We start from the raw sequence: 72,089 nt of genomic DNA, 5'->3' as shown, positions 1-72,089 counted from the left end.
AAAAAAAACCAGTTTTTTACTTTGTTGATTTGTCCCCTACTTTATTTTCCCTAATTTTATTGTTCTATGGCCTATGTCGCTTCCTTTAATATGTAGCTTAATTTTGTATTAATGATAGACCATGTTGTAATGAATGTGTGAATTTCTAACCATGCAATATTCCATTCCTGACATGTAGATATTGACAACTGTACATTGCCCATTGACTACTATATGTTCTATATAACATGTGCAAAGTCATACAAATATGGATATGTTCCATTTTCTTTCAAGTATTAAATCAAATGTTATTATTTTCTCCTTTGACAGTGGATTATGTCTGGCCATGCTGTTTAATTTACACATATTTGCAAATTTCCCTTTTATTCATGACTTCTGATTTAGTCCCTGTGCTAGTGTTTGTCAACTTGACACAAATCCAAGCATACCTAGGAAGGGAGAATCTCAACAGAGAACATTCCTCCATCAGATGGGCCTTGAGAAAGTTTATAGGACATTTTCTTGATTGGTGGTTGATGTGAAAGGGCCCAGATCACTGTGGATGGTGCCATCCCTGGGATGGTGGTCCTGGGATATATAAGCAACCTGAAGATGGGTTTTGTGGTGATGCACACCTTTAATCCCAGCACTCAGAAGGCAGAGGCAGGTGAATCTTTGTGAGTTCAAGGCCAGCCCAGTCTACAGAGCGAGTTCCAAGACAAGCTCCAAAGCTACAGAGAAACCCTGTCTCAAAAAAAAAAAAAAAAAAAAAACAAAAAAAAGAAAAAAAAAGAAAAAAGAAAAAGAAAGCAGCCTGAGCAAACCAGTAAGCAGCACCCCTCCATAGCCTCTGCATCAGTTTCTGCCTCCAGGATCCTGTCTTGAGTTTCTGCTCTGACTTTCCTCAGTGATTGACTATGACCTGGGAATGTGAGACAAATGAGCCCTGAGTTATAATTGTGTCCTACATCTGGTCCCAGCTTTTTGCTTCTTGCTTCATGAAGACATCAAGAACGAAATGTTGCAATCTCTTCCCAGAACAAAAGAAAAAAAAAGTTTTTTTTCTATTGCTATGACAAAATGCTCTAAAACCCAACTTAGGAGAGGAAAGGGTTAACTCATCTTACACAAGTCACCATCCATCACTGAGGGAAGTTAGAAAAGAAACTTGAAGCAGAAACCATGGATGCTATATGCTGGCTCATGCTTAACAAGCTTTCTAATACAGCCACAAAGCCTTCCTAGGGGATAGTGTGGCCCACAGTGGGTTGAGCCTTCCCACATCAATCATCAATCAAGACACTCCCACAAATTAATCTGAGCCGGACAATCTCTCAATTGAGACTTCCTTCACAGATAAATTCAGGCTGTGTCAAATTAACAATTTAAGTTGACTAGGAAAAAATGGAGATTCTTTTCATCTACTACACCTTCCCTACCATAATGGGTCATATATTTTAACTGTGGACCAAAGTAAGGTCTTCCCTTAATTGGCTCCTGTCAGGTATTAGGTCAAAGTACCAAAAAAGGTATTTATATGGTTCTCTAAATTCCCTCTTTAGCACTGACAACCAAAGATACAACCGTCTGAAATGTCATTTGTAGTACGAAAGCAAAATAGCTCTGGATTAAAAGTCTCTATAGTTAGAAAATACTAAATACAGGACAACTGTTGTAATTACTGTTGAGTGTCAACTTGGCAGAATCTAGAATCATCTATGACATAAACCCCTGGGCATGTCTATAAGAGAGCTTCTAGACTGGTGTAATGAAGTACAAAATCCCTCTCTGAATGTGGGGTTCACTGAGGTGGGAAATCCCACCCTGAATGTGAGTGGCACTATTTACTGGCATTTGATTATTTATATCCTTTCCTGCTTATATTAGGGGAAATAGGAGGAAAAAACAAAGGGGTAGATGGCATGGGGAAATAGGAGTGTCTTTGAAAATGGCAGAATCTTACCCCACTTGGGTGTCACAGAACTGGACATCCATCAAAGCCACCCTGATCAGTGGCTTTTGGGTTCTTCTCTAGTGAATTTGACAGGTAATATTTGCAGACCCCAGAGGGTGGATTGTTTATCTTGGATGCACTTGGGAGGGAGAAAGAGACAGCAGAACTGGGCAGGGCCAGCACATCAGATTATATAGATCTGGTTTTCTGGGGGATTTATAAAAGATTTAAGGTATTTATGAGATGACTCATGGTAATAAATGAGAAGGGATTAAGACTCAGGCTGGCTTCCAATTTCAGGTACTGGAGGATGAATAGAACATTATCCCTCTAGTATTCTAACAAACCAACACCAACATGGAAAAGAGGGCGAGAGTGAAATTCCGAAAGTGCTGGCTCTGACTTGGTGCCTTGCCCATGCTGACCTTTAAAAAACAAAACTTAAGAAAGCAAAACTAGACTCCTATTTCCAAATGAAAATGGAATGATCTACCACCTGACCGTCAGGAATATTCTCCCCATTCTACTATTTTATGTGAGATTTTGAAAAGCTGTCCAGTGGCAAATCCCTCAGTCCTTCCCCCAGTTTCATTCATATTAAATGTTTGGCTGTAAATTCTCAGCAGATTCACTGACCTGTTGAACTATGAATGAATAAACATACACATGAAGGAAACAGACTTTAGCCTGATATATTGTAATCATTTCTCAGCCACTTAAGATGGCCAAATCCATACTGAAAAACCGAGAAAGGAGATTTATTTGATGTGGCCATGTGGGGAAGATGGAAAAAGAGATCCAGCAACCTACCCACACCTACCCCTTTACCCCCACCCTAACACCAACCCCCCCCCCATCTCCACACCATTGCTACCACAACCACACCCCTATTGCCCCTCCCACAGCACCACCATACCATCACCCCTAATAACAAATCCATCCTCAGGGACCTGATAGGAGTTGAAGGACAAGACCAGCCTGAGGTACTGAGGTCTGCCACGTCAACAGCCCTGGTGAAGGTGTGGCCCCGCCCATCGCGGGCCCATCACTGTGTCTATTATTCTGCAGTATGGGCCTTGAAGTTGTCAGTCTCAATCAGGGAGACAACTGAAGGCACTGGCCCAGGTTTCAGGATTTCTCTTCACTCCGGATGATACTTCTGAGTTAATTCCCAACTCTTAAGGCCCATTGTTTAAATATTCTAGAAACCAGAAAGAAGAGTGCAAAGTTGTTAACCCATCCACCCCCACCACCAAGGCTGGTTGCAGCATTACTCTGTAGAAACCCATCTTGGGAGGCTTAACTTTGTGCAGAAACTCAGTCTACCCTTCCATCCTTTCCATGTAAATATTTATTGTATTTTTCTATTATTCTTTTAAAGATAGAGCTGTGATTATGTAAAGCAAACAGTACTTTAAACACTATTTTAAGATTTACTGTTGCCAGGCAGTGGGTCTGCATGCCTTTAGTCCCAGAACTCAGGAGGCAGAGGCAAGTGGATCTCTGTGAGTAGGAGGCCAGCCTGGTCTACAGAGTGAGTTCTAGGACAGCCAGGGCTACATAGAGGAAGCCTGTCTCAAAACAAAACAAACAAAAAGAGATTCATTGTATATGTTAGGTCTCAAACCTAGGACAAATGGCTAACCGAGGTCCCTTTTTAACACTTCAAAGGTAGAATTGGCCTCCAGGTTCTCCCAACATCCCTCAGTCCCTATCTGTTACAGAATATGGCTGGTATACCCTAACCCCTTCCCTGAATTCTCCCACCCAGGGTCTAGGCTGCCCTTCCCCCAGCTGGCCTTCCCTATATAATCCAGCCATTTTGTTTACCAGGTCTTTTTGTCTAAGATTTACTGTCCTGGCTATCCTTCCCCCCTCCTACCTCTCCCCACTTGGTCAGGCTCAGGGTCATGGTCACTCCCAGATGTCTCTGCCTTAGGCTATGCTCTCCCTCGTATTTACAGTAAACTTTCTCCTCCACAATACGTAGGAGCAGTCATGTCCATTTTTATTTCTTTTTTTCATTCGGTATATACATATAAAATTTATTTTAGTGCCTCAAAAGATAATAGAGGTAAATGTAACAGCTTTGTGGGATGGTTTTGCATTTTATATTTAGGAATATACATGTGCATATATACATTCATGCAATAACAGTTTTTAAAAAGGGCATGAATTCAAAAGAGAGAAAGGAGGGGTATAAGGGAGGGTTTGGAGGGAGGAAATGAAAGGGGGAAATGATGTGATTATGTTATAATCTCAAAAACATGAAAAAATAATTGAAAAGTAGTACAGTACTAGAGAACGGAGACACAGCTCAGAGTCAAAGAACCCTTGCTCAGTCCCAAGCACACTGCTGAGCGCACAATCACCTGTAAGTTCAGCATCTATGGATCTTTCATCCTCTTTCGGCCTCCCTATGCACCCGCAAGGATGTGGCCCACACACCCACACATAAAAACAATACATCCCTTAAAAAGTAGTCCCACATTAGAAATTTTTTAACACACATTATTCCTGGAATCGTGCCAGCTTTTATGTGGTTTCACTGAAAAACTTCCATCAATGCCATACCCTGCATCAATAAAAATTTTGTTAATGTCATAAAATGAATAAATACCTTGATGCTTATATCTTTAGGAAGTAAAATAAAATGAAAGATCTAAGCAAATGTTTCAGGGGAAAAAACTGCAAGTCCCAATTCAGAGGTCCCAGAAAAACAAAACAAACAAACAAACAAAAAACCAGAGATCCTGATAGGTAAATGAACATTAACAAGTTAGTATCGGGCCTGGCTGCATCCAGCCCACTGGTTTGCAAAACAAAACTAAATGTTACCACAGCCCCCAAATTACCACAACCCTTCTGCAAGAGATCCACAGTGGAATAAGTCAGCTCACTAAGGGTGAGTCCTTGAAAGGGATCTCTCTCTCCCCACCTCACTTTCCTCTATTTCTCCTCCACCCTCCACACCCACAAACCTTCAATCTTCCAACACCCCTTTACAATTTGTTTTTCTTGTCTTTGGGACCCAATTAAAAACAAAACACCTGGAAGTGTGAGATAATTATTCTTGTTTTTCATTTATTGCCAGAGCCACCTGTAATTCCCTGTGGCCCCACTATGTACCTGAACATGACCTTAAGTTTCTGATCCTCTGCCTCTGCCTTTCATGTGCTGGGATAACCGCTAACATCCCCCCCCCCGACCTTGACACATTTTTTATTATTATTACGAAGTCTGCCATTTGTGGAATTTGTTATGCAGATTCTCCTTCAATAAGTAAATAGGAGTTTAATGATTCCAATTCTCTGTCATTAATTCAATTACTTGAAAACTAAGCTAAAGACCATGTAATAGGAATATATATTTTGTGTGCTTGTATACACATCTAACAAAATTCAAATTATTGCCCTGTGTGGTGGTGGCTTCATCGAGATCTTGGCCTAGAAATGGGGATTTTGCAGAAAAAAAAAAAGTGGAATGGGTTAAAGTTTGACCTTTGAGTGTGGATTTCTGCCTTGCCCTTATCTCGGCAAAGCAAACATCTGGCAGAACCTTCCAGAAGGAATGATGGGCACAGCTACCTGAAAAGGTTCTGTTTGTTCAGAAAAGAATTGTTCCTTTATTGTTCCCCTCCTGCCCAAACCTGGAAGGAAGTTTTCACAGCAAATATTTGTATGTTTTTATTGCTCCCCACAAAAGTGTCCTTCTTTAATTGTAGATCCTGTCAACATGCCTGCCAGATGGCAAAGATCACCTGTCATGTGACTGGCAAAAGCTGTGAGCAATTATGGAGTGTGCAAGAACTTTCCAAAGCATCAGGCCACTCACAGTTACAGAATTCCTCATGTCTTCCAGGGCCTGATGGATTGCCTCCTGGTTGGAGTTTTCCATAGTAGCACACAACTGGAAAATACATTCTGGTAGAATCACCTCACTGGTATCAATTGATTTACTAAGAAAAATTAAAAGCCATAATAAAATTTGGCACTTTCAAAACTGCTTGTATCAAAATGGTATTCCATTGTATTCTCAAATCACATGAATATTACAACCTTAATTTCAAGATTTATTTTAACTTTAATTATGTATATATGTATTGAATATTGTATTAAACACATACATATAATACATTGTGAGCTTTACTTTAAAATTTTTCTTTTAGTTCTATTTCTATATATATATGTGTATATGTAGTACATGTTATGTTATACATATAAGTATTATAATTTTTTATTTTAAAAGATTTGTTTTCATTTTAATTATGTGCATGTGATGGGTGGAATGGGGTGTGATCATAGAACCATCAGAGGCCAGCAGTGGGCATCAAGTCCCAGGGAGCTGAAGCAACAGGTGTTTGTGAGTGACCTGTGTGGGTTTTAGAAGCTGAACTTGGTCCCTGGTTGTTGGCATTGCTTGGGGAGGAGTACAAGTTGCCCATTGCTGGAGGAAGTACATCAGTGGGGTTGGGAGATTGGAGATTCTAAAGCATCCAGTGTTTTCTGTCTGTTTGGTTGGAGATGGGAGCTTTCAACTTCTTGTTGGTGCCATCACCTTGCCAGCCCCTTCCTGCTATGCCTGCCCGTTACATGCCCTCAGCCCTCCCTGCCATGACTGCCCCTCACCACTATGCTTCCCTGCTTCAATGGGCTCTTTCCCCTCTATAACTTATATGCATACATGAAAATAAACTTTATTACATATGTTGCTTTTGGTTATGGTGTTTGTCTCGGCAGCATAAAACTGACTAATACACACTCTTAACACTGAACTCCCTCTGCAGAGTTCTGGAATAGTTCACTGTGCTACTTCTATTTCATCCATGCTGCCCACGGTCTTGCTGTTAAAATATCATTTATTTTTCCCATTTGTTTCTCTCTGAATTTGAGTCAAGTTCTGTTATTAGCACGTTCAAAACACCAAGCAGAATAATGTCTCTGCCTTATTTTATTTTATATTTTATTGTATTTGTGCACACAGAAACACACACAGGTTTATATGCTCAACTATTAGAACAAATTCTCCTTTTTGTTACCTACTCTCACTGTGTGATCCTGTATTTGTTTGTCTCGTGTAAATGAAATGACAAATGAGTAAACTAATAAAACTGTAACATAACCACTGGTGTCATTATTTTCATCATTTAATTATCATAGGAAAGGTTCCTTTTTCCTTTTATTTTATTATTTATGTATTTATGTATTATGTATTATTTATGTAATTATATATGTATATATATACATATATACACACACACACATATATATATACATGTGTACATATTTGAGTGTTCTATCTGAATGCACACCTGCATGCCAGAAGAGGGCACCAGATGCCATTTTAGATGGTTGTGAGCCATGATGTGGGTGCTGGGAACTGAACTCGGGACCTTGGGAAGAGCAGCCAATAACTCTGAGCCGTCTCTCCAGCCCTCCTTTTTCCTTAATAATGCTATTTACAGGTGGATACTCTGCCAAAAATAAGCCTGAAGTGAAATTGCCTGCAAATACAGTCCATGACTACTTGATATGATTTACTTTAAATTTTTTCTTTTAGTTGTATTTCTATATATATATGTGTGTGTGTGTGTGTGTGTGTGTGTGTAGTAACAATGATCATTCAGGGAACAATTGATTCTTCAGAGAATCAGAAAATACTGTCATGTGGTCACATTATCTGTAGAGAGGTTATTGAGTTGGACAACAGTTAAAAAAATTACCTACAGCTGGGCGGTGGTGGCACATGCCTTTAATCCCAGCACTCAAGAGGCAGAGGTAGGTGGATCTCTGTGAGTCTGAGGCCAGCCTGGGCTACAGAGTGAGACCCAGGACAGTCAGGGCTGTTACACAGAGAAACCCTATCTCAGAAAAAAAAAACCCACAATGCATTTTTAATACTATATCTATGAAAGTATATGCTAAGGAAAGTAATTGACACACACACACACACACACACACACACACACACACACACACACACAATGGATAAACTAAGTCCTGAAGACCTTGCATGCCAACAAGGAACTCAACAGGTTGGGTAACAAGGAAATCAGGTCTCTGTTTAAAGATAGCTCTTTCAAAATCCACAGGAGCAGATCACAGGTTGCCTAGGTCTTGGCCTGGGGGCTGGGGGTGTCCGAGAAAGATGTGGAGGCCCAAGTTGTGATTATCTGAGCAGATCAAGCAGCAAACAGCTATGCTTTCCTCTTCTGTCTGCCAAGGGATGTTTGTTGAGTGACTTTTCCTGGGAAGACAAGTACGAATGTCTATTGACAAATGAAAGACACCAACATTTTTTTTAATTTAAATATATTTATTTATTTCAATTTTTTTCATTTTACATATCAACCCCAGTTCCCCCAACCTCCCCTTCCCCTGCCTCCTCACCTCCCTCCCACTCTACCCCCATCCACTCCTCAGAGTGGGCAAGGCCTCCCATGGTAGTCAACAAAGTCTGGCATACCGAGTTGAAGGAGAGCCTAGCCCCTCCCCATTGTATCAAGGCTGAGCACGTTATCCCACCGCAGGAAATGGGTTCCAAAAAGTCAGTTCATACACCTGGGATAAATCCTGGCCCTGCTGCCAGGGACCCCGCAAACAGATTGAGTCACATAGCTGTCACCCACATTCAGCGGGCCTATTTTGGTCCCATGCAGGTTCCCGAGCTGTCAGTCCAGAGTCAGTGAGCTTCAACTGGCACAGTTAGCTGTCTCTGTGGGTTTCCCCATCATGATCTTGACCCCCTTCTTCTTCTTCTTCTTCTTCTTCTTCTTCTTCTTCTTCTTCTTCTTCTTCTTCTTTGAATGCTGAATGTGGTTTATTGAAGGAGGGAGGAGGTCTTAAATACAGGCTTACAGCACAATGGGAGAACCCTGGAGGGCAAAAGTTCACTTCTGATGTTTTTTTTGTTTTGTTTTGTTTGGTTTGGTTGGTTAAGGTTGGTTGGTTTTTTTAAGAGAATTGAACGCTCTACCATTGAGCTAAATCCCCACCCCTGCTCCTGAAGTTTTACAATCTTGCATCTAACCTGTTAACGCCCAATATGCTGGATACACAGACAAGGAGCTTCTCTTAAGCATTCAGGAGTGTGGAATCTCACAGGGAATTAGCATAGGGAGGACATCAAGGTCAAGGTCAGCAAGCAAGGCAATAGTTACCCAAAACGGGGGCCAGGGACCATAGGTCCCCCCCTTTTACTAAAAAAAAAAGAGCTTCTGACTTAGGTTGCATGGGACATCAGCAGGTCACCTTACCCGTCATGGAGACACCTGTCCAGGCCACACAGGCGTTCTGTCTTAGGTTGGTGAGTGCCCCCCAGGCATTACCCATCTCTGAATACTCATTATCATACAGGCTCAATCGTGTGAGAGCTGCAGAGCTAACTGTTGCCAAAGATCTCTAAGTGGCAGACACTAACTTTTATAAGTGGGCTATTGGAATAAGAGGGATTGGCGGGGGCTGGAGAGAAGTTCTCCAGCTACAACCAATAATAGGCAAAGGGAAAATTCCACTTGAGTCTTGCTGGGCTGACTTACAGGAGGGTGTGTGTCCACCTTCCCAGATGGAATGTTTCAATTCCTGCCCTTTCATGTTTGTAAATACCAATATTGATGAGTAGCGTCATCTTCACAAGGCGTCTCTCCGTGAAGACAACCATTTGATTGGTTTTTGATCAAATGTTCAAATGGCAAGAGGAAAAGCCAGTGAAACAAAGTTAGCCACAAAGCCGGCCTCACAGCAAGGGACCAGTTGAAAAACACAGTAGAAGTTGCCCATGTCGTACATCTGGAATTTGGGGGTTTGTTGTTGTTGCTTGTTGTTTTTGAGAACAGGGTCTCACTAAGTAGCTCTGGTTGACCTGGCACTCACTATGTAGACCGGACTGGCCTTGAATTTGGAGAGATTCTGACTGCCTCTGCCTCCTGAGAGCTGGGATTAATGCACCACTGAGCCAGGCAAGTTAATTTTTTTTAATTTTTAATTTTTCTACAACAAACATTCATTACCAAGTTTCTGTCTAGAGGGGGGTAAAGACTGCATAGAATCACTGGTTAATTGAACAGAGAATGCATGCTAGTGGCACAGAGGTTTCTATAGTTTGGATTTAAAGAAAAATACCGGGATAATGTCGCAGGTTTCCCACATCAGTTGTGAATACTTACTGTCCGTGAATGAGTCTGGAGGAGGCTGGCAGGAGAAAGCCTCTCAGAAGAGTTAGCCTCCAACCCAGAAAGAAGAATTTGCTAAAACTACTTTCCAGAAGTGCTCAGTCACACAGAGGCAGTCCAGCATCGCCACCTAGCGGTATCTCCTCGCAACAGCTATCTCGGAACAAATTATAAATGCTATTTGATTTTTGTTTTATTTTGTTTTGCTTAAGCAAAAACACCTTTAAATGTCTAGATTAAAATTTCTAGACATTTTCTAATATATATATTATCAGTTGAAGTCTTGTCCAGTTTTATGTGATGCTAGGAATGGATGGAACTCGGGACTTTGTTCATTTAGTCCCACTGTCTGGAGGGCACTGTTGTGCTATATATATCTAACAGGGAGCATCCAAAATGTTAAAACAAAAAAGCCAGACCCAAACTCTTTAATTAATTAATTTATTTTTCAGAACTAAGATTTAATCAGGAAAGTTGCTTTGTATGCTTGTCTCAGTTTATTCAGGTGAGAATAGTTAGAGTATAATTAAGATTTGGTGTTCACAGATTAGGTTAGATAGGTATGAAAGTCTTTCAGATTTCTGCTTTTTTTTTTTTTGAAGATTTTTTTTTTAAAGGAACACTGATCAAAGTGAGGCAATATTGAAAATTTGCAAAGGTTGTGCACATCCATGTGAGGGAGAGAATCCATGTCCACAGACACATAAACTCAATCTTTTAAAAACTAGGTTTAGCAGGGCAGTGGTGGCACACGCCTTTAATCTCAGCACTCGGAAGACAGAGGAAAGAGGACCGATGTGAGTTCGAGGCCAGCCTGGTCTGTAGAGCAAGTTCCAGGACAGCCAGAGCTACAGAGAAACCTTGGGCGGGGGTGGGGGGGGTTGGGGGAGGGAATACATACATGTTCATCGTGATAGAAATCCTAATCTCTTCATTTTTTGTTATACATTGCGTCCCTGTATGGGTTACTAAATTGTAGCCATTAACAATTAAAAATATTATTAATTAGCAATTAAACAACCCCAAGGCAACATGTAGTGTGACAAAGATCGCCGAGCTGGTAGTTTTCCGTTAAAAGACTACACTTCCCAGGTTCCCTTCCGGCCCTGCCTAGCACTTCCGGAAGGAGAGACTACCGAGTGGCTATGGGCCCTCCTGTAAGGAAAGGAAGAGAGGCATGATGTGCCGCCTCACAAAGGACAGTGTTCATTCACGCGAGGAGCACTTTGTCACAAGTGTGTGGGAGTGGCCAAGATGTCTACAGAGGAAGATGGGGTGAGGCCCTTATAGGGCGGACCACTTCCATCGTGTAGTCCCTCCTTCCGGAAGTGTCTGTCTAGGAGCAGCGTATGCTGGAAGCTGTAGTCCTTCAGCTGGAAATTACCAGCTTTAGGTCACCTCACATCATCACACCCCACGTGTCCTGTGCCCAATCGTGCTGCTCCTCGGCTTCATCCCACTTCTGTTGCTGCTGTGTTCTGAGTCCTGAGTCCTGTTTGTGACTTACAAGAGTGTGAAGAAGGGGATCACCCACAGGAGCGCGCGCGGCGGAGGTGGTGGTGGGGATATTCAGTTTCCCTCTTCTGGCTGCTGTCGGTACTGCAAGGAGTAGCCGCAAATTGTATGCAAATTTTATGCCACACTGAGATGCACAAATAAATAAGGCCTTAGTCACAATTTGGAGCTTTGGGGACCGATGACGGTTGTTGGGTTTAATGAAAGATGTGCACACCAGAAGCAGGGCTGGGCAAGGCTACCGTGTCTGGGCTGCAGGGAGGCCTGAGAAGTTAGCAGAAGTGTATGTGTCAAGTCTAAAAGAAACTCAGGACAAAAGGCTAACTGTGGTGCCTATTAGCCTACCAAAGCAGATGCTGGCCTCTAGACTCACTCAGTACCTGTGGCTCCTCTCTAGTCTTCTCACCACGTCCCCTACCCTAAACCTCTCCAGCCCAGGGGGCTCTGCTTCCCTTTACCCCAGCTTCTCTTCTCTATATAACCCTGCCATTTAGATCATGTGTCCTCGGTCTCCTTTACCTGCCTCTTCTTTTCCTCTCTCCTCACCCTCCCACTCTGTCATGGCCTGGTTCGGTCTACTTTCCTCCCTGCTCTGGACTCTTCCAGATGCCTCTGGCTGTTCTCCTTATTTACAGTAAAAAAAAAAAAAAAAACAAAAAAAAACTCAATCATACCTTGGAGGGGATCATGTTCTCATTTCATTCAGTATACAGCGTCTTCCTGTGATGTCTCCCTGCAGCTGACCCTGGGCTTTCATGCTTTCTCCCGGGAAAAAAATTCTAATTTCTTGGGTCCAGTTGTTGCTAAGCCCTGACAGCTGAAGGCGGCAGCACAAGCGTCTCCTTGGAATATACTCAGGGATATAAGGAGAGTTAGTGCAAAGGTACAAATAAAGCAACATTCTCCACATACATATATTTAAAAAAAGAAATAAAAGGCTAAAAAAAAGAAAGCTAAGAACTAAAATAAAAACTAAACAATAAGAATCAAAGGCAGGGGTTGGGGATTTAGCTCAGTGGGAGAGTGCTTGCCTAGCAAGCGCAAGGCCCTGGGTTCGGTCTTCAGCTCTGGAAAAAAAAATCAAAGGCAATCATTAGTGGTTTGAGTGCTTGCTAGGCGAATGAATCCAGGCCCTCTTACCCTCTGAGCCATGTCTCCAGACCCAAATGAACCTTTACTTTCTACTCCCCAGAAGCATTAAAAAAGCCCCAGGCCTTTCATAAAAGGCTCCAGGGGAAATAAGAGCAGCCTCGGTTCTTATTGCTTTCCCAACACTCCTGGGAAAGAAAGGGGGTGGGAGTGGGGGGGAGCTGATGGATAAAATCCACAAAACAAGATTTCATTTATTTGTTTGTTTGTTTGTTTGTTTTAGACTGAGGACCCATTGCTCCACAGTGTAATGGGGATGAGCACAGGAATGAATCTCAGTGTCAGGAACCCACACAGCGACAGAAGCAAAAGCAGTGTGGTGTGTGCAGAGAATGGTGGGAAAACTCTCTAATGTTCTCTCCCCTCCCTCTACACCCTTCTTCTCCCTCTACACCCTTCTTTTTGCTGTTCCTTTGCCCAGCTGTCCTGTCTCTTCCCTACATGGTAATGCACTGGGACTTTAGAGCTGTTGCGAAAAGCACTTTGAAAACACTTTTCCTGTGGTTTTCCATGTGCTCTGAGGTGTGAACTATTTGTCCCCAGCAGGTGGTGCTGTTGCTGTAGCCAGGAGCAAAGTTCCCCCAAATTAGCGGAGAGTGAACCTTTCTGGAGGACTGATTAACTGATTACAGTCTCTGTAGCTGTGCAGAGTAGGCGGGTCCATAGCCTAATTACTATTTATCTTGGACCATCTTCAGCCCTCTAAATAGCCGTTCCTAAGCCACCTTGCTGACATCCTGTGACTTAACAGATAAAACCCTCTTTTTTAAAATCCATCTAATCTGGCCAAATTGTCCTTTTCTCACAGCAAGAGGCCGAGTCACTGAGACTCGGTAAGAGCAAGCACTTAGTGCTCTGCTTCCTCCTCCTTATTTAATATTCCCACCCGTGCATTTGAAAAGAACCTTGATTGATGACTTTATTTGTATAAAAGCTTCGTGAAACCGTGTCTGTGTTTCACTATGGAATGCCGGGTGAAGTTTTTCCTTCCACTGCATGCCCCAGTCACCATGCCTTCGCCGACCTGATGCACCAAACCCTGAAACTGAGTTAGGAACAAACCCTTCCCTGCTTTAAACTGCTTTACACGGGCATTTTGTCCCAGCAATGTGTAAAGTAACTAATACCGTTGGACAGCTTAAACCAATAGAAATACACTCTCCCACCCACTTGATGAGAATGTGCTTTCAGCAGGGCTCAGTGGCACACACCTTTCATCTCACCCAGCACTTAGGAAGCAGAGGCCAGGAAATTTCTGAGAGTTCCTGGCCAGCCTGATCTACATAATGCATTTCAGTCCCTGTCTCTCTCTCTCAGCAGCACTGACAGGAGAGAATTTGGTTCCCCGGAACCAGGAGATGGGGAGCAGGAGGAGTGAGGAGGTTAGGGAGAGATGAGGGGCTGGTGTTGGACAGCTGGCTCCCATCCTAGGTAGAAAAATGTGAGGTGCAGGTTCGGGTGGACAGTGGGGGGGGGGTACTCATTTCCCTCCTCTGCCTTTCCACACATGCACACACAAGACATACCTATGAGGAGCGGAAGAATTTAGTTCTCACCTGAGTGTGAGTGGGCCACTGTCATCAGCTGCACACAGCAGCCCTGTGGCTGTCCAATGTGGAAGAAGGACCCACCCACTCACCCTCCCTCCCTTGAGCCCTCCTTCCCCTCTGCTCTACTCTGCTGAATTGCCCCAGTGCCGCTGTGCCGCTCATCTTTCTGATAATGGCTTTTCCTGCTAGTGGCTTCTGCTATGTTTAGACACTGACAGAGATTCCCGAAATCAACTACAGAATATCAGATGACCCCTCTCTGGGAAGCTAAGATCTGCAAACAGAAAGGTCTGTGGCTAGAGGCCATCAACCCTTGTCTAAATGAATCATACTGTACCTTCCCAGTTCTCAATTTACTTCTGTCAGGATGGCATTAGAATTAAAGGCAAAAGACAAATCTGTGAGCAATTTTTCTGTGTAAGTTCTTCTGCCCATAGAAAATCTGTGTATTTATTCACTAAAAACCAAACTTGTGACTTACAAATATTTAGAAGCTGCCCATAAAATTCCAGGTGAAAGTCTCAGCCAGTCTTTCTTAGAAAAATATTCACAGAGACACAGCCGTTCCGGTTACACATTCTCTTTGGTGTTTTGATTGGTTTTTTGAAGCATGGGCTCACTGCAGCTCAAGGCAGCTGCAAAATGTCCAACCTTCTTGCCTCCACTTCCTGGGTGCTGCTGTTTACAGGCATGGAGTGCCACACCCATATATATAAATATGTATATATATTGGGAGAAAATAAACCAAAACAAAACAGTGGCTCCTCGGCCTGCTCAGGTCCAGGTTCCAAGGCTAGCTTTCTTTCCCATATACACCAGTGACAGGGATTTCATACACACACACACACACACACACACATCTGTGACAGGGATTTCACACAAACACACATACACACACACAAACACATACCTGTGATAGGATAGTTAATAGCAAGCTGGCTGGCTGGATGGCTGGATGGCTGGATGGATGGATGGATAGATGGATGATGTGTGTGTATATCTGTGTTAATGGAAAGATGGATGGCTGTGTGGATATATGCATGGACAGCCAGAGATGGATATATGGATAAATGCATGAATGGGTGAATAGATGGGGGGATTAGTGAATGGATGTGTGGATGACTGGTTGGGTGGGTGGGTATTTGGATGGATGGATGGGTGGGGGCATGTATGACTGGGGGATGGATGAGTGGATGGAGGGATGGGGGTGGATGAGTGGATGGATGGGTGGATGAATACATGGGTAGGTGGATGAATGGATGGATGGATAAATGGATGGGTGAATGGATGGGTGTGTCTGTGCAGTAGAATATTATTTTAAGGTGTGTTACTTTTGCTTATGTTGCATTTGTTTAACTCTGTGAAGCTGTGTTACTGTGTCTGTCTAAAACACCTGATGGTCTAATAAAGAACTGAATGGCCAATAGCAAGGCAGGAGAAAGGATAGGCGGGGCTGGCAGGCAGAGAGCATACATAGAAGGAGAAAACTGGGAGGAGAAAAGGAGGAGCCAGAGAAGGAGGAAGACTCCAGAAGCTAGCCTCCCAGCTACACAGCAAGCCATGGAGTAAGAGTAAGATATACAGAAGTAAGAGAACAGGAAAAGCCCAGAAGCAAAAGGTAGATGGGATAATTTAAGTTAAGAAAAGCTGGTTAGAAACTAAGCCAAGCTAGAGCCAGGCATTCATAATTAATAATAAGCCTCTATGAGTGATTTATTTGGGAGCTGGGTGGCGGGCCCTCCAAAAAGACCAAAAAACAACAGGTGGGTGGGTGGGTGGATGGATGGATGAGTGGGTGGATGGATGGGTGAATAGATGGGTATGTGAATGGGTAAGTAGATGATGGGTAGATGCATGGGTGGGTGGGTTGATGGATGTATGGATGGGTGAGTGGGTGATGGGTGGATGGATTGATCTGTGGATGAATGGATGGATGGATGAGTGTGTGGGTGAGTGAGTGATGGGTGGATGCATAGGTTGATAGGTGGATGATGAGTGGGTGTATGTATGAGTGGGTGTATGGATGGATGGGTGGGTGATGGGTATATAGATGGGTGGGTAGGTAGATGGATGGGTGAGTGAATGGATGGATAGATGTGTGGATGTGTGAATGGATGAGTAGATGGATGAACAGATGTGTGGGTGGGCAGATGGATGGATGGATGGGTTTACCAATAGAGAGTACATTCTTCAATGTTGCTGGGTAATAGCTCTGTTCTATTCAACAGTGTACTCTTGTCATTGTTTCTAAGATCAGGCATTAATGTGTGATGTCCACAACAAGGCCTCAGCCAGGTCTTGACTTGCCGTGCTCACTTTGAGCAAGGACACTATACCATGAGCCAGCCAAGCAACAGCAAATTCAAGGGACCCATGGCTCTTCCCAGCACACACATTGGTCCAAATGTGAGGGTCAGGAGGGATGCCAAGGAGTCCTTTAGCCTCAAGCATCTTAAGTCACCAGTTCCTTGTGCCTTGGATCTTAAACATCCTAGTGCAGATGTGAGTGACATCAGCTCAGCCACAATCAAGACTGTATGAGAGGGGATAGAGGGTGGTGCATTTGTGGAGCAGAAAGACAATCTCTATTCAGCCCATAAGAAGAAGAAAAGGGAGGGAAAGGGGAGAGTGGAGAGGGATGGACATGAGGAGGGGAAGAGAGGGGAAGGCAAGGGAAATGACCTCCAGAGGTGGTTCAACTACAGAAGCACAGTACAAGTATCTCGGCTTCAAAGACAGAATTGCTTGCAAACTCGTTCCTCTTTCTCATTTCCCTAAAGGAAGCAAGGAGCTGGCATCACACCCAGGAATTAATGTTAACCAGGAACAATGGTATAGATGCTGCTGAAAGTGAAGGACCTGCTACAGCCTCTGGGAAACTACCTGGTCCCAACCAAGCGCCCTAAGCTTGGCCTGAGTCACTGGGTACTTCTAGAAGCAAGCCACTTCTAGAAGATTCTATTTCATACAAGGTTGTTGTTAGTTTTCAAACCTGGGACAAAAAGCTGAGGTGCCTATTAAACACATCAAATCAGACGCTGGCCACCAGGTGGTGCCAATGCCCAATCACGTCCTTTCTTTTCCTTTTATGTATGTATGTATGTGTTTGTTTGTTTGTTTGTTTGTTTTCGCTCATCTGGTGCTAAAATCTGGAAATGGCATAAATGAGTTCCTTCCATAAGGAACTCGGCTTTCTACATGCGCATCTCTGTCTTCTACAGCCTACTACGTCTTTGGCCTGCTACATCTCCCTTTTCTCCTGCCCTCTCCCATCTCCTTCTCTACTGGATAAGCACCAAGCTGCCTGCTTTTGTTTACTATTAGTACAAAAGCCACACCGGTGTGCCAGAAAGCTTCTCTCGTGCCCACTGGGCTCCAGTCACAAGAACAAAGGACACCGTTCCTTTGGGATCTGAAAACAGTTTTCTCTCGGATAAGTTTACCGCTTCTCTTGGGGACACCCTGGATGAAAATTCTTGTCACTACGACACTTTATCCATGTGGTCTCCTCATCTCTCTAGACTCTCTCCTAGCTTCTCTCACCTTTCTCTAGGACCTACAGCTCCCCCAGGAACCCCTCCACCCCCACGCCAAACCTCTGCCACCCACCCATAGGGTTCCATGTTTTCGACTCACTCTCTCTTCCTTCACAGACTCAGGTTGTATTACTACAGCTTGGCCTCAGTACAGACCAGTAGCCCAAAACTGGCACACTTGATTTCCAAATTCTTGCATATTGTAACAACTTCTGCCACAAACAAATGATCCCAACTTCTTATCTCTAAGGTTCTACAATTTCCCACTCTCATCTCAAAAAATAAAAAAATCTTTTAAGATTGTGCTGTAAACTTTATCTCAGAATTTGCAAATTCATTTTGTATGGTTTAAATTCTATAAAATCTGTAACAAAATTTAGCTTAAGACACAACTAAGGGGGTGGAGAGATGGCTCAGAGGTTAAGAGCACTGACTGCTCTTTCAGAGGTCCTGAGTTCAATTCCCAGCAACCACATGGTGGCTCACAACCATCTGTAAAGAGATCTGGTGCCCTCTTCTGGCCTGCGGGGATATATGCAGACAGAACACTGTATACATAATAAATACATAAATCTTTAGCAGGGCGGTGGTGGCGCACGCCTGTAATCCCAGCACTCGGGAGGCAGAGGCAGGTGGATCTCTGTGAGTTCGAGGCCAGCCTGGTCTACAAAGCAAGTTCCAGGACAACCTCTAAAGCTACAGAGAAACCCTGTCTCGAAAAACCAAAAAAAAAAAAAAAAAAAAAGACATAACTAAAGGCTTACTATATATGTGGTTCAGCTCTTGTTTAGAATATACTGTATGTGTAACTTAGATTTAAGTCTTGTTTAGGAAAATGTTTTTAAAGAGCAACCATATATAGGCTCTCCTCCATCTTGACCTCGTCAAGATGTAAACAACCACATGGGTGGCAACCATTTTTGCTAAAGTTAAAGAGTACTTGCCATGTGACTTCACCACCATCTCAAATGACCACCTGGTACAAAGCAACAATTATAAAACTTCTCAGCCCTACTGAGCCTATTGCTTATTGCTATCTCCTTTTAGACCAAGGAAACAACAGGTCTCAAATATTTTGGATTGGTATGGATTTTGTATTATGATAAAGTTTTAAGGTTAGGAAGCTCTACAGAGATTAACAAAAACTGGCATAGAGATTTATACCTGCTTATGTCATTGCTAACTGTTAAACACCAGGGTTCTAGAAAATCCAAAAAGTAACGACATATGTTTGAAAAAAAAAAAAAACCACTAACAACAACATGTGTTTGATTAAAAAAAAAAAAAGAAAACACTAACCACTGGGTAAAACTGTCCCATGCATCACTGAATCACTTGCTGCAAGAGCTTTACACAAACTGTGGATACTTTGGGGTTGATTGCGCTACTGTGCCTAGTCAAAGTAAGATCAGTTTTCCCAAGTTCCTCTACAGAAAAAAATCTCTCAGACCTGGGTCTGACAGCCCAAGGCCTTTGCCATTCTCTATGACAGATAAAGATTAAATGGTGTCCTGTGTTCTGGTGGAAGATCCACTTCAACTCCCCTCCCCCATCTCTTTCCCCAATCCCACCCCTTCAAAGCCCACCAAACATAGGTCCTCCCCAGAGAGGCTCAAGACCACTCCCATAGGGTATATAAGCTGCATCCCAGAAAACAGACAGGTGGTTCTTCCAGTCTCTTGTCCCTGTCTCCTCTCTTCCCCGCCAGGAATCACCTGGGAACGCCTTACCCATTAAACTGGGACTTTTCCTAATTTGGCCTGATTTGTATTGCTACATCGGCAGAGAGGATTATCAGGGCGCAAAAAGACTTAGCATCCTGTATGTCAGCCAAAGACCAACCACTGCCCCCAATGAAACTATGGAGACCACTGGTGCCCAGGGTAACCCATCATCTAGTTAATGGGTCTCTGTCATTTTCATTGATACATAGACCATTTAGATCATAATTCCAGCTATAGTTTATCCTTCTCAGATCTCTGCTATCTGTAGCTTAAATAGCAGCAAGCACCTACCAACTCTGCCAAGGTGTAGGAGGCCTTCTCAGTTCTCTTCACATGTAGAAATCAGGCCTCAGGCCTCCAGGGAGAGCTACGAAGCCTCCAGCTGAGAACGACAGTTTACCTTGGAAAGAGAAAGACTCACAAAACAGGTTTCCAAGGAACTTTCTTACTGTTCATTTACAATGACTTCAGTCAGTAACCAGCCACCTGGGTCTCGCAGTAACTAAGCGGATTTTTTAAAGTTTATGGTAGTCCTGAGGGTCAATACAAGTGTTCTAAGATATATAAATACAAGTTTTAAAGGGCTAAGGAAATGATTTACAGTATATAAAAATATCTTGGAGTACTTTCTCTCTTTATGCTATTGTTTTGCTAAGACTTAAAACATTCAGAGTTTTAACATTAATCAGTGGAGTTCTCATAAGCTATTAATCTAGCTCTGGTAAGCACTGATTATTATTTTCATACTCACAAGCTCAAGCTTTTCAATTTCCTTTGGTTGTCTTCTAAGCATAGACTTAAAAATTGCTTCTCATTGTGCTAAAAACATGTCTAATCTATATCCACTCAGTCTTCTAGATAATCTTCTACTGTAACTCAAAGGTGTCAGGATTCAAACCCAGACAAATGGCTGGGGTTCCTATTTAACATACCAAAGTAGCCACTGGCCACCAGGTTCTCCCTGCATTCCTCAGCCCCTACCTGTTACAGAGTCTTTTAGGCTGCTGTGCCCCACCCGCCATCCTGAACTCTCCAGGCCAGGGTTTGGGCTGCTCTTCCCTATATAATCCAACCATTTTGGTTACCCACTCTTTCTGTGTCTAGGGCCTCATGGCTGCTGCACCTGGTTCCCTTCTCTGTCCTCTCCCTTTCCGTCCCCCTCTCCCCACATGGCCAGCTCAGTCTGGTGGTGTTCACTCTGGACTCTCCCAGATGTCCTTGCCTCTGGCTATGCTCTCCCATATATTTATAATGAACTTTCTCCTCCACCATCTAGGAGCAGTCATAGCTATTCCTGTTTGTGGGGGAGCTCCACCTCAACCCCTGGCACCCTGGCATCCCTATACCCAACGAGTCTGAAATGTTTGGAAGGAGTCTGGTGGAAGATCCACCTCAACTCCCCTCCCCCTCTCTTTCCCCAAACCCGCCCCTTCAAAGCCCGCCAAACACAGCTCCTCCCCCAGAGGGGCTCAAGACCACTCCCATGGGGTATATAAGCTGCACCCCAGAAAACAGACAAGTAGTTCTTCTGGTGTCTCTCCTCCCGGTCTCCTCTCTGAGGGGCTGGGGAATCACCCAGGAATGCTTCACCCATTAAATCTGTGCTTTTCCAATTTGATCTGATTCAGTTTGCTGCATTGGAGGAAAGGCCTTCAGGGTGCACAAACTTATCATCTGGAGGTTTCACCGAGGGGGGCTGATTTTTCCCCACTGGCCCGGGCCACATGGTGGGGAACCACTCTTCTTCCCCACACCTGCTCTCTGCCAGACTAAGATTGGCTCTCAGCTGGGTAAATTGCCCTTTCCAAGACCTTGCCTAGGAGGCCCAAGGCCTCTTCATTTTTCGGCACGTCCTGCCAAAGACATGGCTGTGCCAGGCCCCCTACCCATTCCAGTGCAGAGGGCTGCCTCTGCTCTGCCTGACCTGTTCCAACCGGCTCCAGAGCAGAGGACTGCCTTTGTTCCGTGGGACTCCTTCTCCAGAAGACATTCCACACATCCCACAGCATTTGACCCAAGACTAGGCTTCGGGTCCCCAGCATAAACTTGAGAAATGGCACTTGGCATTCAAAGCCTGATCTCCAAAAACCCCTGTAGGGTCTTTTACAAAATCTATTCAAATTGGGGCTATAGAACTGCCCTACATCCACAGTTTTTTGGGTTCTGCGTTCCCACCCTCCCTACAGAGGCCAATGTCTCATAGCACTGGTCCATTTACTGCTGGAGACACTGACCCATCCCCTATTCCCCCAAACTCTACCTACCCAACTGATAGGAATTCCATCCACACCCCCATGGTTGTGCTTGTCCAGTGGGACACTTAGTCATCTCTGCCTAGTCATTTCTGGGTCATACATCCTGTGTGACCCATGCATGCCCCATGGTTATGTAGTCATGTAGCAACACAGACATGACATTGAGATCAGTGTGCATGCGTGGAATAGCCACGAGGGCCTGTGTGCACAGGTGGGTCCTGGCCTTTATAAGGTCCCCCCCCCCCCGCCCTCTTTTTCACATGCGTCCTTCCACAGGCCTGATCATGTCTATCCCTTCCTCTTTGTCTTGATAAAACTCTTGTTAGTGGATTCTGTCATGTGTCGTGACTTTTCCTTAGGGGCAAGAGCGCCGCAAAAAAACATTATATGGTGCCATGACTCAACAGGCCCTCCCAGGCACTTTGCACCTGTAAACCTGTAAACCTGTACCTGGGAAGTCTGCTCCGTCCATGACAGCCCACTGTCTATTTGCCTGGCTGTAGGATCCTCCACACACCACCAGCTACTCTAATTGGCGAGTCCTCCACTTTTCAACCAGCATAAACAGTCTCCTGGATCCATGGGAATGACCACAGTCTTCACTGGCTACTGTCGGTCCCTATCGCAGGCTAACATTTCCAGCCATCTCCCACTGCAGTTTGAGATATATTTCTTGTGGTCGGACCCCCATCTTTGGGTGCGTCCTTAGGCTGTGTAAGGCTGACACATTTTTCTGGCTTGATGAAGCAGTAAGTGCTGTTGGACTCCTGAGGAGTCCCTGCCTTTACATGCCTTAGGCCCCCAACTTACGTCTGACAAGACATCTGGCAGCCTATGCCTGGTACAGATCCATCCTTGGCCTTAGGGACACCTGGGGCCTTGGCTTGGGATCACATTTGGTTTTTTATTTTTATTTTTTTATTTTTTGCCTCTCTGCTGCAGAAATGGGAAATACGACTTCCAATCCCATCAATCCCACTTCTCCCCTAGCATGCCTTCTTGAAGCTTTAAAACCTCTCACCTTAATGCCTTGCCTAAAATTTCCTAGGCTTGTCCGTCTCTGTACTAAGAGATAGCCCAAACATGCCTTAGAAAATAACAAAAAATGGCTGCCGAGCAGTTCCTTAGATCCCAATATTTCACAGGAATTATCTAATTTCTGCCATCGAACAGGCAAATGTAAAGAGTTGCCCTATATCACAGCTTTCTTCTATTTAATTTCTAATCTGTCTCTTCTGGATTCCTTCTCTCCTGCCTATATGCTTTTAGCTATGCCTGAACCAGACAATTCCCTGACACCAGAATCTCTGGCCCTAGATCCTGCAAACAAACCTCTGCCTATCTGACTTTTGGCTCCCAAGTCTGCCCCTTAGGGCGCTGGTACCTTCAGTGGCTCCTCTGGCTTCCTCCTCCTCTTCACCAAACTAAGCCCGCACACCCTCCAGGGGCTGAGGCAGTTCCTGATCAGGACCCACATTGGGATTATAACACTCAGGGCGGGGCTCTAGCCAGGGATAGGTTTATTACCTGCCTCTTGGCAGGCCTCTGTAAGGCTGCCCTAAAACCAGTGAACTATGAAAAATTAAAAATGATAATTCAAGATAAGGACGAAAATCCATCTCTCGTCTTAGAACAGCTCACTAAGGCCCTCCTTCAGTGCACTAGGAGGGCAGGCAGCTCCTACTTTGTCTCACAGAGCTTTTCTGACATAAGGGCAAAACTTAAATGCTTAGAGAAAGGCCCTCTGCCCCCACAGGCAGAAGTGCTAGTGGTGGCATTCAAGGTATACCATGGAAGAGATGAGAAACCCAAAAAAAGGAACTGCCAGATGCTGGCGCATATTGTGGGACAGGCTCCCCAAAAGCCGTCTGGTCCCTGTTTCAAGTGCAAAAAAGAAGGCCATTGGGCCCGGGCTTGCACCTCCCCACCACCACGGGGGGCACCAATAGGGTCTTGCTCAAAATGTTGGCAAAAGGGTCACTGGTCAGCTGACTGTCCTAATACACCAAGCGGCATAGGAACGCCAGATGAAGACCACCCTCCGGCTGACTTTGTAGTCTTGGCTTTCAGTGATGACTGACGCTGCCCAGGTCCCGCCCCGGCCATTTCCATCTTACACAGGGAACCCAGGGTAGCGATAATAATATCTGGGCACCCCATCTCCTTTCTTCTGGACACCAGAGTTACCTATTCTATCCTGAGAGAGTTTTGGGGGCCTACTTCTCTTTCTCGTCTCCCAATTGTTTGGGTAGGGGGACAGCCTTATCTACCTCACTAGACCTCACCACTTAATTGTATTTTCAGAGGCATCCCCCTTACACACACATTCTTAATGGTGCCAAGCTGCCCTGTGCCTACAATGGGGAGGGCTCTCCTAGCTAAGGTAGGAGCGTCCATTTCTTTTGCTCCCCACATTTGCCTCACCCCAGACATGCCAGCAGCTCTTCTTCTTCTCCTAGCCACTCACCTTACTGACTCTAACAGTTCCTTTCCCTTGCCAGCCTCTCAGGTAGACCCAAAAGTCTGGGATACCCAGAACCCTTCTATTGCTAGGCACCATCAGCCTATTACTATCCAGTTACAAGACCTTACCAGATACATTACCCAAGCTCAGCACCCTCTCACTCCAGAGTCTAAGAGGACTTAAGCCTATCATCTCTGACTTTCTCAGAAAAAAGCTGCCTACCCAACCTCTTCACCCTTTAACACCCCCATACTTGCAGTTAAAAAGTCTAATAGAACCTACTGCCTGGTTCAAGACCTCCAGCTCATTAACTCTGCAGTGGTCCCCCTCCATCTGGTAGTGCCTAACCCTTATACTCTCCTGTCCACTGTCCCTTCAGGAACCTCTCACTTCTCTGTTCTAGATTTCAAAGACGCCCTCTTTTCTATTCCTCTCATCCCTCAGCTTCAAAATATCTTTGCTTTCACCTGGACTGACCCTGACACTCACCTGTCCACGCAGCTGACCTGGACTATTCTGCCACAGGGATTCAGAGACAGCCCACACCTATTTGGTCAGGCTCTGGCCTCTGACCTGCTCTCCGTGGCTCTCCCTGGCTCTAAACTAATACAGTATGTAGATGACATTTTACTCTGCAGCCCATCCTTACACATTAGCCAAATTAACACCACTGCTCTCCTAAATTTCCTATCCAGCCCAGGTTACAGGGTATCCACTTCTAAAGTTCAGCTGTCAACTCCCCAGGTCACCTATTTGGGTCTAACCATTACTCAACCCACAAGGCTATGACTGTAGATAGAAATCACCTAATCCAGTCTCCTACAGTTCCTCCTACTAAACAGGAGATTCTGTCTTTCCTAGGACTAGCTGGCTTCCTACAGTCTTGGGTTCCACCTTTTTCTCTCCCTGCTCATCCCTTATACGAGGCAGCTCAGGGCTCCCCACACAGGCCCCTCCTTCACCCTGTTACTAAACCATTCCAGAAGCTCCAAAAGGCTCTTCTCTAGGTCCCAGTGCATCACCTCCCAGACCTAACCCATCTTTTCTCCCTCTATGTAGCAGAAAAGGAGGGATTTGCCCTGGGAACGCTAGGGCATCAGCTGGGACCCTCCTTTGCACCTGTAGCATATCTGTCAAAGAAACTAGATCTTACCACTCAGGGATGCGCACCCTGCATTCATGCCTCAGCAGCTGCAGAGCTCCTTATTCGGGAATCAAAGAAGCTAAGCTTTGGGTCACCCATTACTGTCTTAGCTCATCATAATCTGTCCCATCTATTAACTTATAAAGGCTTACAAACTTTACCTCCTTCCCGAGTTCTTTCTCTCCAGGTGGCATTACTAGAAGATGCCACACTTACTTTTCAGACCTGTTCACCACTTAATATTTGAAGCCCCCTCCCTCAACCTAATGCTGACTATTCTCCTTCTCATTCCTGCACTGAAACCTTGGAGTAACTATTACCCCACCCTTCACACATACAGGAGGGCACATTCCCTCAGGCTACTTATACCTGGTACACAGATGGCAGCTCCTTTTTATATGAAGGGACCCGTAAAGTGGGCTACACCATAGTGTCAGATACTGAGGTAATAGAAGCGCAGGCATTACCCACACACACCACTAACCAACAAGCTGAGCTGATAGCTCTCACTGGTGCCTTCCAATTGGCACAGGGACAATCTCTAAATGTTTACACAGACTCCAAATATGCTTTTCATATCCTCCTGTCCCATGCTGCTATTTGGAGGGAGTGTGGCCTCCTTACAGCAAAAGGGGGATCCATATATAACTCAGGCCAAATAATGGCCATGCTAAAGGTTTCCCACCTACCCAAGGCTATAGGAATTGTTCAATGCTGGGCTCATCAGACCAATAACTTTATCATCTCTAAGGGAAACAACCAGGTTGACCAGGTAGCCAGGACAATGGCCCTCCAGGGCTAAGTCTCACCCCAACCACTGCAGGGAATCCATACAGTGCAGCTCACACCCTCACAGGGAACCCCTGACACTAGGCAAATTCTTTCCTATCTACACCAGCTCTTCACCCTAATAATCTTTCTCTGTCTTAATTCGAAAAAGCCCACCTGCAGCCCACCTCTGAGGACTTACAGTTCTTAAGAACTGTTACTGTCTCTTGTGAGATTTGCCAAAAACAGATCCCAATACCAAGTACAGAAGTCAGCCTTTTCCCACCCACCAGGCTAGAGGTTTCTTTCCAGGGAGCAATTGGAAGCTCAATTTTACCCATATACCCACCATCAGGAAAATTAAGTATCTTCTAGTGATGGTGGACTCATTTTCAAATAGTGTGGAGGCATACCTGGTTTCTAATAAGCGGGCTCAGACAGTTGCAGATTTCCTTCTCAGAGAAATTATTCCTCGGTTTGGGATTCCTGCTTCTCTTCAGTCTGACAATGGCCTGGAGTTCACCTCCAAGGTTTCCCAGACACTAGCTAAGGCTCTTAACATTCCTTGGCATTTTCATATCCCATACTGTCCTCAATCCTCAGGAAAGGTGGAGCATACCAACTGGTCTTTAAAAACTATTCTTACCAACATGTCACAGGAACTTCACCTTGACTAGGTAAGATTATTGCCCCTAGCTCTTCTCAGGCTCAGGGTTCCTCCTAAAAGGCCTCTTTCACTTTCTCCATTTGAACTAACATATGTAAGGCCTGTTCTAACACCAGGTCTTCTATCCAACCCTCCAACTGTTCCCGATAGCCTGTTAACTCCCCTGCTATGTCACCTAAGGTCTATCCTATGGAGCTATGCAGACTGGTCATTACCTCAGCCGTATGACAATCATTGTCCGCCTCCAATCCACATTGAAGATCAGGTTCTTCTTTCTCTTCCAGGCCAGCGCCCTTCACCCTTTTCTCCTAAGTAGCAGGGACTCTTCAAGGTGATTCTTGTGACACCCCCCCCCCCCCCGACACACACACACAGCTGCTAAACTCGAGGGCTTTCCTCACTGGGTCCACTTGTCTCTTCTAAAACCTTTTAACTCACCTCCATCCCAGAAAAATCTCTCTTCATATACAGTGACACAGACAGGGCCCTGTTCCCTCAAGCTCCAGAGGACACCAGGATCCACTACCTTGTCACCAATTCCAGACAAATGAGGTATCACCCCATAAGCTCTTCTTTTCCTAATTAAGGCCATACAGAGCCAGAGGCAAAAGTACCATAAAAAATATCCAGGTAATAATCAAAAGGTATTTACATTCCCAGACCCAAAAGTGTCTGGGCTCTACAAAAACAGAATCTAATGTAACAGTCTATCACTGTTCAATGCTCTCAGCAATTGATCACCTGTGTTTTCTAAATGCTAAACTCACACAGGAAACTCTAACAACTTGTCTTAGGTAAAAATTAAGCAGAGTACTAAACACTACCATGGTCACTAATTTTCTCATGGCTGCTTAACATGTTCAAAATCATTCCCAAGCTCCAGAAACTAGCTTAAATCCACCTGGACAGGCCAGATCTACTTCAGATAAGTGCCAACTCCCCTGGTCTGGGAACACTCGAAAGAAAATAATAATAATGATTCTTTTCTCTCTAAGCTTTTCCTGTGTCACCAGTATCCTGTCAGGCAAAAGGTTCCAGGCCACAAAGATGGGCAACTCCAGAGCAACAGATGACAGCCCATCATCCCAAGACTTCAGAAGCTCCCCTCTCTATTCCCCCCAATAGCCAACCAATGCCCACCAAGTTGGCTGGAAGCAGTTTTGGGGAGAAACAACGCCCCATACCCACTCATCTGCCATCTTTTATAAAAGCAGAGTCCAGGATGATAGGAATTCCAACTACGCCCCCATGGTCGTGCATGCCCGGCAGGACACTTAGTCATCTCCGCCTAGTCATTTCCAGGTCACACTCCTGCATGACCCATGACCCATGGTTACATGGTCATGTAGTTTCACAGACGTGACTGAGTGATCTATGTGCATGTGTGGAATAGCCACATGTGTGCAGGTATGTCCTGGCCTTTATAAGGCGGGCCCCATGTTTCCCCACCCTCTTTCTCACATGCGTCCTTCCACAGGCTTGATCACATCCATCCCTTCCTCTTTGTCTTGATAAAAAAAACACCACCAAACCCCTCCTCCAGGGCCACAAATATAAGACCAAATTCCTCTCTTCCTTACCCTCCTTCCTGTCCTCCCATCTCCCCACTGCCGCCCCCCTTCTTTCCCAATGCCTCAACCTACACACTGGCCTAACATCCCCAAATTGTCCCCGGTTTCTTCTCATACTTGATCTCGCCAGACTCCTGCCTTCCCACCCATTTCATTTCTCAGTCAGCACCAGATACTAGAAAAAATTTTTAAAAAGGCTGAGGAGGATCCCCACACTCCGCTACAGAAATTGGTGAAAATGGCTTCTAAAGTTTTTAATGCTCGAGAATGACAGCCAAGTCAAACCGACAGACAAGGCTGCAACAGAATACACTCCAGCCAGGCAGTGGTGGCGCATGCTGTTAATCTCAGCACTCCGGAGGCAGAGATCTCTGTGAGTTCGAGGCCAGCCTCGTCTACAGAGTGAGATCCAGGACAGGCAGGGCTACACAGAGAAATCCTCTCTTGAAAAACAAAAAACAAACAAACAAACGAAAAGAATATGCTCTGAGCCCAAGCCGTAGCAGCTGCTCTGAGGCCACCAGGGCCCCAACAAAGGGTACTAGGGAAGTCAGCCATGAGACTCCATCCTGCTGGAGCTCAGGCCAAGTCAACTCCTCCCAAAACTTGCTTCAAATGCAGAAAGCTGGGCCACTGGTCATGGTATTGCCCTGACCCCAAGCCACACAGGAGACCATGCCGTCTTCCCACAGCCTGGGCACTGGAAATCAGAATTCGCCCCGTGTAGGCTTGTCCTCTATGCCATGCCATAGAGGTCCAGCCTTACCAACTCTGACAACTGAGAACTCCTAAGCCTGGTGGATAACTGATGCGGCCTAGACCTGCTGACTCCCATTCCCCTCTCCAAGCCTAGAGTGACCCTGCAGGTAACAGGTAAATCCACTGACTTTCTTTTGGACACGGGAGCTACCTATTCTTTTTTGACATCTCACTCAGGTCCTACAGTTCCCCCACCAATTTCTGTCATGAGGTGGACGGGATCCCTTCCTTCCCACTTAAGACCCTGACACTTGCAGGGCGATTCTTCTCACACTCTTTTTCTGGTCATACCTGCTTGCCCTGCACCTCTGCTTGGTCGCAATGTTCTCAGCCTTTGTGGGGCCACACTCACCTTGTCCCCCACACTCTCCTGAGTGTTTCACCTGTCCATTCACAAGGGCCCTCCAGATATGACAGCCTCTGCACCAGCTTCAAGGACACCAACCAGGCAAGGATTGGCAGGTAGACCTCATTCACATGCCCACACCTAAATAACTCCATTACATCCTTACTGTGGTTGACACCTTTATCCTCAGGAAAGGTTGAGAAGGCCAATGGACTCATCAAACAACAGATCACCAAGTTCTCCATTGAACTCAGAAACAGCTGCCTGAGGTCTCCAGGATGACAATTAACTGAATGCTCCTCCACTCACACCTCTTCCTCATGTCACCTCATGCCCACAGGAAGTAATCAGACTTGAACCTGCGTCCCTATACCCAAAGAGTCTGGAATGTTTGGGTTGGAGTTCCACCTCAACCCCTAGCACCCTGGCATCCCTATCCTGAAAGACTCTGGAATGTTTAGAAGGAGTCTGGTGGAAGATCCACCTCAACTCCCCTCCCCTATCTCTTTCCCCAAACCTGCCCCCTTCAAAGCCCACCAAACACAGCACTCCTCCAGAGTCTCAAAACCACTCGCACAGGGTGTATAAGCTGCATCCCAGAAAACAGACATGTGGTTTTTCCAGCCTCTCAGCCCCATCTCTTCTCTGATCTGGACTCTCCCAGATGTCCTTGCCTCTGGCTATGCTCTCCCATGTGTCTGCAATAAACTATCTCCTCCACCATCTAGGAGCAGTCATAGCCTTTCCTTTCCTTTTTCTTTTCTTTTTTTTTAATTCAGAAGGCATGAGTCAACTGCCCTTTGTACAATGTGGATTTCAGTACAGATAGATTACAAACAGTTGCTATGATAACAGATCTAAAACTTTTATCTCTTTTTGTAAACTTCAAAATGTTCCTGTAAGCCTCAGGGAATGGACTTGAATCAGCCTCTCCCAGGTCAACCGGACTCCAGATTCTCCTGTCAACCAACAGCCTAAGTTTTCCTGCCTACTGCCTATTCCTGGGGGTGGAATCTCTCCCTGTTTCCCTGGTCTTGGGACTCCCCTCCCCTAGACTATGGGCCTAGAAGTTTCAAATGTATATCCAAGATTAAAAAAAACAAATTTCCCTAAACTCCTTAAGTTTACCTTCTCTTCTCCAGCAACTGTAGACTTCTCCAGCAACAAGCTTAGGTGTTTCTTCAAAATCTGCATCCCAGACAGCCTCAAAGTTGCTAGCCCTGGATGCTCCTGCAGAGCCTCACAGCCAATGAAGCAGCCTGCTCTTCCTGTACTTAGCCAGCATTCCAGATTCCAAGGGTTGGTTGTACTTATTTATTACTATCAATTTTTTGTTCATTTACTTAAATTTTTTTTTAAGACAGGGTTTCTCTGTGTAACAGAGTCCTAGTTGTGCTGGAACTCGCTCTGTAGCCCAGGCTGGCCTCAAACCAGAGGCAGAAATCCACCTGCCTCTGCCACTTGAGTGCTGGGATTAAAGGTGTGCACCACCTGGCTAGGCTGACCTTTTTTTTAAAAGTGATCAATGACATTTGACAAAAAGTATAGAAGGTGGGTGACCTGCCTGCCGTGCTGTGCACTTCATTTTCCTCACAATCCACATGTACACCCTGAATAAAATTTCATGCAATGTTCTTTGGAGATTGGAGGGGTGGGCAGTGTTTTATTTTTCTGTTTCTTTTGAGACAAGTTCTCACCATGCAGCTGTGGTTGGCCTGGAGCTCACAGACATCCCCCTGCCTCAGCTTCCTGAGTGCCAGGCTCACAGGTGTGTACCACACACCCAGCCTTTTTGTAAGATTTTAGGTGAGGGTCTGGGGTCTGCAATGTTTCCTGGCTTTTTTAAGTTTATATTCCTTGACCCTGGGCTGCAGCCACCAAGGAAATTACCAGGAAGAAAAGAAAAAGGAATTTGCAGATATTTTCACAAGAAACCAAGGTGGCATCTGCAGAGATGGATGCTGAGTCAGGGCAGGGAGGGGAGATAAAGTTACCACAGAGGAGGTAACTGCCCAAGGGAACCTGATTCTGCTGAGGTCCAAGCTGTGACCCTGAACATCCAGGGCTTCAAGGAGGATCTGAGACTAGGGGGATGTGTGCAAGTGTCCACAAGGCTTGTCCAGGGTGGATCCACAATAAAGACTGGATAATCCACAAATCTAACAGGAAAAAAAAAAACAAAAAACAAAAAACGGGTACAAATCCAGCCATGAAATTGTATGTATGCAGCCTTGTAAAGGCAGGAAGCTCTTAGAAACTAAATACATGAGTGAATGAATGAATGAATGAATGAATGAATGAATGATTAAAAATAATAAATTATTTGTGGGGCTGGTGAGACAGCTCAGCAGTTCCGAGTACAGGCAGAGGACCCAGGTTTGGTTCCCAGTGCCCACACAGAGACAACTCCAGAATCCCCATCTCTGTGCTCAAGGACTTTCGATTGTTTTAGAAAACAAATTCAACTTCTGTTGTACAACAGATGCAATTTCTGGTGTTACAAACTCTGAAGCTTTGACCTCCCAGCTGTTTCAGTTCCCACTGACACCCAAGATTGAAGACCCACCACAAACACGCCCCCAACAGGTAATTTGGCACCCCACATAAAGCAAGTACTTAGTTTCTCCCAAGCACTTGAACTCCACCCACCTGCTTGTCAATCACATGTACCTGACAGCAGTGAAACCCTAAGGGTTTGTTGACAAGATGCATTGACTAACACTACACCAAACCCACAAACCCTTCTTAAACATAGAGTTTTAGTCTACGGAAGACTCAGTTCTTGTCCTTTCTGAGGTTATTACAACTAACTGGGTAAGGTGCTCATAGCTCAGTGTGTAGGGTGCTTGCAGATTAGTGTGAAGGGTGTGTGTAGCTCAGTTGGTAGGGTATTTACCTAGCATTCAGGAAGGAAGTTAGCAGTTCACGGACTGAACTCAGGCTGTCAGGCATGATGTAAGAGCCTTTACACACAGAACCATCCAACCAAGTTTTTTGTTTGTGAATATTTTAAGACAGCACCCAGGTGGGTGTGCTAGCGCACTTATGAAGCTGAGGCAGAAGAATTGCTGCGTTTGACATCAGCCTGAGCAAGGTAGCGTGTGTTTTGATTTATTTCCTGTTGCTGTGACAAACTCCTTTACCAGTAGCAAAGAAAGTGACTTTTATTTAAAAACAAGAACCCTCTAGAGCTTACTTGCAACTTCATTGCCAAATACAGGAACTGAACAAAGGGTGGAAAGCAGCAGCATTTTCCCCAAAAATCAAGGATAGGGAAGAGAAACCAGGGCCACCCATGAGGAGAAAAAGGCCACTCAGAAGCTGGAAACAGCTGAAAAGATCCTCCCTGGGGCCTGACAAGGAAGCCACGATGTGAACCCCACCCATCCCGCACCATCTGGGGGCCCCTGTGACATCCTGGAACCAACCCAACCTCCACTCTTTGATGTCACCCACCCTTCAACATCTTGGATCTCATTCCCCCTCTGCCATCTTGGATCCATCACTCTATCAAACAAACTATGAGTGCTTTTCCCACTGAGCTAGAAGCACAGTACCCATGCGCCTCTCCTCTAGCCCCATAGCCAACCCTTGATTTCCCATGTTTCCTTGGATTTATTTTTCTATATTTCTACCATATTCCTGGTAGGAGCGGATTCATTACCACCATGAGCCCTCTGGGGTCTGAACAGCACATGCTCTGCATCTGAGGCAGTTTTGCTTCAGTTATCAGTGGCTGGTGTTTGGTTTTTACCAAACTTGCTTTGCAAGGCAGAGGTCGAGCTGCCAATAAATAATACATAGGATCACGACGACGTTTGTTCAGGCCAAAGCAGGAGCTGCTTTCAGGTGCATGTTCAAGTGCTCTATGACCCTGGGTGACCCCAGCTTCACTGGTGCTGAACCTCTGAGACCCTGAAGCCATATACCCATGGGGCATATGTCAGCCAACTTGGAGAGGGCTGGGTCCACAAAGTCGTCGTTGGTACTAAGTGATGCTTGGGAACCAAACAAGGCTGTAGAGAGCAAAACACGAAGAAAAGAGACCCACTGTATGACAAGGAGGCGAGGAGGACACAGCGACAACAGGGCAGCCCTGGGTACTGAGCCTGCAGCCCTCCCTGGGTACTAGGCCTCATATCACCCCTGGGTTTCAGGAGGATGACACCTGTTATGGCGACCACTGACTCTAGGCTGAGTGGGATGTGCACACACAGAGGAGTGTGGGTAGTGGTGCACACTGGATGGAGCAAGTCTGGCCATCCTCCTGCCTCAGAAGTATGTGTATATGATTCATGTGGGCGCTGGAATTTGAGCTCAGATCCTAATTGCTCAAGCAGCCAACCTCGAAGATTACCTGGCTGTATCAGATGGTAAATGTTTGTTGAGTTGAATAAATGCTTTTGTCATCATGAAACCAAAACCAAAATAATAGCTCTGTGCATTCGGACTAGTGAAGTATCAGGTCCTAGCAGGCACTCAGTGTTTACTGAATAAATAAATGTTGTTCTCAATATGAAACAATAAAAAATAAGCCAGCACCTTGCTTTCAAGGTCAGATGTACCTGCCACCCATGGGCACCATCAGGGCACCTGCTCCTGAGTGGAAGATACCTTCTTTATCCCTGTCTCGGGGCCCCTTTCGGCCCTGTGTCTCTCAGGACCCTGTGCCTCCTAGCTAACAACAGGGTTGTGCCACGCGCATGCTCTAAGCAGCAGCCGGGGGAACCACATTCTTTGCATGCCAGGCTCAGGGAAACACTGCCCACGCCTTGCAGGTGGTGGCTGTGGCCTGAAAAGCACCTTGTTCTCAGCACTCCCTGCGAGTCCAAGAGTGTATGATGCCCTATAAGAGGTCTCTGGAAATCCTGTCTACCTAGGAGTCCTCGGGTTTAAGAATAGCAGGTGCCACGGGTCCATGGTGAGCGGGGCCGGGGGACTGCGAGGTGCTTACAGCGCTCGCCCGACAACATCATAAATTCAATCCCCCAAGCCTCGAGAAACTCTCCTGGAAGCCTTGCCCCACCTGAACTCCTCCCCCTGGTGCCTCCACCTCTCTACCTCTGCGGCTCTGCCAGGAACATCCGCAGCTGGCAGCCGGAAGTCCCTGCGCCTCTTCCATTTCGCTTCCTGCCCAGGGGGAGGGACGTGATCCGGGATCCCTGTGTTCCCCCTCCCAGCTCCCCCCCCCCCGCCTTTACTTTGGTACAGGTCCATTCCGCGGCCCGGGTTGAGAAACAGGCAGGGCGTGGCCGAGACCGGGCTCCGCCCACGTCTAGGTAAGAGAGAGGGCGGAGCGTAACAAAGGCACCTCCTCTGTTGCGTCGTCGGCCCCCACCCCACCCCTACGGCTTAGACCGGTCTCCGCCCAGCCGGCTTCCGCCGGGAATGAAGAGCGGTGGGGTTGGCGCTGGTCCCGCGGACCCTACACGTTCCCGCGGAGCGCCCCAGCCACTTCCAACAGATCCCCCCGCCGTTCTGAGTCCGGCCGCGTGCGCTCCCATTGTCTTTACGGCGGTGGGAGTTGGGAAGTGTGTGCGAGGCCTCTGCTGATGCAGAGGCTGCCCTTGTTCCACCTTCGCACGGTGAGTCCCCCGCCCCATGGAGCAACCCGCGGGGGCCGCGGCAACCGAAAAGGATCTTGCGGCCAAAGACCGCTCCAAAGATGCTAAGGTCTTGGCGCCAGGTGGGGAACTCCCGGCCAAAACATCATCCCCGCACAAAAGTGGACACGCGCTGTACGACTGGGACACCTTAGCCACTGTAGGTGAGTGAGAGAGAACTCGCGTGTCGGAGGCGGCCTGTAGGCGGTCATGCAAGGGTCCCCTGCGACCCTGGGGACTTTATCTCCCACATATTCAGTACATGGCCTCTGAAAACGGGGCAGCCCTACGTCACAGAGCTTTAAGGAGGGTGACTTCACCTTGGGGACTCAGTGGCTCCCTGCTGGGGTGCCAGTTACCCCGGGGACACCACGCCCGGCTTCCCTGGCGCTTGCGCACCCGCTCGGGCCCAGGATGCCTCGGGGTCGAATCCAGCCTCCCCAGTGTGCACCCATGGTGGCTCAGGGGATGCGTGACCCCCGGAGGACCCTTGAGGGACAGATATGCCGATGTTTTCCCCGCATCCCCTGTGCCCGGGTCTCAGTTTTTTGTTTTTTTTTTTAGTGGCTCCGAACTTGATTTCCCCGTGACCCTGCAGGTTGCTGGGGAAGCCGGTGGATTCCTGCACCGGCCAGGATGCTCTGAGGGGGCTGGGATCGCGCGAGGCATCGTGGGCGGCTGCTTCTCAAGTTTGACTCCTAGGAGTCCGGGGCGTCTCAGAGACCTCAGTCTCCAGGACAATTGCGCCTAGTGTGTTGATTTTTAGGAAAGTGTTCCTGGAGGAGGGATGGAGGAAGGGAGGGAGGGAGGGACTGAGGGACTGACTGGCGCCCTCCGCTTGGCTGCAGGCAGAAATTCTAGAGACTTCTCCCTGCACCCCGGTGTTGGAAGGGAGGAAGTAAAGTCAGGGGTTCAGCGCCAGGACTGAGGGAGGATTAACACCTTCTCAGCCGGGCTGGAGTGATGACTCGGTGGGTAAAGGAGCTTGCGACCTGAGTTCTAGCCAGGTTCCCGCCTGGAGGCTGAGGCTCCCTGCATCCCGGCTTTTGATTGACTTTTGAGGGAAATGGAGCCGCTTGAATGTCATTTACTTATGATAATGTAGCCCTGGCTGGTCTTTCTGTCACTGTGTAGTCCAGAATGGCCTTAAAGTGTGCATTCCCCTACCAATCCTTCCTAAGTGCTTACATAGCAGTCCTGCTCTATCACAGATTGCTTATAAGGTGCTGGGACCTGAGCCCCGCCCTTGTTTATGACACACTGACTGACCTGAAAGTCACTCTGTAACTCAAGCCCACTGGAGACTCCAGGCAGTCCTCCTATCTTAGCAATGCTGGGACCATAGTGACTCATGGGCACTCAGCACCTCTGCTGGTTCTCTACCCTTTTCTTTCTTTTGCTTTTGGAGACAAGGACTCTCTACATAGCCCTGGCTGTCTTGGAACTTACTGTGTAGACCAGACTGGCTTTGAACTCCTAGAGATCCTCCTGCCTCTGCCTCCCAAGTGTTAGAATTAAATCTGTGCACCACCACACCTGGCTCCTTTATTTTAAATTCACTTATTTACTGTGCACATGCAGGCATGGGTATGTGTGTAGAGACAGCACAAGTGTCAGGGTCAGGGATCAGCTTTCAGGTGTCTGTTATTCTGCCTTCCACCAAGTGGGTTCAGAGTATTGAACTCAAATCCTTGGGTTTGTCAGCAAGCCCCTTTTGCCTACTGAGCCCTTTTTCTACCCCACTGTGTCTGGAGCATGGACCCCATTGGGCGCCTCCCTGGGCCGTGTCCAAATCCTGAATCCTACAGCCTTTCTTTACTGTGAGCCTGTTCCCTCCAAACCTTCTAGAAGGACCTGGGTGCACACGTCATCCTCCCCTCTCCCCCATTCATTCTTTCATTTTATATGCACACACTTAACTGAGCTACAAGCACTCTCCTCATTGAGCCCACACATAAATTTAGACCAAGTCAATGACAAACATGGAGTTTTGGGATGTTTGAGACAGGGCTTCCAAGTGTAGCCCTGCCTGTCCTGGTACCTGCTGTGCAGACCAGGCTAGCCTACAAGTACATACCACCCAAAACTGCAGGAAACTGCCCCCCCCCACATACACACATGCTCATAGGAGTACCCTAGAGCTCACCAGGTGACCCCTGCACCCCCAGTCAGTCCCCAGCACACACTCCACTCTGTATTCTCCAGGAAATATTGATGGTATTGCCTCCTACCTGAAACTCATTTCTCTATTTGTTTGGAAACTCAAGTAAGGAACATTCCAGGCTGAGGATGTGACTCAGTGGGTATAGTGTGCTTATAGCTTAGTTGGAATAGTGCTTACAGCCTGGTGGGTGGACTGCTTGTGTTTCTACAGATACAGTTCATATGACTCAGTGGACAGAGTATTTATAGCTCAGTGGGTCGAGTACTTGTAGCTTAGTTGATACAGTGCTTCCATTGAGTGCGTAGAGTATTATAGCTAAGTGGGTGAGTGCTTTTGACTCAGTGGGTAGACTGCCTTTAGCTCAATGGGCAGAATGTTTGTAACTATAGCTAAGTGGGTAGATTGCAACTTGGTGGATCTCAGATCTAAATGTACTGAACAGGCCCCCTCCCTCTGCTTGGCTGGACCTCTCCTGCACCCTTGTTTTTCTGGACTCAGTCATGATCCCTTGTGTTCTGAGCTATCACCTATGCCTCAGTTTACCGTTCAGTGACTTGGTGGCCGGCTTGATGAAAGCTAGTGTTAAATCCTCAGTACTGCAAAAGCAGGAGCTCTTTTTTCTGTCTGGGTGGGAGCCTCATCCTTAGATGTAGGGTCACATGACTAGCCATCTGTTAGATCACCACAGGCTAGCACCTTATAAATGAGAGAGGAATTGCTGAGGGTCCCTCAGGGAAGGGAGAGGGAAGAGCACCACCTGGTAGTCCATAGTGATGGTAATCAGAATCTAGAACCATCTAGGAGACACTTTGGCCATTTCTTTGAGGCGGGAGGTGCTGGTGCATGAGTGGGGACCCAGAGTTCTTGAAAAGGAAAAGAATCATTCAGTTAATCACCAATCAGTCAATTAATATGGCTGGTCACCATCATTCATGCCTGTGGATGCAATAAGAGCAGCTGCATCATACTCCTGTGTCCATGTCATCCCCTCCACAAGCCCCACCCTCACTGCCACATGCCTGGTCGGCATTTGCAGTAAAGTGTAAGATTTGCATAACATTCATGGATATGCAAATAATACACTTATCCACATTGTACCTCGAAGGCCTCAGACTCCTAGAGCAGTCCCATGGTACATGGGAAAAGGAGACTCTTCACCCATCGGCCTGTTCTCTTTGCAAAGTCCCTAAAGATGGGAATGCTGTGTAGAAGGCCCCTCACCCCATCACCACCTCCCCTGAGTGCCACCTTCTAATCCCTTGTGGTTTGTGGGGGTGGGGCTCATTGTCATTCAAGCCAAGGAAGGATCATGGGATGGAGGGATATGGCCACAGGATGTCTAGAGCACCTAGGAGCTGGACTGGATAGGGAGGGTCCTCCTACCTAGGGCATGCGGGTGGCAGGACTGATGCACATACACTTCATACTCCTGTCCTTGGCGAGAGGACAACAGGTGAACCTACCCACTCTGTGCCATCTTAAATCTCACCCACCCTGCGCCATTTTGGGTTAACCCTATATGTGCCATCTTGAAAGCCACCCACCCTGCACTGTCTTAACTGAACCTACCTTTACCATCTAGAATCCCACCCATTGGCAGCCATCTTGAATTATTTCAGGTTTCTTTTTCTGACTGTTTTCTCCTGAACACTCTCCTAGGTGTCTGTCCTGGCCTCCTCAACCCATGGCTGTGTGTCTGTCCATCTCCTCAGCCCCTGGCACCCTCCCTCATCTCTGATCACCAAGGTTGACATACTGTGGTCCTTCTCTCAAGGCACTGCCCTCCTGAATCACTGTGATGGTGGTTCTAGAGTGAGTTGCAGTGTGATTTTTGCCCTAGGGGTGGGGCCAGATTGGGGACGCCACCCAGAAGGAGGAAAACGGGAACTTGTCACAGCGGTAGTCACATAGGCCAGGGCTTCTTGCTTCAATCTCCCCTAGAGCCTGGGTGCTCTAGGTTGAGTCTAACCACACTCTAAAGACAGCACCTTCATTCTCTTGAGGACTTGTGCATCCCGAGGCTTTCTCTGTAGTCACTCAGAATTTCATTTTATTTCATTTTGAAGTGCTGGGCATTGAATATAGAGCCTCATTTACACTAAGAAAATCTTTTCCTCCCTCTTAAGTCTCCTCCCTCCTCTTTTCCTTCCTGAGTCTCCCCTTGTAGCTCAGGCTTTCCTGGAACTCACTGTGTAGTCCCGGCTGCCCTCCAACCACTGTTGATCCTTCTGTTTCTACCTCAAAAGCTCTAGGATTAAAGCCTTCCTCACCAGGCAGAGTTTTTGCAAAGCTGGGGATTGAGCCCAGGACTTTATGTGTGCTACACTAAATATCTTACTTTCAGTTTTATTTCCTATCTGAAATAACCATCAGGCCATCACACTTCCTTTATTTTAAAAAGATTTCCCCTTGAGGTTGAGGATGTAACTCAGTTGATACAGTGCTTGTAACTCTGTGGGTAGAGTGCTTGTGGCTTAGTAGATTGGCTCTTCCTGTGGGAGGTCATCAGTGCTAATGACACATTGGCATACCTGACACTTGGCTCCTACAGGAATATTCTGGGTTGTGCTTCCAGTCCACTCTTCTGTTTATATTTTCCTTTGTGAGGCTGGAAATGGAATGTGGGGGAATTTTTTTATTATTATTTTTGGAGGATGGAACCTAGGACCCTGTGCATGCCAGGCAAGCACTCCACTGAGCTACACACCCAGTCCAAGAGAAAACTTTATTAGTACTACCCTCATTATTATTACTATTATTACTCTTGTTGTTGTGTTAAGTGCTGGGGTGCAACCAAGGGACTCATCTGTGCCAGGCATGTCCTCCAGCAATGAGCTGCACCCCCATCCCTTCCTGCCCACCTCTTTAAACACATTAGGTACTATTGACCTGGGACAAAAATCACCATTTTCCAATATGATGGAGAAAAGGAAAGAACCTGCATCTCTCCACTCAGCCTACTGGGATTGTCCCTACTTGCACCCCATTGGTTACTGAAACCCAGTTCTGGGCATCTGGGCCACTTCCATGTAACATCTGTGTCCACTACCCCAGGAGCCTTGCTACATTAAAAAAAGATCATACCACCCCTATGGCAGACATACAGAAAGTTTCTTTTGGACGGTCCCAGGTACCCATGCATGGGGCACTTGACTACCATTTGTAGAGTGTGCACAGTGCGAGGGCAGCATCTTCCTACTCTGAGGTAGTCATTTTTTTTTTTAATTGGGGAGTCCACTCATCCATGTGGTGTAGAGGGCAACCTCAGAGTCTGTAAGGGCTATAAAATCATGTACAATTAATTTGGGTGGTGATGTTTGTTACCTTGCTGCCCCGTGATCTAGGAGTCACTTTATAGGTCATGGAACTGTGCTAGGGTGACTGGTGTGAATTGCTGGGGCTTAAGTGTCGAAGATGGTGTGATTTTGCATCACATAGGGATGCTGGGACATTCACTGGGGATGGGCATATACACCATGCATTTGAATGATTGTGGGTGTGTTGGTGTCTCACAAACAAGGGATTGGGGGCTAGAGGTTGTATAGGGACAGACAACTTATGCTTGAGCACAATGACGACACAATTCATTCTACAAACTTTGAAAATTGGTGTGGATTGTGTATTAGCTAGCTTTCTATTGCTATGACAAAAATCTCTGACATAATACAATTATAAAGATTTGTAGTAGCTGCATTTATTTGGACCGTGGTGACGCAGAGCATCATGGGAGCATGTGGTAGAGCAGAGGTGCTCACTACATAGTGGCCAGGAAACATACAGAAGAGGAAACTGGGGTCCCAGTGTCCCTTTCAATGATATGCCCCTGATGAGCTAAGTTTCTCCCACAAGGCAGTAAATAGCACCTTGCCCTGGGAGTTTCTGGTACTTTCTGGTTGTCTTTGTTTTGGCAGCTTCTGGGAGTTGGCACTCTGCTGCGCTGTGCTTTTCCATGGTGTTAGGTTTCTCAGCCTGTGCTTTGGCGCTGCAGCTCCCCTGCTCTGTGTAATCAACACCACCAGCTGCCTCTGCACCCACAAGCCGCAGGCACAAGTGTGAAGGAAACAGGTTGGCAGCCATCTGACGCAGAAGCCATCCTGTGGACTGTGCAGCACAGTGCATCTGTCAGGCTCTGCTCGCACGGTGTATTTTAGACACAAAAGTGATATGCCATCCACCAATCAGAAACACAGGCAAAAGTTGTGGTGTCACAGCACTTGCTTTTCTCATTGCTGTGACAAAATGCTTGGTAATCGGAATTTAAGGGAGGAGGGGATTATTCTGGCTCAGACTGGTGCCAGTCCATCATGGAGACAGGAGTAAGAGGGTCAGGAGCAGAGAGAGTTGACCGCTGGGGCCCAGCTCTCTTTTGATTTAATCCAGGAGCCCAGCAAAGGATGGTGATGCCCACATTAAGGGTGGGCCTTTCTACCTTTCTATTGCTATGACAAAATCTCTGACACAATACAGATATAAAGAGTTGTATTAGCTCCATTGATTGGGACTGTGGTGACACAAAGTGAACCACATATTCAGGGGTGGCCTGGAGCAGACCCTGCTGAGATTATTTTAAGAACATTTTCAGTGTGGCTACCCAAATCCTCTTTGAAATGTCTATAAAACACTCCCGTCCACTTTTTACCCATCTGATATACTCTGGGCCAGTTCTGGCTTCCACTCAGGGTCAGTTATGACTGTGTGCCTCCTCCAATTCTGTGTGTTCTGTGATAGGTATCTCCTGATTGATTGGCATCTTTTCTAAATAACTAAGCTACAGAGACCTATTTTATATCCCAATTAATTGATTGTAAGCTAAGATAGCAGAAGTAAAAATAATGCTTTTGAGGGGGGGATTGCAAAGCATGCCTTTTGCCCCTTTAACATGACTTTAGTGCTGAATATGGTTTTTCTGGTCATTGGGCTGAGCAGCCCAATGTCTAGCTGTGGGTGTGTCCCTCTTGATCTTTGCCTAGCTCTAGCTTGCTGTGGGGAACATCCTGTATGTTTGTAATGGTGAGAGAAGATTGAGATTTTATGAGGTTTGCTTTTTTTTTTCTCCTTTCTTCTTTTTGGGGGCAGGGTGTTGAGACAGGATTTGTCTCTGTAACTATCCTGGCTGTTCTGGAACTCTTTGTAGACCAGGATGGCCTTGAACTCACCAAGATCCACCTGCCTCTACCTCCCAAGTGCTGGGATTTAAGGCGCGCACCACCACCATCCAGTGAAGTTTGTTTTTTCTGAGTACATGGCTTTACTACATCATAAGGGCAAGCGCTGGACATTGGAGTATTATAAGGCAGAAAGCAAATATGTTTGAAAGTTGAGTGGGAGCTGGGCACTAGTGGCTCACACCTTTAATCCCAGCACTCAGGAGGTAGAGGCAGGCGGATCTGTGTGAGTTCGAGGCCAACCTGGGCTACCAAGTGAGTTCCAGAACAGCCAGGGCTGTTACACAGAGAAACCCTGTCTATAAAAAAAAAAAAGCCAGGATGTGGGAGTGTGGGTGGGTGGGTAGATGGGTAAACGGATAGTTTGGGAGTGGCTGGTGGATGGGTTAGTATACATAGAGTGAACTGGAAAAGAAGTAGTGAGAGGAGAGAGAAGAGATCGCTGTGGAGCTGGAGGAATGTAACAAAAGGGGCATAGGGAGAGATGAGGACAGAGACAGCTGAAGAATTAGGAGGAAGCTCGTGGTGGTGGAGAGGAGAAAGTGAGGAGGTAAAAGAGCAGAGACAGCTGAGGGCTGGATAGCGGAAGAAAGGGCAGGAGGAGCAGAGAGGTTTAATAAGAGGAGGAGACGCCAGACGGTGGTGGCGTACGCCTTTAATCCCAGCACTCGGAAGGCAGAGCCAGGCGGATCTCTGTGAGTTCGAGGCCAGCCTGGTCTACAGAGTGAGTTCTAGGACAGGCTCCAAAACTACACAGAGAAACCCTGTCTCAGAAAACCAAAAAATAAAAATAAAAAATAAAAAGAGTATTCCACTAGAAATCACTGGGTCTAGTATCTGGGCTCTTCCCATGGCAGTGTTTAAATCATGGCCGACTTGAAGCCCAATTTCCAATGCACATAGCTGGCAATTAATTTTTTTTAAGTTTTAGTCATTATTGTTACTACATGTATGTATGGTTGCTTGCTATAGCATCCTTGTGCACGTCACAGGGAAGTTGTTGAGTTTAAACTGTCCCCCACCCCACCTTACATGGGTTCCTAGATTCTAACTCAGGTCATCGGGTTTGCAAGGCAAGCAAGCCCTTTCCCCTTGGAGCCATTTCCCTGGCCACTTGACTGACAGTTGTGTATAAAAACATATCCATAAAGTCCGAAGTATACAAGTAAGTTTCTCTCCCTTTGTCCAGCTTTAAGGCCCCAGGTAAGCATGGTGTCCATTCCTCAGATATGTATACTTTTCCTGGTCCAGTGGAGACTTAACTGGCTGCATTGTCTTCCTCAGGCACTGGGACATTTGGCCGAGTGAACCTGGTGAAGGAGAAATCAAGCAGACGATACTATGCCTTGAAGATCATGAACATCCCAGATGTCATCCGCCTGAAGCAAGAACAACATGTTCAAAATGAGAAAGCCGTCCTAAAGGAAATCAACCATCCTTTCCTCGTTAAACTGTGAGTTCCTGGCTCCTTCCTTCTCAGCTCCCCACTTCCCCAAGCTTATTCTCTCAAGGGTGCTTTGTAGGGGAGGTGCTGGCTGTTGCTCAGTGGATAGAGTGCTTGCAGCTCAGCTAATACAGTGCTTGTAGCTCAGCGGTGTGAGGTAGGAGATGGTAACCAGGTTTTGTCTTGATTTATTATTGTGTGTGACTGTGCACACCAAAATAGTACCCACAGAGGCCAGAAGAGGGTGCTATATCCCCTTGGAACTGTAGTTTCAGGTGGTTGTGTACTGCCCAACTGGGAGCTGGGATTCAAACTCACATCCTCCACAGGAGCAGCAAGTGCTCTTAACCTCTGATCCCCCTCTAGCCCCAACCCATGAGTTTTTATAACAATACCTTTTTGTGTGACCCCATGATGCTGACATTAGTCTCCTCAATGTTGATGCCCCTGTAAAAGTCAAAGACCTGGCAGGTCTTCTGTTATGGAGTCACATTTATATAAAAGGTATCTCTATATATAGTCTGTGAAGGTCCATGTGTGCACATGCATGCGGAGATCAGAGGGTAACTGTTACGTTGTTACTTAGTTCACACTAAGAGTTTGAGACAAGGTCTCCTGCTGGCCTGGGGCTCAGCAAGTGTGATTGTCTGTCCAATGAGAGGGTAAATTGCCCAGCATGGCATCATTGAAACACCACCACACAATATCCATGGTATTCTAGAGTGTTCCAGCCTGTCAGAACATTTAGAGGTACACTACAGTCAAAATTCATTAGATTAGTATAGAACTTGAGTGTCAGAGGCTGGAGAGAGGGCTCAGAGGTTAAGAGCACCTGCTCCTCTTGCAGAGGACCCCAGTTCGGGTCCCAGCACTCATCTTGGAGCACATAGTCATCTGTAATTCTAGTTCCAGGAGATCTAATGCCTCTACTGGCCTCTGTGTATGGTGTACTTTTGTATATGCATACACACATACACACAGAGATATAAATAAAATACAGATACGTATTTTTTTTTTATTTAAAGCACAGGTACCTTAAATTCCACATGGACTTAAATATTAGCCAAAATGGGTTCCTCTTAGCAACAGCACCAACTGAGGCTCATCCCTCTGTGTCTGTGTCCCGGTCACCTCTCCTTATGAGGACTCAGTCCCGTTAGGTCAGATCTATCCCAGGGACATCATTCTACCTCAGCTTCCCCATTTAAAGACCAAGCTCCACATGTAGTCCTGTCCTGAGGTCCTGGATATGCAGACTTTTAACACAGGAATCCTGGAGGAATGAATCCTGAATGCTTAACTCAGACTAGACACCTCCACCCACTACTGTGTAACTACCCATTCCTTATAGGAATCTTTTCTTGCTTTCTTTACATATCTTGCATTCACAGGACTCAACAGGTGGGTTAAGAACTAGATAAAAGTTGACTTCATGCTACAGGGACTCTAAGTTGACCTACATGCTATAGTCACAGCATGGCAGAGCATGCTGTGTGTCTGTCCAGCTGTCTGAACACAACTTAGTGAGTCTTTGAACTTCAAAGGATGATGTGCATGCTGTGGAGCTCATCGGGGTCATCCATCTGGCTTGTGAATGTTGTCTGTGAACATGGAGTAGCCTGCTTGTCTGCAACAGACATGGGATGCATAATGGGAATGGCTCCAAACAGCTGATAGGCCTCTCTCAGTTTGTGTTGCTGCAAGGATCTGGCCTTATCTGCAAATGGGTCAGTATTAGGCTTAGCCCACTGTGGGTGGTACCATTCCCAAAGTAGGGGGAAAATGTCCTGTTTCAACTGTCAACTGACACAACCCAGAAGGGTCTCACTGAGGAATTTTCCACATCAGATCGGCCCTTTGGCATGTCTTTGGGAGTGTTCTCATTGATGACTGACATAGAGATCTACTCAGTGCAGACACCACTATTCCCTAGGCAGGACAAGGGTGTGCTGTCAACTTGACACAGAAAATTTGTGCTCTGGATGGAGCCCATGGTCCCTCACTTTTATGTCAGAGGGATATATGCACACAGAAGTCTAAGCAGTAATGAAGTCTGTGGTAAGTGTATCTCTGGAGAGGTCTGGGCTGTGCACTCTGAAAGGTCAAGTGTCTTTGGATACAATCCAGCAGGTATTTGGAGGAGCCTCCCATCCTAGGGGCTTATAGTCAGAGAGTACTCTGTAGACATTGCTGTGTGCCCCTGGAAAGCAATGATGTTTGTGGATGAAAACCTTGTGGTAGTTGAGTGGGAATTACTTGGATGATAGATGATTGACGGATGGATGGATGGATGGATGGATGGATGGATGGATGGATGGATGGATAGATAACAGATAGAGATATAGATGTTGGTAGATAGATGATACAGATAATAAAGATAAATGATGGATGGATAAATAGATGATGGTAGAAAGGTGATGGATGGTTGGATGGATAGGTTAAATCGCTAGATAATAGATAATTGATGAATAGAAGATGATAGATACATAGATACATGCACACACATACACACATGCACACATACACACAATACATACATACGTGCATACATTCATATATAGTTTTGGTTAAGATCAGGGTGATGGTGAAGGTCCCACCTAGGGCAGCACCAGCTTAGCACATACTCTCCTTATGAACTTCACCCTCACATGGCATCCTATGACACCCTAACATCAGCCTACAACCACAGTCCATCTAAGCACAACCTTACCATTTGGGTGAGCTGGCATTGGACATCTTAATCAAAGATCCTCATTACTTACTGGCCAACTTTGACTCTGTTGCTGTGATAAAGCAGTGACCCAAAGGGACTGAGAGTAGCGAAGGGCTAACTTGGCTTTCACTTCTCTGTCACCCCCCATCTCGGAGGTAAGGCAGAGCAGGAACCAGAAGCAGAAAGCTTTCATCCAGCCCAAGGAGCCTTATCCACGGTGGGCAAGTCATCCTATGTCAATGATCAAACAGGACACTCCCTGCAGACACCCACAGGCCAGTCTGATGTGGGGAATGTCTCACCAGAGACCCTACCTAGGTGACTCCAGGCTGTGTTAAAGCTGACAACACATCTTCCTCCAGGAATAATGTCACCCACAGTGAGCATGATCATCAATTCATCAGTCAACTGAATGAAGACTCCTCACAGACATACCCACAGGCCAGCCTGATATGGGAAATTCTTCACCGAGTCCCTTCCCAAATGACTCTGGGCCATCAAATTGACAGTTAAAGCTAACCAGGGCACATGCATATGTTTGTACCTGTTTGTGTATTTATCTTAATATCTGTATTTATATTTTGATACTTGCACATATACACCTGTTAGTGTCTGTGTATACCAGTATATTAACGGGAACATCTACCTCTGTATATCTGGAGTCTGTATACACATCTTGCCATCATCAGTGTGTCAATTGCCGACATCCATCTGCATTCACATCTGAGCACCCACCTCAGCACCCTTCATGTACTCTCTTGTGTCTCCCAGGTTCTGGACCGGCCATGACAACCGCTTTCTGTACATGCTGATGGAGTTCGTGCCTGGAGGTGAGCTGTTCACCTACCTGAGGAACCGTGGCCGCTTCTCCTCAGTTGCCGGAATATTCTATGCCACAGAGATCGTGTGCGCCATCGAGTACTTACATGCCAAGGAGATTGTTTATAGGGATCTGAAGCCTGAAAACATTCTTCTAGATCGTGAAGGGCACATCAAACTCACTGATTTCGGCTTCTCCAAGAAACTTGTGGATAGGTGAGTGGGAACAATCACAAGGTCATTAGAGGTTAATCAAAAATTGAAGGTTTGATTTAGATGGGTGGACAGACGTGGCAGAAGGTGCATGGTGAGCTCTGGTGTGATGTAACCCCCCATCTGTCAAGATGGGTATCCCATTTCTTTTCCTATTGATGTCTTAAAACACTCCTAAAAAAGCAGAAAGGAAGAACTGGTTTATGTTAGTTGGTTCCTGGTTCCATCATGGGATCATGTGCCAATAGGACCATGTATAGAGGGCTGCTGCTCACATTGCAGCCACATACAGGAAGAGACAACAGGAAGTAGGGCAGCTCCTCCAGTGAGTTGCCACCTTCTTTAAAACCTGTCTAGAGTCTTCCCTAATAGCACTGCCTGCTGGACACCAAGTGTTAAAATACTTGAGTTTATGGGGAATAGTCCACATCCAGTGTACAACTTTGGGAGTGGGGGTGACCCTCCAGGTTGTGAGCAAAGGAGAAAATCATTCTGTCATCAAAGTAGTTGAATTTTGTTCTGGAAAATTGTAATACTGTCTGTGTGTGAATGACTTCATACTTGAACATATATGCATGTAAAAATATGTATATATATATGCAAATATATTTAGCTATGTCTCTATATTACATGTACAATCATACAATTTATACATCTACATACATTTATATATAATTATATATGGTATTTATATAATATATAATTGTATGTGTATATGGATACACATACACACACACATATATATATATATTTCACACACACAAACATACGTCCAGGGATATTATAGCTACATCATACAGTAATTCCTTTTTTTTTTTTTTCAAGACAGTGTTTCTTTGTGTAACAGCTCTGGCTGTCCTTTGTAGACCAGGCTGGCCACAAACTCACAGAGATCCACTTGCCTCTGCCTCCCACATGCTGGGATTAAAGGCATGTGCCACCACCGCCAGGTAGCAGTTCAATTTTTAATGTATTTTTTGCCTCAAAATGTATTTAGTGTGTGTGTGTGTGTGTGTGTGTGTGTGTGTGTGTGTGTGTGTGTGTGTGTTACCCAAGAGGCCATAAGAGAACATTGGATCCCTTCGAACTGGAGTTACAGGTAAATGCGTGCAGTCAGTCATGTGGGTATTGGGTACTGAACCCAGGTTCTCTGCAAGAGCAGCCATCCGTCTTAAGGCTGAGCCACCTCTCCAGCCTGCACTTCAGTGTTTTCTATTTATAGAACTCTTTCCTTAGGGTCCTTTGCTCACAGCTAAGAGAGCTCCTTTGTAGATAAGGAAGAAGGTGTCACATTCCTGTTAACCCATAGCCCAGGGGTGGGAGGAAAAGAAGGCTTCACATTGAAGGAATCAGGTATTTTCCAGCCTCATCAGGTTATCTCTGTGCTGAGGACAGATTCTCTGTGGTCCCAGTACTAGCAGAGTGTGCTAAATACCCTTGACCAACCAGACGATCAATGGGGCATTTTGCAAAAGTGATTGTGTGCAGAGAAGTTCAGGGCTGTAGGAGAAACAAGTCAAGTTCAAGGCTATAGAAAGTTCCACCTAAGGCATGCAAGCCTCTGTCTAGCCTGGGGCAGACACAGACTCAGTTTTCAGTAGGGTAAGTGGAGCTGTCTCAGATACAGTTACCTGTGGCCTCATCATCCTGCTACCATGCTCTGTCTACCCTGATCTTATTCTAACTGAATCAGGCTACAAGGATCGAAATCTGAGTTAATGGGCCCAGAAGCACACAGGAGCCTGTGACTGATTGACTTCTAGTTGATTCTATCGGGGAGGGATAGGAAGCAGAGGGTGTGTGTGCAGCCCAGACTGGCCTGGCACTCACCAGGCAGCCAAGGATGAACTTGAACTCCTGATCCTCCTGCCTTGACCTCCTGAGTACTGAGATGACAGGTGAACATCTCCGTATCCTGTTTTGCTGGGGATCGAATCCGGGCTCTGTGTCTGCTAGACAAGCACTCTACCCATTCAGCTACAAGCATTCCACCTACAAAACTATAGGCACTCTACTCACTGACCTGTAGTTCCATCCCTGCAGAAGTATCTGAGTTGAACCCCTTGTACCAGGTCTGGAGCAGTTCTTTACAAATTCTGGGCCTGAGTCCCCTTTTGTATGTTACACCTGTAGAACTTTTCTCCCCATCTGTTCCCTGCTCTGTCTGGTTCACTGCACTGAAGCTTTTGGTGTACCCTCCCTTCTGTCAAACTTATTGAGCCGTAGGAGTCCTTTTTAGAAAGTCCTTGTTCTTATAGCTCTGGCTAGAACTTCAAGTACTATATTGAATAGGTAGGGGGAGAGGGGACAGCCTTGCCTTGTTCCTGATTTTAATGGTATTGCTTTGAGTTTCTCTCCATTTAATTTGATGTTGGCTGTTGGCTTGCTGTAGATTGCCTTTATTATGTTTAGGTATGTTCCCTGTATTCCTGATTGCTCCAAGACCTTTATCATGAAGGGGTGTTGGATTTTGTCAAATGTCTTTTCTGCATCTAATGAGATAATCATGTGGTTTTTTTCTTTGAGTTTGTTTATATGGTGTATTACATTGACGGACTTTCATATGTTGAACCACCCTTGCATCCCTGGGATGAAGCCTATTTGATCATGGTGGATAATTGTTTTGATGTGTTCTTGGAGTCTGTTCACCAGAATTTTATTGAGTATTTTTGCATCAATGTTCATGAGGGAGATCAGTCTGTAGTTCTCTTTCTTTGTTGCATCTTTGTTTGGTTTAGGAATCAGGGTAATTGTAGCCTCATAGAAGGAGTTTGGTAATATACCTTCTGCTTCTATTGTGTGGAACAATTTAAAGAATATTGGTACTAAGTCTTCTTTGAAGATCTGGTAGAATTCTGCAGTGAAACCATCAGGTCCAGGGCTTTTTTTGGTTGGGAGACTTTTAATGACTGATTCTATTTCCTTAGGGGTTATTGGACTATTTAAATGGTTTATCTGGTCTTGATTTAACTTAGGTATGTGGTACCTATCCAGAAATTTATCCATTTCTTTTAGATTTTCCAGTTTTGTGGAGTAGAGGTTTTTGAAGTATGACCTGATGATTCTCTGGATTTCCTCATTGTCTGTTGTTATGTCCCCCTTTTCATTTCTGATTTTGTTAATTTGGATGCTCTCTCTGTCTTTTGGTTAGTTTGGATAAGGGCTTGTCTATCTTGTTGATCTTCTCAAAGAACCAAGTCTTTGTTTCTTTAATCCTTTGTATTGTTCTCTTTATTTCTATTGTATTGATTTCAGCTCTCAATTTGATAATTTCCTGGCGTCTGTTCCTCCTGGGAGACTTTGCTTCTTCCTGTTCAAGGGCTTTCAGGTGTGCTATCAAGTCACTAGTGTGAGATTTCTCCAGCTTCTTTATGTAGGCATTCAGTGCTATGAATTTCCCTCTTAGCACTGCTTTCATAGTATCCCATAAGTTTGGGTATGTGGTGTATTCATTCTCATTGATCTCTAGGAAGTCTTTAATTTCTTTCTTTATTTCTTCCTTAACCCATTGGTGATTCAGTTGAGCATTATTCAGTTTCCCTGAGATTGTAGGATTTCTGTAGTTTTTTCTGTTGTTGAAATCTAACTTTAAACCATGGTAGTCTGATAGGACACAGGTTATTGCAATTGTTTTGTATCTGTTGAGATTTGCTTTGTGGCCAAGTATGTGATCGATTTTAGAGAAGGTTCCATGGGGTGCTGAGACATCCCTAATTATCCGGGAAATGAAAATCAAAACGACTCTGAGATACCACCTTACACCTGTCAGAATAGCTAAGATCAAAAGCACAGAAGACAGCTTATGCTGGAGAGGATGTGGAGCAAGGGGAACTCTCCTCCACTGCTGGTGGGAATGCAAGCTTGTACAGCCACTTTGGAAATCAATATGGCACTTCCTTAGGAAATTGTGAATCCATCTCCCCCAAGACCCAGCTATAGCACTCTTGGGCATATACCCAAGGAATGCTCAATCATACCACAAGGGCATTTGCTCAGCTATGTTCATATCAGCATTGTTTGTAATAGCCAGAACCTGGAAACAACCTAGATGCCTTTCAACTGAAGAACGGATAAAAAAATATGGTACATATACACGATGGAGTACTACTCAGCAGAGAAAAACAATGACATCATGAGGTTTGTAGGCAAATGGATGGATCTAGAAAAAATCATCCTGAGTGAGGTAACCCAGACTCAGAAGGACAAACACGGTATGTACTCACTCATAGGAGGATACTAGATGTAAAACAAAGATGACTAGACTGCTACACAACTCCAGGGAGGCTACCTAGAAAATTGGACCCTAGCAAAGACACAAGGATCACCCAATGACAGAGAAATGGATGAGATCTACATGAACAACCTGGACGACAGTGGGAGTAATGAAGGGCAAGATTTGAGGGAAAGAAAGCTTAGGGGAACAGGAGATCCCAGCTGGATCAAGAACAGAAAGGAAGAATGAGGAATAACAGACCATGATAAATGAAGACCACATGAGAACAGGAATAGGCAGAGTGCTGGAGAGGTCCCCAAAAATCCACAATGATACATCCTCTGTAGACTGCTGGCAATGGTCGAGAGAAAGCCTGATCTGACCTAGTCTGGTGATCAGATGGCTAAACACCCTAACTGTCGTGCTGGAACTCTCGTCCAATAACTGATGGAAGTGGATGCAGAGATCCTCAGCCAGGTCCCAGGTAGAGCTCCAGGTGTCCAACTGTCGAGAAAGAGGAGGGTTTGCAAGAGCGTGAATTGTTGAATCCAAGATTGCAAAAAGCACAGGGAAAAATAGCCAAACGAATGGAAGCACATGAATTATGAACCAAAGGCTGTGGAGCCCCCAGCTGGATCAGGCCCTCTGGATAAGTGAGACAATTAAATAGCTTGAACTGTTTGGGAGGCATCCAGTCTGTGGGACCAGGACCTATCCTTAGTGCATGAGCTGGCTGTTTGGAACCTTGGGTTTACACAGGGACACTTTGCTCAGCCTGGAAGAAGGGGACAGGCCCTGCCTGTATGGAATCCACCAGGTTTAAGTGAATCCCCAGGGGTGCCTTGATCCTGGAGGACATGGGAATGGAGGGGAGGGGCTGGGGGGATGGTGGGGTTAGGGTCGGGAGGGGGGAGGACAGGGGAACCCATGGCTGATGTATAAAATTTAAAACACATAATAATAAAGAAAAAAAAAGAAAGTCCTTGTTCTGTGACTTGCACAGGTCCCCTGCGACTGGAGTTACAGGTGATTGTACTACAAGAACAAATACTCTCATTCACAAAGAGCCCGTCTCTTGAGCCCACTTTTTTTTTTCTCCCGAGACAGGGTTTGTCTGTGTAGCTTTGCACCTTTCCTGGAACTCACTCTGTAGCCCAGGCTGGCCTCGAACTCACAAAGATCTGCCTGCCTCTGCCTCCCGAGTGCTAGGATTAAAGGCGAGAGCCACCATTGTTCAGTTTCAAGCCTGCTTTTTAAAACATGATTTATTACATTTATTTCTTTTGCATGGAGGAATGTGCCACGGTGTCAAGGTCAGATGACAGCTTTTAGAGTCAGTGCCTGCCTACCTCCATGTGGGTCCCCAGAATTGAACTCAGGTTGTCAGGCTTGACACAAGTGCTTTGACCCACTGAGCATCCCCCCAGGGTTTCAAGCACACTAGGCCAGCGCTCTGTCAACTTTACCATGGTCCCAGCTCCAGGACATTTTCATTATGTGTGACCATGAAGCAGTCCCTCCCTGTTGCCTTCATTCACCCCTCATAATCCCCTGGTGTGTATTGTGCCTCTCTGGGTGTTCCTGGGCCGCACACTCTACACACACAACATCAGTGCAATATTTTTTCCCTTTTTCTGTCCAACTTATGCAGTAGCCTCTTTGTCTGTGTATATGGTGCCACCTCTCAGATTTACTGTCCTTTTCATGGCTAAATACTATTTCATTTTAGAGTTTGACCACATGGTGTTTAGTAAACCTTATATAGCTTAACTTATTTTTTAGTTGTTTCTTATTTCATATGCTCTGCAATTTGTAGATGTCAGCAGCTATTTGCCACACCAATTGGCTGTTTTTAAATATAAATGAAAGCCAGGCATGGTAGCATACACCTTTGATCCCAGCACTTAAGAGGCAGAGGCAGGTGGATCTCTGTGAGTTTGAGGCCAACCTGGTCTACAGAGTGAGTTCCAGGATAGCCAGGGCTGTTACACAGAGAAATGCTGTCTTGAAATAAACAAAAACAGGGGATTCTGGGTTTTGTCCGTTGACAGTTAAAGCTCACGGCACAGCTTCCCCATGCCTAGAAAATGGGTCTGCCCTCAGTGAATATGGCTTGTGCCTCAAATACTTTCACATCATCAAATCTTAAACTCGTCACATCAGTTGTTGCTCAGAAAATTTTAGATTTTGGGAGCATTTTGGTTTCTTTCAGATAGGAATGTTCAACCTATGTGGCCATATGTCAATTTTCTGCACTGTGACCATATTTGTGACATGGTCTTCATCAACTCTGTGTTATGACACCTTCTGGATTTCATGGATTCATGCTTCTGTTGCCCCCACAGAACATGGACCCTCTGTGGGACACCGGAATACCTCGCCCCAGAAGTCATACAGAGCAAAGGCCATGGGAGGGCCGTGGACTGGTGGGCACTAGGCATCCTTATATTCGAGATGCTGTCTGGGTGAGTGACTCTCCTGACAAATGTGACTGTATGCATACGGTGTCTCTTTCACACCTCCCACAGGACCTTGGAATATCCTGACACTGCACATGGACACTCTCACATACCCTACTGTCAAGATTTAGAGGGTGACTGGGTTTTTAGTTTTCTTAAACAAGAATTTAAATTTTCATAGACATCCATAGTTCCTTATGTGTAACACCCATCTTATTTGTGGGATGACACATGAGGCTGAGCAGTACCCATGGTGAACAAATGACACCAGCCAAATAGTTTAGTTAGTAGTGATGGAAGAGCAGGTGAGGAAGGCAGGGTTGTGTTACATTTTTTTACCCTAAGTTTTTACCTAAATTTTTTACCCTAAATTTCCTTTCTTAGCAATGCATAGGACATGGAAGTAATGGGCTCTGTTTTTGTCTCCCGATTAACAGGAAGGTTGGTCATTCTTGAGGGTTACTGGTGTCTGTCAAGAGAAAATTGTGTAAACACAGAAAATGAGATACTCACATATCTAGGTGTAGCTGGGGGAATTGGAGGCCAACACCATGGCAATGTTCACCTGTATAGACCTGTGTAGAGTCACTGGCTCCTCCTGGGAAAGTAACAATTATCTCAGCCCCATGAGTTTTTTCCTGGTGCCTAAATGCAGGAAAGTTCATCCTTTGTGGATCAAGCCAGGTAGAAAAAACCAGCTTGCAGGAGGATTTTACAAAAATAGTATGAGATTTGTCAAAAGCAAGCATCTGCCTACCCACCCATCCGTCCATCTACCCACTTATCCATTCACCTACCCACCTATCCATTCATCTGTTCACACATCCACCTACCAATCCACCCATCTATCCACCCATCCATACACACACCTATCCATCCATCCATCCACACACCCATCCATCCATCTATCTACCCATCCATACACCCACCTATCCATACATACGTACATACATACATACACCCACTCACCCATCCACACACCCACCCATCCATCCCTCCACCCATCCACACACCCACCCATCCATCCCTCCACCCATCATCCACTTACCCATCCACATACCCATCTATCCATCCATCTGTCCATCTACCCACCACCCATCCATCCCCCAACTCATCCATGCACCCACCCACCCACCCGTTCATCTACCCACTCATCCATCCACTGTTCCAGCTCCTAGAGGCTTCAGATGTCCTTGGCATTTGACGCCCCATCAATCCATCTCTATATGGCTTCTCCTGTGGGTCTGTATCTCTTCTGTCTTGAGATTACTGTTACTGCATTTAGGGTCATCCTTATCCAGAATAGACTCATATCAAGATCTGTTACTTATTATTCTCTAGGCAAAGATCCTTTATGCAAATGATGTCCCAGGCATGTGTTCTGGAAAATTTGTACATATTGTGTATGAGTGTGAACAATTCATGAAATATATTTATACATATAAAACCACATTTATATGTAAAAATGTATAATATATAATTTATGAGACACACATATACAAAGAAATGCTTTAGAATCAATGGAAAATTATTTTTTTCATCCCAAAGTGATTGTGAAGAAGAGCCTGGGGTCTCAGTGTCTTTTTGAAGGGCACATCTCCAATAACCTAACTTCCTTCCACTAAGCCCCTCCTCTTGAAAGTTTGTAACTGTCGGTTCCAATCTCTGAGGGGGAGGAAGCCGTCAACACAGGCTCTTTGGGGGCCATCAGGACCCTCTCTGCTCTCCTTGTCCTCCTGTGGTTACACTCCCTCCCATCTGTCTTCTCTCTGTTTTCACACAGCCATGTTGCCAGTTGTCAAGCAGTGGATCTATCTGACACAAATTATTTTTTTGCCTTCATTAAGCAAAAAAAAGAAATAATAATAATAATTGGTACAAAGTAGACATAACGCTATATTTAATTCTGCTAAAAATAAACTCTTCTCTCTGCAACAGGTTTCCTCCATTTTTTGATGACAACCCGTTTGGAATTTATCAGAAAATTCTCGCCTGTAAGATAGATTTCCCCAGACACTTGGATTTCACGTCTAAGTAAGTGCACTCTCGGTTTCCTGCTCTGTCCCTGTGTTTATTCTCAACAATTTGTGAAATGACGCTGTAAGCACACACTCCTGGCAAACTCTGATTCATTTTGTCCACCAGGAAGGGAAAACCCTTCAGTTATTCTTATTTTATTGAAATGTAATATTTGAAAGGCTTGCTATGTATATCATTCCTTTTGAGATAGAAGGTGTTGAAATTAATGCAGATTGGGAACCAACTGTGTAAGCGATCACTCTATCCATCCATCCATCCATCTATTCATCTGTCCATCCATCTGTTTAATGTATTAGTTATTAATTTACAAATTGAGAGAGGGTCTTTTGTTGTAGGCCTAGCTGTCCTGGAACTTTCTGTGTAGATAAGGCTAGCCTTGAACTCATAAATATGGCCCCCTGAGTTCTGAGATGAAAAGTGTGCACCACTGTGCTGGGCCTATTTATTAATTTTTTAACTTAATTTTTCCCCCAAGCAGGGTTTCTCTGTATAATAGCCCTGGCTGTCCTGGAACTCACTCTGTAGCCCAGGCTGGTCCTGAGCTCACAGAGATCCACCTGCCTCTGCCTCCCAAGTGCTGGGATTAAGGGTGTGTGCCACCACTGCCTGGCTTAACTTTAAATTTTTAAACCTTTTTTGATCCACTAAGAATAGAGGGGCCGAATGGGAGGAAGTTAGGTTACTGGAGATAGGCCCTTGAATGAGACACTGGGTCCCAGGCTTTTCTTCATGGTCACTTCAGTGTGTAAATACAGTATTTTTATTAATTTTTTGTCAGTTCTATACACACATATGGTATATTTTGCTGAGATTGGTTTCTTTATTGAGCTAAAAGGTTGACGTTCTGTGGCTCCACAAATCTTAATTTTTCTTTCTTTTTTTTTTTCTCTTACTGAAATTGCACTCCTCATAAAGAATTCTTGCACACAAGATGTTTAGAGGTCAACATGTTGCTTAAAAGACATTTGCTCAATATTTATGCTGACCATGCATTTCATGAAGATTATGACAAAATTAGTGGAAATGAAAAAGAAGGGTTAAAAAATATGTAAATAATACATTTAACTTTCCTTGATTTGATTGTGGTCAGATTTGAGTATTTTCTGACCAGTATGAGCATTGATTTCCAATTGTTCATTTTATTTATTTAGTTAGTTAGGAAGAAGGGTTCCACATAGCCCAGAACTTCTGATCCTCCTCTTTCAGCCTCCCAAAGGCAGGGTGACAGACAGATTTGTACCACCTGTATCCAGGGTATGTAATGCAGCAGATGGAATCCAGGCCTGGATGAGCACTGTACTCACTGAGTATAAGCATTCCACCAACTGAGCAACAAGAGTTCTGCCCACTGAGCAACAAACATTCATCCAACTTAACAGCAAGCACTCTACCCAATGAGTTACAAGCACCCTTTCTACTGAACTACAGTTCCTATTGACTATTATCATAGGTGCTATGGATTGCAAGATATTTGAGTGTGTGCACATGCACACACACACACACACACACACACACACACACACATACACACACACACACACACACACACACACACACACACACACACACACACACGGCATCCCATCTCCACCCTGCCTTAATTTCTGAGTCTTTGAGTCTTTCATTTACTGCACCTCACCATCCTTTTTGTTCTGTCATCTTTGATCCATGATAGACACAGGCGAGTGTTCGAGACTTCATTCAGCAGGTGTGCTCAGCCTGAAAACTCAGTCTCCCCAAACAGAACTGTGTAAAGGAATGCAGGTGGAGGCCTGCAGAGCAGCCCTGGCAGTTACACAGGAGGAAACCATGCTGGGATAGATAAGTGCTAAAGGGTTGCAGGCAAAGTTCCCAGGATGAAGGGCTTGTAGCATAGTAAGCTGAGTGCTTGTTGGCAGAGTTGGCTGGGTCATTGTTGTTCAGTGGGGAGAGTGCTTATACCTTGATCAGTAGAGATTTTGTAACTCTACCAATTGAGTACTTGGTAATTGAGTATTGCATAGAGTACTTGAAGCTCAGTGTTCGGAGTGCTTGTGGCTCAGTGGGTAGAGTGGTCGTAGCTCAGTGAATACAGTGCTGGTGGCCCTGTTGGCATGCACCAAGGCCTGGGCTCCATCCCTCACCATGTGTGGTACACATGTCTGTAGTCCTGGCATGTAGAAGACAGAGGCTATAGCTCAGAGGTCGAAGGTCATTGTTAGGGGTGGGAGCTCAGGTTGCAAGCTGCCTACCCACTCTGATCCCCAAAATGTTTTCCCCATGGACACACTGTGTGTGGGTGCAGGTGGGGTTGGTGCCTGCATTGATTCTGGCATTTTCCGAATCTAAGTAACATCTGTTCCACTCATGCAGGGACCTCATCAAAAGGCTGCTGGTGGTAGACAGGACCCGGCGCCTCGGCAGCATGAAGGTGAGTCATGTCAGAGCATTCCAGTTTACACACTGATGCTAACATCATCCACTCAGAGGGTCCCAGACTATGCTCGGTGTTAGCTATTTTTGTGGTTTATTGGTTTATTTTTATTAATTCTGTGTATATACTACATGGGTGCATTACCTGCTGCAGTGGGCAGAGCACACTGGGTTCCCTGCAGCTGCAGTGTCCACCACCATGTGGGTGCTGCAAACTGAACCTGGGTCCTCTGCAAGAGCAGCCATCTCTCCAGCCCCTGTTTTGCTGTTTTCGTGTAGCCCAGGCTGGAATCAAAGTCAGTATGTGGCTGAGAATAACCTTGAACTTGTGACCCACTCACCTCTGCCTTCCAGACTAGGGATGACAGGCATGCACCACTACTCATGGTTAACTTGTTATTCTTTATTTTTTAGAGTTTTTGTTTATTTGCTCTTACTTATTTACTTTTGAGATGGGGTCTCACCATGTAGTCTGGCTGTCCTGGAATACTCTTATGTAGACTAGGCTGGCCTCAAACTTACAGACATCCACCTGCCTCCATCACCAGAGTACTGGAAGTAAAGGCTTGTGCCACCACACCTGGCCACTTATTTTTTTTAACTGCTTTATTGGAGAGAGATTTTACACATGCTATACACACACACACACACACACACACACACACACACAATGTTTCTCAAATGCTTTTTACTAAGTGTGTTTGTTTATTCTCAAGAATGGGGTTGAAGACATCAAGCGACACCGATGGTTCCGGGGTGTGGACTGGGAGTCTGTGCCACAGAGGAAGCTAAAGGTGGGGATATCATACACCTTTGAACTAAATGAACCCCGCCATAGCCTATCCTAACGGCCCAGCAAGCTCCCACTCAGTCTTGCAAATTAATTTACCAGAGATTTACTTCGTGACTATCTGCATGTATGTGGGTCTGTGTTTATGCACACCGTGTGACTGCAATACCAGGGTGCCTTCAGCCCCTCCTTGTAAAATTTACATTCTAAGTGACAGACACTGCATGTCCCCACTCAGCTGTCCAGTGTCACCTTTCCCCGTGAGCCACGCAAACATTACTGTCAATCAACAAAAGTGTCCAACTTCCTCACCTTTCTGTCTAAAGGTGCTTCACTTACTTATTTTGTGTGACCCTTAGCCACCCATTGTGCCCAAGATAACCGGTGATGGCGACACCTCCAACTTTGAGACGTATCCAGAAAGTGAGTGGGACAAGATCCTTCCCGTATCGGACAAAGAACTGGAAATATTCAAAAATTTCTGAGGACAGGAACACACATCTTCAAGGTGAAACTTGTTTTTTTCTGAATTTTAAGGTAGGTTTTCATGTAACCGAGGATAGCCTTGAACTTACCATGTGGTTGAGGAAAATATACTCTGTGCAACCGAGTATTGTGAGTTAGCCAGTCTTCAGGGTTTCTTAAAATGATTTTTCTTAAAATAACTAACAGGTCGGTTAGTAGTAAATGTTGCCAATCACTTACCCGTCCCCCCTTTCTCTTTTTGCTTCACTAGGAGCATGAGAAATTCCATACAGTGCCGAGGACAAGAACCAATTCCGTTGCTTGTTTTCTGCCTTCTTGTTGAAAAACTAGAAGGATTCAGTGTATGTATCCAACATTCCTTCGATCCTGGGGATCATTGTCCTCAGGACTTGGCCTCTTTCGACAACTCGATACCTGCCTAGTGGGAAGTTCTTAATACCTGTTAAACTGTAGGTTTTCCCCATCTTTGTGAGTCTTGTGTTCATGCTGCGGATTTACGTTTTGTTGTGGTGGTTTCTCGACTTAATTTTGTAAGTTTGAATTTGACCCATTTGGTTATAGCTATCACTGTGTATGTGCACAGAAATTGTGCACAACTGGACATTTGGTACTTTGATGTGCCTCTGACATAGTTATTTTCCAAAGCTTTCTGAAAATCTGTCACTCTGCAGGTAAAAAGGGGTTCGATATATGCATTTTTGAAATGCGTTTCTATGCATTTGGCAGGAATCTGTGTATGTTGTTTATTTAGTCAGTTTGTTTATTTTGTTCCTCTCTGGTCACTATAAACTCGGAAGTCAGGAAACCACATGCCCTGCAGACCCTCATTCAAATATGGCACAAACAGGTGGCTTTCCCCAATCTTCCAGTTTAGATGTTTCCAGTAAAATATCCCTTCCTAAAGTTAAGCCAGAACTCTGCTTACTGCATTAGCCACGTGGCAACCTGGGTGCAAAGACTGCCTTTTTATGATAGTACAAATTTATCCACATTCCCCAAAGGGAACTTTAAGGATCCACCCCTCAATTCCCTCCTCTGTTGTAAATGACATTTTCTTCCTACCAAACTCAATCCTGTTCTTCCAACCTTGTGCATCTGTAAAAACTCAGGTTCCAGGCTGGGAACTTTTATGAAAGTTTGTACAGAGCTGTATTTTCAGTGAGCTTTCTCAGCCCTTTCAGTATGCAAAATAACTGGGTTATGTACCATGAACAAACAAACACACACAGGAAGTAGAATTCAGGATTATAATCAAGCCCTGTGAACAGACACGCTGACCCACATAGGTGCTGTCAGCATTTGATATTAAGTAGGAAATAACGTAAAATTAGCATAGGAAATATTGCCTTAATTCTAAACACATAAATCACCCATTGTGTGCTTCTAAAGTACGTAGCAATCTGACCCTGATCAGATTAAATCAAATTAAACACCTTTAATTGGTCTGTAAATTATACCATGTGATGTCATTGTAGTGACATCAGGTAGTGCATAGGAATCGTAATTTTTCATTTTAATATTTTTAATGTGTGTGCATGTGGCTTCAGTACACATGAGGGTCAGCAGAACACTCCAGAGACTCTGTAGCTGGACATACAGGTGATTGTGTGCTGCCCTGTGCATGCTAGAAACCTCTGCAGCCCACATAGTTAACATGTAAAGGAAATGAAATTAGGAAGAGTGGTCGGGCCAAAACAACCAGGAAAAAGGTTGATAGATGAGGGAAATATGTCCTATTCCCACCTATGAGTCCAAGGAGGACTGTGCACCCAGCACCTTCTCATAAAGCAATGGGACAGTTAATAAATTACAAATTCCTCAGGTGGTGGTTTGATTTGACCAAATACAAAAGATAAAATCATCAGTAACCAATACTAATTTAAAAACAAATCCTCATGCTCTTCAACCAAGACTGACTTTAAATTTTTTTTTTTTGTTTTTAGTGTTTAGTAGAGATAAAGTACTAAGTGCTATGGAATGTTGCTTGTCTCACCTAACTAGCTGTTACATGTTACACTGTAAAATGTGATTCAATGGCTAAATACTGTTCACAGGACCCTCAGGCTGTGCAAATATCTCAACATTGGACCAAAATCTATATCAGTCAATCACCACTGTGCTGTTCGGTGAACCCTAGGCAAGATTTAGCCTTGTGTGGGTCTCGATGTTGGGGTAAATAACCAGGGAAAGTATCTATCATTCCTGGCTGTAGATTTAGAGGTGTGTCAATTTCCTGGGTTTTTTTTTCTGTGTGTGTGTGTGTGTGTGTGTGTGTGTGTGTGTGTGTGTGTGTGTGTGTGTTGTTGTTGTTGTTGTTGTTTTTGATGAAACTCCATAGGGAGCATTAATGAATGCCTGACACCTGTCATTCTTGTTTCTCACATACTGCAAACAACCTGAAAATTATAATGCAAAGTCAAGGTTTTTGTGTGGGTTGGTTTTACTCCAATCCGTTTATGTGTGTCTGTGTCCCATCCATTCTGCCTTGTGAACCTCACAGCCTTGCATCCAACCACACACTGTCCTTTCTGGAGAGAGGGGATGCTCCAGTTGGTTATGTAATAGACATTATTACTTGTGTGACTTAGGGAAAGTGAGCAGGAGCAGGAGCCTTCCTGGCCCTCCTGGTCCTCACAGGTCAGACTCAAACTCACAGTGTGGGGACTCACCACTTGACCTTCTGATGGAACAGGTATCATGTGGACTGTGCAGGTGTGTCCCACTGCTGAGCACCTGCCGACTTGCCTGGAATCATCACTCGGAATGAAAAAGCCTGTTTTTTTTCTAACTTTCTAATCCTGCTGCACAATTAAAAAATCACTGTGATTTGTGTATATATCTCTCTATATCTTTCTATATATATTTGCCCCAGGAAAATTTTTCTGCTGTCTAATTTATAAAATAATACTACTGAGTCCAGGTTTGTTTAATAAAAGTTTGTATGTTAAAAAATCTGTTTCAGGTCCTTCCTTAGCTTTTCCTATAATCCAGGGTAACACCATAAAACAAAAGTCACTGTCCATCGTTAATGACCACAATGATCCAGTCACCAACAGCAGTTGGTGCCCACTTCTCAGAGGCAGAACTGAAGAGGCTCAACGTTAGGTTTATCAAGGAAATGAGTTTGTACCCCTGTAATAGGGGCTGATGGTTGTTTCCAGGAATATTAGCCCCCCCAGTATTTTTCAAGTGTTACAAACTGCAGACACCATGAAGGGAGGGAATAGGGAAGCTAGTCAGGGATGGTAGGGCTGCATTATCCCCCAACACCTGCTGTTACAGGACGGTTTCCCCTGGGGAGAGTAGAAACCCCCTGGAGTAGGCTAAACACCCGTGCTGGGGGGTAGGGTGGTGTATTCGGCCCTCAGATGTGACAGTGCTTCATTCTTCAGCAGTTAAAGCAGAAGTTTTCCCATCTCCTTGGAAACTTCCCTCCCTAACCAACCTCAGTTGGCTTGATGGACACGCTCAGTAATCAGCAACTAGAACACTGAGACAGGATGATGTTGGCAGCTAGTCAGAGCTACACAGCAAGACACAGTTTTAAAGAACAACAAACAAGCCATACTTCAGTTGAAGGCCTCTGAAACTGCATACCCAGAGTGGCTCTAAATTAGCAACAATATTTAAAAAATAATGATTGCACTATGTCAAGCAGAATTAGCAACTTTCATTTTTTTAAAAAAAACTATAACTGTTAAAAGTTTCAATCTGTATACACATATATAATACAACATACTAGTTATGTTAAATCCTAGAAACCAATATGAGTTCAATGGGGTGGGAAAATACATTTAAGCTTTAAGAACCATTTTTCTCCATATATTAATTAGCATTTTCTCAAATACATACATGAGAAAAATGAGGTAATGATAAGGTACATGGAATAGGGCCCCCAAATCAACGTGTGTGTGTGTGTGTGTGTGTGTGTGTGTGTGTGTGTGTGTGTGTGTGTGTGTGCGTGCGTAAACACAGAGCATAGGTGCTAGGCATAGCAGTGCTAGGGGAAGGTGCCCACTGTCGTGCCTAGGCCAGAAGCTGGTAAATAGTAAACGATGCCAAGCTTCTGTCACAGGAAATCATTGGTAACATGGCATCTGCAGCAAGGCTGGCAAACCACAAACATCCTGTAATTGTTTCATAAATCTGTTTAAATGATTTTTTAATAAGTGTATTCTCCCCAGTAGCTGCTAGTTGGAATTGTCACTGCAGCAGGCACAATCCGTGAGCCAATCCCACTGCCCCAGGACCCACAAGAGTTTGAAAACCTTTTGTTGGGGTGAGGAAGGGATGGGAGTAAGAGAAGGTGGTTCTCTGTGAAAGCACGTGGATTTTCACCACTGCTATAAATATAGAAGCATCATATGGAGTTGTATACAGTAAGACTTTGGATTCTTGTGGAGTGGGACCAAGTTGATGGTTCCCCTGGCAGGCTGGGTTGGGAGGCAGGGTGCCAAGTGCTGATGCATGGGACCTGGGGTCGGGGGTTTAGTGAGGGGGGTGTTTGGAGGATCCCCGAGGCAGCCAGTGCCAATGGCTGCTGGCTGGAATGTGCCAGCCCCCCATGCGGTTTAATCACTCCGGCAGCAACCCCAGATGGGGGAGGAAAGGAATGGAATGGGACCTGAAGGGGAGGGGAGGGCACTCAGGCTTCTCCAGACCTTGGAGGGCAGGGTCAGGCCAGAAGCCCCCACCCTCCCACCCCCAGGTGGAGGTTCAGGCCCTTACTGAGCCTGGTCCTCAAGAGATTCCTAGGAGAAGACTCACGCAGGAAGGGGAGAGACAGGCCCTGGCTGGAGAGGAAATGTCCTGAAAAACAAACAGTCCCAGTAGGCTCATGTGTCTTACAAAAACTTTTATTAAAATAGGTCCTTGTTTTGTTTCGTTTCATTTTTGCTTTTTTTTTTTTAATACTGTCTTATTTCACAGCTCTGAGTGGCCTGAAGCTCAGGCTGGCATCAGGGCATCAGGCACACTGCAATCTTCCTCTTACCAAACCTTCCAAATACTGGGATTCCTTTTTTTTTTAAACTTTTAATTAGATTTACTCATTTGATTTTATGTCTGAGTGTTTTCTCTGTATGTATGTCTAAGCATGTTTGGTGCCCGCCAATGTCAGAAGATGCATCAGATCCCCCCCACCAGAACTGGAGTTAGGGATGATGGGATGGTTATGTGAACTACTGTGTGGGTGCTGGAAATCAAACCTGGGGCCTCTGCTAGAGAAACCAATGCTCTTAACCACTGAGCCATCTCTCCAGCCCCTAAATGCTGGGATTCTAATTTGGAGCTCCCCTGCAAAAAAGTAGAAACAAATGTTAAGATATGCCCTGCATAAATATGACTCAGAAGGAGGAAGATGGCTCTGTCATGCAAGCCCAAGGCCCTACCATTGATCTTCAATGATGGAAGGAAACAAAACACAAACATATTAGAAATTTCTCAGATTTTTCTACGCCCCCCCCACCCCCATCTGACTCTACATTTACAGCTAAGATTGAATAGGATGAATGAAGATTGAATCAGATAAATGAATAGGCATCTGGAGACCCTGTGAGGGATGAGATAAGCAAGATTATTCCAGATGCGGTACAGGAGACTGGCTGTTCTTTGAGGTGAAATAACTTTTTTTTTTTTTTTTTTGGTTTTTCAAGACAGGGTTTCTCTGTGTAGCTTTGCAGCCTTTCCTGGATCTCACTCTGTAGCCCAGGCTGGCCTCGAACTCACAGAGATCCTCCTAGCTCTGCCTCCTGAGTGCTGGGATTAAAGGCATGTGCCACCACCGCCCAGCTTCTTTTTTTTGGGGAGGGGGTATAAAAATAACTTGTATTTGTATTGAAATAACTTGTTATACCACAGAAAGATGGCAAGGCAAGAGCTCAGAGAGCTTAGGCCAATGTGGGAGAGTAGGAGCCCTTCCTTGAGGGCTTAGGAGGAGGGCTAAAAATACATAAAAGACGTTATGCTTATAACGGACACGATTGTGATTGTTCTCATAGATCTTTGCTGCAGGACAGAGGTAGGAAAGGACCCTTGGCAATGTCAATGTCAAATGACAGTTTTGCTTCCACTTTGGAGAAGGCCTTGCTCCTGACATGCAGAGAAGTATCCATTGCTACTCAGAATTCCAGGGTGCTAAGAATGGCCTTGCTACTGGCAATATCCCTTAATGTCAGCTCCAGAAACTCTTCAGTATTAAAGATATTATTAATACATTATTATTTAGTTGTCTAAATTCTTCTGTTGAATCTCTGTATGCTATTTATCATCAGTTTGTCTCTATGTTTATCTATCACATTTTTTCCTCCTAAAAATATTCTGTGCATCGATGTTTTCCTTGTATGTATGCATACTTAGTGCCCACATAGTCCATAAGGATCCCTGGAACTGAAGTTGCAGATGATTGTAAGATGCCATGTGGAAGTTGGGAATCACGGTTTGGTCCTACAGAAGAGCAGCAAATGCACTTTATTTGGTGATCCATCAATCCAGGACTCACTCCCCCCTTTTCTATCTGAGGCAGCATCTGTAAGCCTAAACTGGTCTTGAAGTCATAATCCTGCCTCAGCTTCTAATGGGCTGGGAGTGTAGTTGAGTCTTAATCTAACTGAACTTAATGGGCTTCTATGGTGCTTAGTGCAAATCTAAAATAAACACAACCAATAAATAAAATGGTGGAGATAAGACAATTTGTCGAACCTTAAGCAGAAGGCAGAGACCCAGGGCAGGGTCTGAATATGGATTAGGCTCACAAACCCAGGATAAATTTACAATGCCAGAGGCTTCATCCATAGCTGTGGACACAGGTAGTGCATCGAATTTGAGCATGGATTAGGTCCACAAATGCTCTGGAATTTTGACATCTCCCAGTCTATTTAGTAGAATCTATAAACCCAGGTTGGGGACTGGATCCAACATAGGGTTAGGCCAACCTGGTCTACAGAATGAAATCTAGGGCAGCCAGACATACATAATAAGACCATTTCTCAAAAAACAAACTAAGCCAGATGGTAGTAGTACATGCCTTCAATCCCAGCACTCAGACAGAGGCAGGCTTATCTCTGTGAGTTCGAGACCAGCCTGGTCTACAGAGTGAGTCCCAGACAGCCAGTGCTGTTACACAGAGAAACTCTGCCTCAAAAAAGCAAAACAAACAAATGAACAAACAAGCTAAATGAGTTAGGGGATGGGAGAGCCAGCTCTCTAATGCTAACGCTAACACTAGCCCTAAAACCCTGACCTCAACCCCCTAACCCTTACCTTAACGTAACATGACAGATGATAAAGCATGCATACACCTAGACCCAGCCCTACCTTGCATTACAGAGCTAATTTATATTAAGGGCTATGGTAACTGGATTCTACAGCAAAGAAAAATGTATGAAATATTAAATTTACAATGTTTTGGTGTAAAAAAGTTCCTAATGCTAAAACTAGCCCTAAGACCCTGACCGTAATTCTTTAACCCTAACTCTAACCTTAACCTAACCTTACCTTGCATCATAGATATAATTATAATTGGAGCTTATGTAAAAAAAAAGGACACAATATAAAACCTATCAGATTTTTCTGTAAAAAAAAAAAAAAAAAAAAAAATTCCCAAACTTTGAGATTAGATACTTGATTTTTTGAGAAACACATTTGAACCTTGTTTGAGGCATTAAAAAGTTTAAACCTGCTGCCAACTGAACCAATGGATAACTCTAGGATGCTATATACCACTGTTACCTTGAGTCAGAATAACTGGAGAAGTACTCTGCAGAGCTGCTAACCTAGAAATGGTACCCCCAGGCCAGGGCACCCAGGCAGGGTGGTGACTGAAGAATTACAGACATAGAGGTGAAGGCTAAGGAACAGCACTCAGCATCTATAGGGTCTTGGGGACCCCCTGAGTACGATCGTTTGTTCCTACAAAGTACCCTGCCTTGGTGACAAAGTGTTTGTCTCTAAGTCCGCCGCTGTCAGACCCTCCAGTGGTCAAACTGTCACAGAGGATAGAGCATCCAGTTCTGCATCGTATGCAGAAGTCCCAGGAGCAAGGTTGTCTCTCCAACAGTCCCTAAAGGAAGGCCACAAGATTATATGCATATTTACTGACTCCTGGGCCTTAGCAAATGGTATTCAAATCTGACATAAAAAATGGAAAAGGAAAAATTTTACAATCAGTAGAAAAGAAGCTCTAAAGAGGCCTCGATTTTTTTTTCTGTTTTTTGTTTTTTTGTTTGTTTGTTTTTTTCAAGACAACTTTTCTCTGTATAGACTTAGCTGCCCTGGAACTTGTTCTGTAGACCAGGCTGGCCTGGAGTGCAGAGGTCAGACATAATAATACCATTATGATCAGCTATCCAAGATCAATGCAACCAGGTATAAGATTAACCAGGAACAAATACCTAGAACTAGAGTCAGATGGGAAAATGATGCATGGGAACACATACAACCTACCATTACTTTAGAGAAGATCACTTATGAATGGCTATTGCCACTACATCAGAAACTAGGACATCCAGGAACACAAGAACTAAAACACTGGTTAGGTGAATGTACTATTAAGGCACCCTGGCATGTTACTAGGAATACTGTTAAGAGTTGGGAAAAATGCTCACAGAAGCCAGCTAGATTATAACTCCATTGGCAAGGCTACATGTTGTAAGATATATTTAACTATATAATACATATACACTTCATAGGACCACTGACCAAATATAGGAATAAATATGTATAGTGGCAGACTCCTTTATAGGATTGGGCATAGCAGTAGCACATACCCTACACAGCAAGCCTCCATGACCAATCTTTGGTTCTGTGCAGGGCCTTTGGCCGTTCTAAGTCTATAATAATAGACTCTGACAAAGGTATACATTCCGCAGGCAGAAGACACAAAGACCGGCTAAAGAATTAGATAATTAATGGAATTTCTATGCATAATATAGCCCGAGAGCAGTGGTTCTCAACCTTCTTAATGCTGCAACCCTTTAATACAGTTCCTCATGCTGTGGTGACTCCCAAAGATAAAACTATTTTCGTTGCTACTTCATAACTGTAGTTTTGCTACTGTTAGGAATCACAATGTAAATATCTGTGTTTTTCAGTGGTCTTAGACAACTCCCGTGAAAGGCTTGTTTGACCCCCAAAGGGGTTGTGACCTGCAGGTTGAGAAACACTGCTCTAGAACATCAGGAAACATTGAGAGGGATAGTGCTGTAATCAAATAACAATTAATGGTGCTTGATTAACTCAACCTGCAGTTGGCTTTTATTAGCAAAGCATCTTACACCCTGAACTCAAGAACCAGATCATATTGGGATTCAGCCTATCTACAATAATTTATTCCTTTCCAACATCTGAACTTCAACAGTACCTCCACTACTACCTGGAGACATTAGGTATTGACTACACTATTTGCTTCAATGGCACATTGGTTGAAAGAAGAAATGCTGGCATTCCATCTCATGACTCTATCAGAATAGTATTAGACTAATTGCACAGTCTCTAAATGGTCTATAGCAGCTCATCACTATTTGCTACTTTAGTACCTTTATTAAGTTTTACCAGTTCCACTCATTTTATATGCAAAGTGGTTTTAATTTGATATTTGGCCTCCCAGATATAACTTACCTTGTTCCAGATTTATTTCAGTTAGGAAAAGAAATAACCAGATATACCATTGTTAGGAGACATAACCTTTCTAAAGCCTCCAAACAAATTTGTTGTAGCACACAAGCTCATTTTGAGAGTAGATTTAGCTTTGTTCCTAGAAGCCAAAACTGAAACTAGGTCCTAAGACCTAATGGCAGGTAAACACCCCAGTACTCTGCTCACACTTTATATCACCTTAATTGTAGTCCTACTGATCTCAGTTTGGAATTGGCTCTGTATCATATACTATGAACACCTCTCTCTATCCAAGCACCATGCATCTTCTGGGATATCATGCATGGATCACTAATACTGAGAATGAAGTGCATCGACACTCTCTTTATGCGGATGACAGACAGGTACAGGGCTCTCTGAGGCTATTCCCACTGCTCTCACTGCAGCCACGTGGACCTAGCCCACTCTATGCTTTCCCCTAGAACTCCCCAATATTGTAGAAGGATGGAATAGACTTAGTTCAGCCAACATGCTTAGTAATACCAGTGCAGTAGGCATCTATTGGAATGCTACAGAATGAGCACATAAACTTGTTGAACTACACATGAGAATAAATGCAAACAGGCTATGCAGAATACTAAGCGTTATAACCCATGAGTTAAGAGCTTTACCAACCTAAACAAATGCAATAATCTTACTAAAGCCTCCACCAATCCTAATTGTTGTAAATATCTGGAGGATTACAGAAACACACACAAAGCAATTTATGTGGACCACTGGGTATACTTAGAACAAATATAAAATTGATGTTGATCATCATATTTCAACTGCTGGGATGCTCTCCCTATAAGACAAGCCTTTAACGATTCAAAGCTAACGCTCTGATGGAAGTTTTACAAGTAGCACAGCTGTAGAAGTCAGCTTTACACCAATTCTGGTACCAGCCAGGGTGGAAACACATGAGGACTATGAATATGTAGAAACCGAGGGATCCAACAATGTAGATGACACATCAATGACAAAAACCGAACTACTCTCTCAGGCCATAATTTAATCCACCCAACAATAGTATACCCATCTCATTTGGAATAGAGGAAGGAACAAAGCGGGGGGGGGGGGGGGGGGGGGGAGGGACAGTATAATATTGTGTAATAGAGTGTTTTAGGCTTCATTAACCTTCCATACTTTGGACAACTCTATCTGCTCACCGATGAAGTAATCTATAATATCTCTCAACCAGACACCTCGTCATTATGGAATTATGCTTTGGGGATGTATTGTGACTCACACCAATACCTACTTGTGCCTACTAAACCCAAATGTCATCCCTTAGGATACTCTCTAATAAGCTCACAATAAAAAAGCTTAAAACAAAACCAGGTACTTACCCTTCTAAAGTCCTATCTTATGATTTCACATTATTGCAAACCAGTCTATTAGGCACATGTAAGTTTTAATTCTTTCACATCCCCAAAACACAACGCTATATCGCCTAACTTTGAATTTATTTGTGTATGTTTAGAAGTAAAAAAAAAAAATTCCCACACTTAGGGGCACAATTTGACAATATCTGGGGCAATCAAGTAGGAAACTGGTTAGTTTATGCAGAAAATCCCAACTCTAAAATCATTGTCCATCATAGATGGAACGTATCAGGAGAAGGAGCACCTTCCAGTGGTACAGCATGGTACTACAATGAGATGAGCCCCCATACTAAGCTTTGGCTCAACATAACCCAATGACAATCATGACAAAAACAAACAAACAAACAAACAAACAAAAACAAAAACCACACATCTAGTGTGATGAATCGGGCATCAAAAATATACAGTTATTCTGGCATTACAAACAGTCAATCAATAACTCACAGAATAGGGCTTTACACCTACAACTTAATTGATAAACTGCATTTGGACTTCCATTCTGAAATTCTGTGTTTGTAATTCCAAGAACATACCAATCAGAATGGGTTATATACCTGTTACAACAACCCAAAGGACCTCATTGTAAGATTCCTTACGAAACAGACTTGTGATGACTCTCTTATCATGGAAAATAAAGATTACATACCTACTGAAAGAGGCAGAGAGCCTTGACCCAGGGTTTACACACCAGGCATGTAGCTCTGTGGAGTTCACAATATACACCTGGGATTCTTAGATTCAGTACATTTAGGAGTCAAAGACATGGTGAAAATGAACAAGCTAACATCAAACATCTTTAACTACACTAATTATCATAGAGAAACCTCCTAGGAACTATTCCAAGTCACCTCCACAGGACTAGATTCATCTTATGACCATTCTACAGATGACCCTATAATAATCAAGGAGAAAGGAACTAATATACTTCATAAGAAGAGACATGTCCTAGTGGAAATTCTATGGACAGGAATTTAACTGTGATAATTTAATTACTAAAACAAT

General features: G+C 44.9%; 1 protein-coding gene across 1 annotated transcript; it reads left to right on the top strand.

The window, feature by feature from the left end:
* The first annotated feature begins 34,869 nt into the window (after nucleotides 1-34,869).
* On the top strand, nucleotides 34,870-62,353 carry Prkx (protein kinase X-linked). The gene is made up of 9 exons (XM_036175373.1): nucleotides 34,870-35,318; nucleotides 43,768-43,936; nucleotides 47,412-47,675; nucleotides 54,231-54,350; nucleotides 56,283-56,378; nucleotides 58,737-58,794; nucleotides 59,513-59,590; nucleotides 59,946-60,094; nucleotides 60,323-62,353. Exons 1-8 carry the CDS (start codon nucleotides 35,153-35,155, stop codon nucleotides 60,069-60,071), a joined length of 1,077 nt encoding a protein of 358 aa, XP_036031266.1. The 5' UTR covers nucleotides 34,870-35,152; the 3' UTR covers nucleotides 60,072-60,094; nucleotides 60,323-62,353.
* Nucleotides 62,354-72,089: the final 9,736 nt, after the last annotated feature.

The sequence above is a fragment of the Onychomys torridus genome, chromosome X (assembly GCF_903995425.1).
Source record: "Onychomys torridus chromosome X, mOncTor1.1, whole genome shotgun sequence".
Classification (NCBI taxonomy): Eukaryota; Metazoa; Chordata; class Mammalia; order Rodentia; family Cricetidae; genus Onychomys; species Onychomys torridus.
Note: the sequence above shows the minus strand (reverse complement) of the source record. Positions and strands in the feature narration are given on the sequence as shown.

Bases quoted from the DNA above. Each gene is read 5' to 3' on its own strand.
- Prkx (XM_036175373.1), top strand. From the start codon at position 35,153: ATGGAGCAACCCGCGGGGGCCGCGGCAACCGAAAAGGATCTTGCGGCC. The intron at 54,351-56,282 runs GTGAGTGACTCT...TCTCTGCAACAG, and splicing joins ATATTCGAGATGCTGTCTGG to GTTTCCTCCATTTTTTGATG. The intron at 58,795-59,512 runs GTGAGTCATGTC...TTTATTCTCAAG, and splicing joins GGCGCCTCGGCAGCATGAAG to AATGGGGTTGAAGACATCAA.